This window comes from Bombina bombina, chromosome 3, assembly GCF_027579735.1.
Source record: "Bombina bombina isolate aBomBom1 chromosome 3, aBomBom1.pri, whole genome shotgun sequence".
Classification (NCBI taxonomy): Eukaryota; Metazoa; Chordata; class Amphibia; order Anura; family Bombinatoridae; genus Bombina; species Bombina bombina.
The window spans coordinates 606,794,758-606,866,846 of record NC_069501.1 but is presented as its reverse complement, the minus strand read 5'-3'; the positions used below and the strand labels follow the sequence as shown (position 1 = coordinate 606,866,846).

The 72,089-nt window shown below is 38.3% G+C and overlaps 1 protein-coding gene across 2 annotated transcripts; it reads left to right on the top strand.

The window, feature by feature from the left end:
• The first annotated feature begins 31,171 nt into the window (after positions 1–31,171).
• On the top strand, positions 31,172–58,535 carry LOC128653747 (gap junction beta-3 protein-like). 2 transcript variants are annotated; one of them, XM_053707213.1, is made up of 2 exons: positions 31,172–31,277; positions 55,230–58,535. In XM_053707213.1, the coding sequence occupies exon 2, from the start codon at positions 55,243–55,245 to the stop codon at positions 56,047–56,049; it is 807 nt and encodes a 268-aa protein (XP_053563188.1). In that variant the 5' UTR covers positions 31,172–31,277; positions 55,230–55,242; the 3' UTR covers positions 56,050–58,535. The 2 variants fall into 2 exon arrangements, with proteins under 2 accessions (XP_053563188.1, XP_053563189.1); XM_053707214.1 differs by having other exon boundaries at positions 31,234–31,342.
• Positions 58,536–72,089: the final 13,554 nt, after the last annotated feature.

The window sequence follows — 72,089 nt, the reverse complement described above, 5'->3', positions numbered from 1 at the left end:
ATACACTGAATTGTTGAACGATGCACAGTGACACCATCTGCAGCAAGATGATGTTGTAAGTCTTTGGAGGTGGTCTGTGGGCTGTTTTTGACTGTTCTCACCATCCTTTGCCTTTGCCTCTCCGATATTTTACTTCTGGCCTTAACAATAACTGTGCCTGTGGTCTTCCATTTCCCCACTCCTGGGTCGTCTGCCTGGGTGCAAATATGGAGTAAATAAATAGCAAATGAATGCACTCTCAGGACTTCTTTGTAGTGAGTCAAAAAACAAAATGTATTCACATTTCGGGGTTCACACAGACCCCCTTCTTCAGTATATATATATATATATATATATATATATATATATATATATATATATATGTGTGTATCTATCTATCTATCTATCTATCTATATATATATATATATATATATATATACATATCTACATATGATATAAGTAGCAATAGCAAGAAATAAACAGATGAATATCATAGCTTAGTGAAATAGACAATTGTGTGTAGTAACACCAAGCAAACAAACACACAGCCTCTCCCTACCTTGCATGCTTTGGAAATGAGTGAGTCAAACAATTTTTTAAAAATATGAAACATTATAGAAATAGCCAACATGATAAGGTTCTACTTTTCTGCCTGGTGAATCTGTAGTGCCCATTTGACAGCATAATTAGTCATTAGCTATGGAAATTTCTCATGAATAATGAGCAATGTTTTTTTTTTTATCAATAAGTAAGATAGGATTAGCCTCATGAATATCTTTGGTTCAGTCCCCTAGTTATATCAGTGAGAGCCAATTTCTTAACACATGGGGGCCACAAATCCATATTTTAGAAGCCCTTAGAGCCCCATGTAAATCTATGGCTAGTCCCCCCCCCCCCCCCCCCCAGCGATTCCACTGATGCACAATTAACATATTAACTTAAAATGTCCAGTAAAGTTACAGGGTACTCTCTATTTACTTTTTTTTCTCCAGAGGGCTCTTTTCTAGTGTGGTCACTAGTTTGCCCACCCACCAGAAGTCTCCAAAACATACATTCACATTTTAGTTTGTGTAACTGGATTTCTGGGGACACAATTACTATGGCACACATTTTTATTTCTGCTTTTTCCCAGGGGCCACAAAAATCCCTTGCACAGGGCCACAAGTAGCCTATGGGCCGCTAGTTGTCCATCTCAGCTTTAAATGATAAAATTACTGTTGTACACTTAATAGTGCATGGTTTTATATAAAGGTTTTTATTTAACTGTATGACATTTTTGTGGCACTTCATTACCCTAAGTGGCATGCTGATGGTTTAATATATTGTTTCATATTTATTTTTATATATATATTGTAAAGGATAACTTAATTAGAAATGATTAGTACCGGTATAATACACAATTTTCTGTGAGAGAATTCATTCTAAAAAGGTAAAAAGAACACTGCACCTCTTTTTTACCTTTGTTGCCTTAAAATAGTAAATAAACTGTTGGGCACAAATACAATTGCACAGTTACTGCTCACCTTACTGATGTTTTTCATACTGTGTCTACACCTGTCTTCAAATCCTTTTTATTTCAACCTCTTACAGGTGCCATTTTGTGACACTTTATCTTCTTACTGGGTCGCTAAAGTATTCTCACGCCCTGTGACAGAACAGGTACACACTCACAGATTAGTGATGTTGCTGTACAACAGGTACACACTCACAGATTAATGATGTTGCTGTAGAACGGGTACACACTCACAGATTGGTGATGTTGCTGTAGAACAGGTACACACTCACAGATTGGTGATGTTGCTGTAGAACGGGTACACACTCACAGATTGGTGATGTTGCTGTAGAACAGGTACACACTCACAGATTAGTGATGTTGCTGTAGAACAAGTACACACTCACAGATTAATGATGTTGCTGTAGAACGGGTACACACTCACAGATTGGTGATGTTGCTGTAGAACAGGTACACACTCACAGATTAGTGATGTTGCTGTAGAACGGGTACACACTCACAGATTGGTGATGTTGCTGTAGAACAGGTAAACACTCACAGATTGGTGATGTTGCTGTAGAACAGGTAAACACTCACAGATTAGTGATGTTGCTGTAGAACAAGTACACACTCACAGATTAATGATGTTGCTGTAGAACAAGTACACACTCACAGATTAGTGATGTTGCTGTAGAACAGGTACAAACTCACAGATTAGTGATGCTGCTGTAGAACAGGTACACACTCACAGATTAGTGATGTAGCTGTAGAACAGGTACACACACACAGATTAGTGATGTTGCTATAGAACAGGCACACTCACAAATTAGTGATGTTGCTGTAAAACAGATACACATGCACAAATTAATGATGTTGCTATAGGACAGGTACACACTCACAGATTAGTGATGTTGCTGTAGAACAGGTACACACACATATTAGTGATGTTGCTGTAGAACAGGTACACACTCACAGATTAGGGATGTTGTTGTAGAACAGGTACACACACAGATTAGTGATGTTGCTGTAGAACAGGTACACACACAGATTAGTGATGTTGCTGTAGAACAGGAGCACACATACAGATTAGTGATGTTGCTGTAGAACAGGTACACACATACAGATTAGTGATGTTGCTGTAGAACAGGTACACACATACAGATTAGTGATGTTGCTGTAGAACAGGTACACACTCACAGATTAGTGATGTTGCTGTAGAACAGGTACACACTCACAGATTAGTGATGTTGCTGTAGAACAGGTACACACTCACAGATTAGTGATGTTGCTGTAGAACAAGTACACACTCACAGATTAGTGATGTTGCTGTACAACAGGTACACACTCACAGATTAGTGATGTTGCTGTAGAACAGGTACACACATACAGATTAGTGATGTTGCTGTAGAACAGGTACACACTCACAGATTAGTGATGTTGCTCTAGAACAGGTACACACTCACAGATTAGTGATGTTGCTGTAGAACAGGAACAAACATACAGATTAGTGATGTTGCTGTAGTGCAAGTACACACACACAGATTAGTGATGTTGCCGTAGAACAGGTATACACACAGATTAGTGATGTTGCCGTAGAACAGGTACACACACACACACATTAGTGATGTTGCTATAGAACAAGTACACTCTCACAGATTAGTGATGTAGCTGTAGAACAGGTACACACACACAGATTAATGATGTTGCTGTAGAACAGATACACACTCACAGATTAGTGATGTTGCTGTAGAACAGGTACACACTCACAAATTAGTGATGTTGCTGTAGAACAAGTACACACTCACATATTAGTGATGTTGCTGTAGAACAGGTACACACTCACAGATTAGTAATGTTGCTGTAGAACAGGTACACACACAGATTAGTGATGTTGCTGTAGAACAGGTACACACTCACAGATTACTGATGTTGCTGTAGAACAGGTACACACACAGATTAGTGATGTTGCTGTAGAACAGGTACACACACACAGATTAGTGATGTTGCTTTAGAAGAGGTACACACTCACAGATTAGTGATGTTGCTATAGAACAGGTACACACTCACAGATTAGTGATGTTGCTGTAGAACAGGTACACACACAGATTAGTGATGTTGCTGTAGTACAGATACACACTCACAGATTAGTGATGTTGCTGTAGAACAGGTACACACTCACAGATTAGTGATGTTGCTGTAGAACAGGTACACACACAGATTAGTGATGTTGCTGTAGAACAGGAACACACATACAGATTAGTGATTGTTGCTGTAGAGCAGGTACACACACACAGAATAGTGATGTTGCCGTAGAACAGGTACACACATACAGATTAGTGATGTTGCTGTAGAACAGGTACAAACACAGAGTAGTGATGTTGCCATAGAACAAGTACACTCTCACAAATTAGTGATGTAGCTGTAGAACAGGTACACACACACAGATTAATGATGTTGCTGTAGAACAGGTACACACTCACAGATTAGTGATGTTGCTGTAGAACAGGTACACACTCACAAATTAGTGATGTTGCTGTAGAACAAGTACACACTCACAGATTAGTGATGTTGCTGTAGAACAGGTACACACTCACAGATTAGTAATGTTGCTGTAGAACAGGTACACACACAGATTAGTGATGTTGCTGTAGAACAGGTACACACTCACAGGTTAGTGATGTTGCTGTAGTACAGGTACACACACAGATTAGTGATGTTGCTGTAGAACAGGTACACACACACAGATTAGTGATGTTGCTGTAGAACAGGTACACACTCACAGATTAGTGATGTTGCTGTAGAACAGGTACACACTCACAGATTAGTGATTTTGCTGTAGAACAGGTACACACACAGATTAGTGATGTTGCTGTAGTACAGATACACACTCACAGATTAGTGATGTTGCTGTAGATCAGGTACACACACAGAGATTAGTGATGTTGCTGTAGAACAGGTACAGACACAGATTAGTGATGTTGCTGTAGAACAGGTACACACTCACAAATTAGTGATGTTGCTGTAGAACAGGTACACACTGTTATGTTCTCTGCGTAGTCAGGATTAGAACATTCAGTTGTGTGCTGTTACCTTGTGTCTGATGTCTCTTGCACAAATCATGAAGACTGCAGCAGGAACTTTAGATAACTTTTATTTAGCTACAACCACATGGCTTATTCTCTAGCAGGTTCCATCACTAAAACTAACATGGCTTCAGATGATGTCACAGAGACCCAGACACACCCAGGGGGTGTGGTGAGCTGAGCTTAAAGCAGTAATCTTAACATCCCCTTTTTTCTAAAAAAAAAAAATATATATATATATATATATAAAAAAAAAAAAATAAAGAACAGACCGTGGATAATATTGTAACATACAACAAGTAACTAAACCATACACTTGAACTTAGAACAGTTTATCTCTATAGTCTATGTGCACAAGACCTAGGTCGCAGCCTAGATTTTAGTCACAGTTATGTTTTCTGCGATAAGTCCGCCTTCGGATTAGGTCATTCCTTGCTGAATAATCTCTCACTGAATCCTCACATTGCCATCTAGAAGGTGGCCTTCTGTTTCTAGAGGGCCGTAGAGTATTTGGTTCAGGTGAAATTGTCTGTGGAGGAGTACCCAATGGTTGTTGATCACCTGTGATATTTTGTTGTTGGACAGAATCAATCTGAGGTTGATCTGTTTCAGTTGTGTTCATTGCATTTTCATCCTCAGAAGACTCAGGTGGGCACCACACTCCATGCCAGATATCCTCACCATCTGAATCATTTGATATTTGTGTAGCTGGTTGAGATCTATGTCTCATTTGTTCTACATGGCGGGAAACTGTACCACCAGCTTGTAGTTGAACTTTAAACATTCTGTTGCCCATGCCTTGTATTATGACAGCTGGAATCCATTTATTTGGGCCACGGTAGTTTCTAACCCATACTCTGTCATGAAGAACAAATTCTGAAATGCTAGAAGTGTTCAACTCTTGTGTGGGATGTTCTGGTCTAACTTTATCCAGTGGAGTTCTCAGGCGTCTTCCAAACATTAACATTGCAGGTGATAGCCCAGTAGTGGCATTGGGTGTGTTTCGATAGTTAAACAAAAAATTAGAAAGGGAGTTTGGATTAAATTTTGATTTGTGAGAGACAGCTAAGTGGCATTTTAAAGGTTGTACAAATCTTTCAGCCTGTCCATTAGAGGCTGGAAAATATGGAGCTGTCTTACAGTGTTTGATGTTATTTGTATCTAGAAATGTTTCAAATTCATGTGATATGAACTGTGGACCATTGTCTGAGACTAACGTTTGTGGCAGTCCAAATCTTGCAAACATACTGGAAAGAACGACAATGGTTTGTTGTGTTGTAGTACTTGACATTTGAACTACTTCTGGCCACTTGGAATGAACATCCACAGCCACCAAATACATTCGTCCATCCACTGGCCCTGCAAAATCAACATGGATTCTTGTCCAAGGTTCATTTGGCCATGGCCAAGTTTTTGAGGTGTCCCTGCTGGGATTCCGCTGTGTCTGTGCACATGCATTGCAAGCAGCTACATAAGAAGCAATATCTGTATCCAATTTAGGCCACCAAAAATATTCTCGTGCTCTTTGCTTCATTTTTACTACACCCTGGTGTGAGCTGTGTAGTAACTTTAATGCTAATGTTTGCAGTAAGTTCGGAATTATCACTCGTGACCCCCATAACAGACAGCCTGAGTCATGCACAATTTCCTTCTTTCTTGTAAAATATGGCTGAAGGTCAGAGCGAACTACTTTAGGCCACCCATGTTGAACAAAAGACTTGATTTCCTGTAAGGTAGAATCAGAGCATGTATAAGTAGCAATCACTTTGGAATTTAGATTTACAGGCTGTGGAGGGGTTTCTATGATTTTAGAAGATGTTGTCATGTGATGTACCATTGGTAATCTAGAAAACATATCCACATTCGTATGATCACTGTGGCATCGATATTTAATGGAGTAGTTGTAAGCCGCCAGCTGAAGTGCATAGCGCTGAAGTCGAGCAGCTGTTGTGTTGGAGATACCCTTCTGAGGGTGCAGAATGGACAAAAGTGAGTTATGATCCGTGATCAGAGTAAAAGGTCTGCCATATATATAAATGTGGAATTTCTTCACAGCCCAAATTATTGCTAAAGCTTCCCGATCAATCTGGGCATAATTTCTCTCCGATGGAGTTAAAGATCTGGACGCAAAAGACACAGGACGTTCAGACCCATTGGGTATAATGTGTGAAAGTACTGCGCCTAAACCATATGGTGAAGCATCACAGGCTAGTACCAAAGGCTTCTTAAGGTCATAGTGGACAAGGAGTCTTGATTCCAGAAGAAGCTGCTTAGAGCGTTCAAATGCTCGTGTACATAAGTCAGTCCAGGCCCACTGGTTTTTACTATCTAAAAGACGGTGTAGTGGATATAGTAAATGAGCCAAATTTGGTAAAAATCTGTGATAGTAATTGAGCAACCCCAAATAAGAACGTAGCTGAGATACATTAACAGGGGTGGGAGCATGAACCAGCGCTTTCACTTTTTCAGCAGTTGTGTGTAGACCAGTCTTGTCCACTACATGTGCACAATATTCTAAACTCTTGCAGAAGAACTCACACTTTTCCATGTTAACTTTCAGTCCGAATTCCTGTAGGCGTTGTAAAACAGCTTCAACATTGGCTTTATGAGCAGCATCATTTTCACCAGTGATAAGCATGTCATCTAACATACAGTGGGTATGTGGAATACCTGCCAAGATCTCATCCATTATCCGTTGCCACACTGCAGGTGCTGGGGCAATGCCAAACACCATCCGCGTATACTGAAAAAGTCCTTTGTGAGTGTTGATAGTTAACAGATGTCTGGAGTCTGATGCAAGTCAATTTTTGTAAATTTTTCACCCCCTGCCAGAGAACTAAACAATTCTTCAATCCGTGGTAAAGGATACTGATCCACAAGTAATTGAGGGTTAAGGCCCACTCTGAAATCTCCACAGATGCGAATGTCCCCATTCTTTTTTCTGACAGGAACTATTGGGGAAGCCCATTCACTGCTAGACACTGGAACAATAATCCCCTGATTTCGTAGTCTTTCTAGTTCTGCTTCAATTTTAGGTTTAAGTGCAAATGGTACAACTCTTGGTTTACAAAATTTTGGAATAGCATTTTCTTTTAGGTGAAGCTGAATCTGCTTGTCTTTCACTAAACCTAGGTTCCCATCAAATACAGTCTTATATTTGTGCTTTAGTGAATTAATCCAAGAAGAATTTGAATTCCCACTTTGGTCCAGCAGTTTGTTAAGCGGTAACTGTTGTGGTAACTTTGGCATGCCCAATGCTTGGATCCAGGATCTACCAAACAAAGGTGGTCCTCCTTTAGGTAAAATGTAGAGGCGTAGCTTTTTAGTTATACCATTAAATGTCACTGTAGGTGATACACACCCAATAGGCTTTATTATTTCATTTGAATATGTTTGCATGGTGACAGATGTTGGAACAATTGGTTGCCTTAGTCCCAGGCGGTTCCAATCAGCAGTTGTGATAACAGAGACTGCTGCTCCTGTATCAACTTCCATAATGAGATGTCTACCATCTATATTCACCTTTGCTTGCAGTTCTGGAATTTTATTTTCAATGCTGTAGATCTGTAATGTGTATAATGGTTTGTCTTCCTCTGAATCAGTGTGTGGTGTATCTACTTGCACATGAAAAGCTGCACGTGACTTGATGCCTTTCTTACTTTTATCTCTATCTAAGGAACTTCTGCACACTCTCTTTGTATGACCAATCTTCCCACACCCATAGCAGGTGCTGTTCCTAAACCTGCAGGCATTTGCTGTGTGATTTGTGTCACCACATCTGTAACAGGCTGTCTGTGACCCTTGTCTAGCTGGATACTGTTTATTTAGGTGCATACTTGTATGAAAAACATCTACATCTATTTCCTTATCACAAACTGCCTGTGCTGGGGCCTGGAGCATTTGTGCATCTTTAGTAGCAAGTTCCATGACTGTAGCTATCTCTATAGCACGCTTTAGTGTTAAATCATATTCTGCTAATAGTCTCTTTTGTACTGTACAGTCCATGAGTCCAATAACAAACATATCACGTAAAGCAGTGTTTAAATAATCACCAAATCTGCAGCTACTTGCTAGTTTCTTTAAACTGATCACATAAGTTTTAATGTCCTCATGCTGCAATTGCTTGCGTGTGTAAAACTTAAAGCGTTCTGATATCTCCAGAGGCTTAGGTAGGTAGTGGTCAGATAACAGGCAGATCAGGTCAGACAGAGGTTTAGCATTAGGTTTATCTGGTGAGAGAATGTCCCTTAATGTAGTGTAAGCTGCTGAGCCTATAGTTGTCAGAAACACAGCCACTTGCTTATCAGCTCCTATGTTATTTGCTGTACAATATAGCTCAAACTGTTCAACCCATGTCCCATCTGTCTGTGTCTGCTGCAAACACAGGTAAGGTGCCAATAAGTGCCATTATAGGGTCAGACCACAGATCCTCGTCGCCAGCTGTTATGTTCTCTGCATAGTCAGGATTAGAACATTCAGTTGTGTGCTGTTACCTTGTGTCTGATGTCTCTTGCACAAATCATGAAGACTGCAGCAGGAACTTTAGATAACTTTTATTTAGCTACAACCACATGGCTTATTCTCTAGCAGGTTCCATCACTAAAACTAACATGGCTTCAGATGATGTCACAGAGACCCAGACACACCCAGGGGGTGTGGTGAGCTGATCTTAAAGCTGCAGCACTTCTAACATATCATTATGAGACAAGGTTAGTGCAAAGATACAGTAAAAGCTGCAGTAATCTTAACACACACTCACAGATTAATGATGTTGTTGTAGAATAGGTACACACTCACAGATTAGTGATGTTGCTGTAGAACAGGTACACACACAGATTAGTGATGTTGCTGTAGAACAGGTACACACACAGATTAGTGATGTTGCTGTAGAACAGGAACACACATACAGATTAGTGATGTTGCTATAGAGCAGGTACACACGCACAGATTAGTGATGTTGCCGTAGAACAGGTACACACATACAGATTAGTGATGTTGCTGTAGAACAGGTACACACATACAGATTAGTGATGTTGTTGTAGAACAAGTACACACTCACAGATTAGTAATGTTGCTGTAGAACAGGTGCACACACAGATTAGTGATATTGCTGTAGAACAGGTACACACAGAGATTGGTGATGTTGCTGTAGAACAGGTACACACTCACAGATTAGTGATATTGTTGTAGAACAGGTACACACAGAGATTGGTGATGTTGCTGTAGAACAGGTACACACTGACAGATTAGTGATGTTGCTGTAGAACAGGTACACACATACAGATTAGTGATGTTGCTCTAGAACAGGTACACACATACAGATTAGTGATGTTGCTGTAGAACAGGTACACACTCATAGATTAGTGATGTTGCTGTAGAACAGGTACACACGTACAGATTAGTGATGTTGCTGTAGAACAGGTACACACATACAAATTAGTGATGTTGCTGTAGAACAGATACACACTCACAGATTTTCTTGCTGTCTATAGCCCATTATATACTGCCAGGGATCAATATTAAAATACTATAACAGTCAAGATCCCTTGTCAGTAAACAAATTTTGAGTCTTAGAGTGCTATTTGATATACTAACTATATTACCTGAGTTCCAGCTAGTTTTAATTGTATGTGTGTGTGTGCATGTGTATGAGTCCAGTCGGACTTTTAAATATTTTTCACCAATAAAGTTATTTAGTATAAATGAGCATGTTTGGATGATTTGATCCATATATTTTTTATTTGTCTGACCTTAATCTGTAGTGGGTCGAATTATTATATAATCCAGCAACCTGCAGTCTTTCTTTTTGTGTTGCAAATCTCTCTGCACACATATTTGTACATTTTCATGTATATTATTGCATAAGGTTCTGGAATTCTGGGACCATAAGTATTATATAAGGTGATTTAGTCCTTGAATTAAAGAATTATAACCCACTTCCTTTCCCTCTCCATCCCCAGTCAAACACTCACAGATTAGTCATGTTGCTGTAGAACAGGTACACACTCACAGATTAGTCATGTTGCTGTAGAACAGGTACACACACAGATTAGTGATGTTGCTGTAGAACAGGTACACACTCACAGATTAGTGATGTTGCTGTAGAACAGGTACACACACACAGATTAGTGATGTTGCTGTTGAACAGATACACACTTACAGATTACTGATGTTGCTGTAGACAGGTACACACTCACAGATTAGTGATGTTGCTGTAGATCAGGTACACACATACAGATTAGTGATGTTGCTGTAGAACAGGCACACACTCACTGATAATTGATGTTGCAGTAGAACAGGTACACACACACAGATTAGTGATGTTGCTGTAGAACAGGAACACACATACAGATTAGTGATGTTGCTATAGAGCAGGTACACACGCACAGATTAGTGATGTTGCCGTAGAACAGGTACACACATACAGATTAGTGATGTTGCTGTAGAACAGGTACACACATACAGATTAGTGATGTTGTTGTAGAACAAGTACACACTCACAGATTAGTAATGTTGCTGTAGAACAGGTGCACACACAGATTAGTGATATTGCTGTAGAACAGGTACACACAGAGATTGGTGATGTTGCTGTAGAACAGGTACACACTCACAGATTAGTGATATTGTTGTAGAACAGGTACACACAGAGATTGGTGATGTTGCTGTAGAACAGGTACACACTGACAGATTAGTGATGTTGCTGTAGAACAGGTACACACATACAGATTAGTGATGTTGCTCTAGAACAGGTACACACATACAGATTAGTGATGTTGCTGTAGAACAGGTACACACTCATAGATTAGTGATGTTGCTGTAGAACAGGTACACACGTACAGATTAGTGATGTTGCTGTAGAACAGGTACACACATACAAATTAGTGATGTTGCTGTAGAACAGATACACACTCACAGATTTTCTTGCTGTCTATAGCCCATTATATACTGCCAGGGATCAATATTAAAATACTATAACAGTCAAGATCCCTTGTCAGTAAACAAATTTTGAGTCTTAGAGTGCTATTTGATATACTAACTATATTACCTGAGTTCCAGCTAGTTTTAATTGTATGTGTGTGTGTGCATGTGTATGAGTCCAGTCGGACTTTTAAATATTTTTCACCAATAAAGTTATTTAGTATAAATGAGCATGTTTGGATGATTTGATCCATATATTTTTTATTTGTCTGACCTTAATCTGTAGTGGGTCGAATTATTATATAATCCAGCAACCTGCAGTCTTTCTTTTTGTGTTGCAAATCTCTCTGCACACATATTTGTACATTTTCATGTATATTATTGCATAAGGTTCTGGAATTCTGGGACCATAAGTATTATATAAGGTGATTTAGTCCTTGAATTAAAGAATTATAACCCACTTCCTTTCCCTCTCCATCCCCAGTCAAACACTCACAGATTAGTCATGTTGCTGTAGAACAGGTACACACTCACAGATTAGTCATGTTGCTGTAGAACAGGTACACACACAGATTAGTGATGTTGCTGTAGAACAGGTACACACTCACAGATTAGTGATGTTGCTGTAGAACAGGTACACACACACAGATTAGTGATGTTGCTGTTGAACAGATACACACTTACAGATTACTGATGTTGCTGTAGACAGGTACACACTCACAGATTAGTGATGTTGCTGTAGATCAGGTACACACATACAGATTAGTGATGTTGCTGTAGAACAGGCACACACTCACTGATAATTGATGTTGCAGTAGAACAGGTACACACACACAGATTAGTGATGTTGCTGTAGAACAGGAACACACATACAGATTAGTGATGTTGCTATAGAGCAGGTACACACGCACAGATTAGTGATGTTGCCGTAGAACAGGTACACACATACAGATTAGTGATGTTGCTGTAGAACAGGTACACACATACAGATTAGTGATGTTGTTGTAGAACAAGTACACACTCACAGATTAGTAATGTTGCTGTAGAACAGGTGCACACACAGATTAGTGATATTGCTGTAGAACAGGTACACACAGAGATTGGTGATGTTGCTGTAGAACAGGTACACACTCACAGATTAGTGATATTGTTGTAGAACAGGTACACACAGAGATTGGTGATGTTGCTGTAGAACAGGTACACACTGACAGATTAGTGATGTTGCTGTAGAACAGGTACACACATACAGATTAGTGATGTTGCTCTAGAACAGGTACACACATACAGATTAGTGATGTTGCTGTAGAACAGGTACACACTCATAGATTAGTGATGTTGCTGTAGAACAGGTACACACGTACAGATTAGTGATGTTGCTGTAGAACAGGTACACACATACAAATTAGTGATGTTGCTGTAGAACAGATACACACTCACAGATTTTCTTGCTGTCTATAGCCCATTATATACTGCCAGGGATCAATATTAAAATACTATAACAGTCAAGATCCCTTGTCAGTAAACAAATTTTGAGTCTTAGAGTGCTATTTGATATACTAACTATATTACCTGAGTTCCAGCTAGTTTTAATTGTATGTGTGTGTGTGCATGTGTATGAGTCCAGTCGGACTTTTAAATATTTTTCACCAATAAAGTTATTTAGTATAAATGAGCATGTTTGGATGATTTGATCCATATATTTTTTATTTGTCTGACCTTAATCTGTAGTGGGTCGAATTATTATATAATCCAGCAACCTGCAGTCTTTCTTTTTGTGTTGCAAATCTCTCTGCACACATATTTGTACATTTTCATGTATATTATTGCATAAGGTTCTGGAATTCTGGGACCATAAGTATTATATAAGGTGATTTAGTCCTTGAATTAAAGAATTATAACCCACTTCCTTTCCCTCTCCATCCCCAGTCAAACACTCACAGATTAGTCATGTTGCTGTAGAACAGGTACACACTCACAGATTAGTCATGTTGCTGTAGAACAGGTACACACACAGATTAGTGATGTTGCTGTAGAACAGGTACACACTCAGATTAGTGATGTTGCTGTAGAACAGGTACACACACACAGATTAGTGATGTTGCTGTTGAACAGATACACACTTACAGATTACTGATGTTGCTGTAGACAGGTACACACTCACAGATTAGTGATGTTGCTGTAGATCAGGTACACACATACAGATTAGTGATGTTGCTGTAGAACAGGCACACACTCACTGATAATTGATGTTGCAGTAGAACAGGTACACACATACAGATTAGTGATTTTGCAGTAGAACAGGCACACACACAGATTAGTGATGTTGCTGTAGAACAGGTACACACTCACAGATTAGTGATGTTGCTGTAGAACAGGTACACACATACAGATTAGTGATGTTGCAGTAGAACAGATACACACACACATACACACAGATTAGTGATGTTGCAGTAGAACAGGTACACACATTTACAGATTAGTGATGTTGCTATAGAACAGGTACACACATACAGATAAGTGATGTTGCAGTAGAACAGGTACACACATACAGATTAGTGATGTTGCTGTAGAACCCTCCCTCCCAGACCCTCCCAGCTCCTGGACAGCAGCCATTTTAGATTAATTTGGAAGCTGCATTGATAGTAAGAGGAGGGACATTGTAGCTGCTGGTGATTTAATAGGGAAATTGATAGCTAGGCTAGTGTATTCAGTGTCCTCTACAGTCCTGAAGGACTCATCTGATCTCTGCTGTAAGGACAGCACCCCAAAAAGCCCTTTTTAGGGCTAGAACATCATTTTTTATTTTTTTTTAAATTCCTGTGTAATCTAATTGCAGTTGCCTGCCTGCCAGCGTGTGTGCCAGGCCCACTTGCCCAGTGCCACTCCACTCATATCTGGTGTAACAGTAGTGTAAATTTAAAAAAAAAAAACTTTTTTGACTGTGAAACATCAGTCTGCTAGTGTAATCTAATTGCAGTTGCCTGCCTGCCAGCGTGTGTGCCAGGCCCACTTGCCCAGTGCCACACCACTCATATATGGTGTAACAGTAGTGTAAATTAAAAAAAAAAAACTTTTTTGACTGTGAAACATCAGTCTGCTAGTGTAATCTAATTGCAGTTGCCTGCCTACCTGCCAGCGTGTGTGCCAGGCCCACTTGCCCAGTGCCACCAATCATATCTGGTGTAACAGTAGTGTAAATTTAAAAAACAAAAACGTTTTTGACTGTGAAACATCAGTCTGCTAGTGTAATCTAATTGCAGTTGCCTGCCTGCCAGCGTGCGTGCCAGGCCCACTTGCCCTGTGCCACACCACTCATATCTGGTGTAACAGTAGTGTAAATTTTAAAAAAAAACTTTTTTGACTGTAAAACATCAGTCTGCTTGTGTAATCTAATTGCAGTTGCCTGTCTGCCAGTGTGTGTGCCAGGCCCACTTGCCCAGTGCCACACCACTCATATCTGGTGTAACAGTAGTGTAAATTTAAAAAAAATACTTTTTTGACTGTGAAACATCAGTCTGCTAGTGTAATCTAATTGCAGTTGCCTGCCTGCCAGCGTGTGTGCCAGGCACACTTGCCCAGTGCCACCACTCATATCTGGTGTAACAGTAGTGTAAATTTTAAAAAAAAATAATTTTTTGACTGTGAAACATCAGTCTGCTTGTGTAATCTAATTGCAGTTGCCTGCCTGCCTGCCAGCGTGTGTGCCAGGCCCACTTGCCCAGTGCCACCACTCATATCTGGTGTAACAGTAGTGTAAATTTACAAAAAAAACAATTTTTGACTGTGAAACATCAGTCTGCTTGTGTTATCTAATTGCAGTTGCCTGCCTGCCAGCGTGTGTGCCAGGCACACTTGCCCAGTGCCACCACTCATATCTGGTGTAACAGTAGTGTAAATTTAAAAAACAAAAAACTTTTTCGACTGTGAAACATCAGTCTGCTGTGTAATCTAATTGCAGTTGCCTGCCTGCCAGCGTGTGTGCCAGGCTCACAGCGTATACTGTGCCCACTTGCCCAGTGCCACCACTCATATCTGGTGTAACAGTAGTGTAAATTTAAAAACAAAAAACTTTTTGGACTGTGAAACATCAGTCTGCTTTTTTGTGTCAGGCTCACAGCGTATACTGTGCCCACTTGCCCAGTGCCACCGCTCATATCTTGTTTAATAGTAGTGTAAGTGTACATTTAAAAAACAAAAAAACTTTTTGGACTGTGAATCATCAGTCTGCTTTTTTGTGTCAGGCTCACAGCTTATAATGGGCCCACTTGCCCAGTGCCACCGCTCATATCTTGTTTAATAGTAGTGTAAGTGTACATTTAAAAAAATAAAAACTTTTTGGACTGTAAAACATCAGTCTGCTTTTTTGTGTCAGGCTCACAGCGTATACTGTGCCCACTTGCCCAGTGCCACCACTCATATCTTGTTTAATAGTAGTGTAAGTGTACATTTAAAAAAATAAAAACTTTTTGGACTGTGAAACATCAGTCTGCTTTTTTGTGTCAGGCTCACAGCGTATACTGTGCCCACTTGCCCAGTGCCACCACTCATATCTTGTTTAATAGTAGTGTAAGTGTACATTTAAAAAATAAAAACTTTTTGGACTGTAAAACATCAGTCTGCTTTTTTGTGTCAGGCTCACAGCGTATACTGTGCCCACTTGCCCAGTGCCACCACTCATATCTTGTTTAATAGTAGTGTAAGTGTACATTTAAAAAAATAAAAACTTTTTGGACTGTGACACATCAGTCTGATTTTTTGTGTCAGGCTCACAGCGTATACTGTGCCCACTTGCCCAGTGCCACCACTCATATCTTGTTTAATAGTAGTGTAAGTGTACATTTAAAAACAAAAAAAAACTTTTTGGACTGTGAAACATCAGTCTGCTTTTTTGTTTCAGGCTCACAGTTTATACTGGGCCCACTTGCCCAGTGCCACCACTGATATCTTGTTTAATAGTAGTGTAAGTGTAAATTCAAAAACAAAAAAAAACTTTTTAGACTGTGAAACATCAGTCTGCTTTTTTGTGTCAGACTCACAGCTTATACTGGGCCCACTTGCCCAGTGCCACCACTCATATCTTGTTTAATAGTAGGCCACCCCGCAGGTGCCGTCGTGGTCGTGGTGCTGTGATTCCCTTTGGCCCTAGAATAATGCCCAGTGTTCAGAGGCCATGTCCAATGAACTTGAAAAGTTCTGAGGAAATAGTTGACTTTTTAACACAGGACACCCAATCTTCTACAGCTTCCGCTCCGAACCTTGACACACCATCCTCCTCCAGCTTATCTTCGGGCACCTCTCAAGTTACCACTCGCCGCCTGCCGCCACCACCAACACTAGCACCACAGCCGCTTCACTTGATCTGTCAGAGGAGTTTTTTACACATCAGTTGGAAGAAATGAGTGATGCGCAACCATCATTGACAGAGGATGTAGATAAAAGTGATATGTCTCAGTCAGGCAGCTTTACAGACATGGACGTACGGTGTGATGATGATGATGTTGTACCCGCTGCTGCTTCTTTTGATGATTTGTCAGATACAAGTGAAGCGGTTGATGATGACGATGCGTCCGTGGATGTCACGTGGGTGCCCGCTAGAAGAGAAGAAGAACAGGGGGAAAGTTCAGATGGGGAGACAAAGAGGAGGAGGAGGAGACGAGTTGGAAGCAGGGGGAGGTCATCGCAAGGAGCTAGTGGAACAGTCAGACAGCATGCATCGGCAGCCGGGGTCAGCCAGACAGCACGCCAATCAACGCATGCTGTTGCCACCACCAGAATGCCGTTATTGCAGAGCTCAGCAGTGTGGATTTTTTTTGTGTGTCTGCCTCTGACAACAGAGATGCCATTTGCAACCTGTGCCAAAAGAAACTGAGTCGTGGGAAGTCCAACACCCACCTAGGTACAACTGCTTTGCGAAGGCACATGATCGCACATCACAAACGCCTATGTGATCAACACATGAGTAGAAGCAGCACACAAACTCAAATCCGCCATCCTCCTCCTGGTCCAGCATTTTCAGCCACGTCAACCACTGCTGTCCTCCTTGCCCCCTCTCAACCATCCGCCACTCCGTCTCTCTTCCGGAGCAGTTCCTGCTCATCTGCCCACAGTCAGGTGTCTGTCAAGGACATGTTTGAGCGTAAGAAGCCAATGTCACAAAGTCACCCCCTTGCCCGGCGTCTGACATCTGGCTTGTCTGAACTCTTAGCCCGCCAGCTTTTACCATACAAGCTGGTGGAGTCTGAGGCGTTCAAAAAATTTGTAGCTATTGGAACACCGCAGTGGAAGGTACCCGGCCAAAATTTCTTTGCAGAAAAGGCAATCCCCAACCTGTACTCGATTGTGCGAAAGGAAGTAATGGCATGTCTGGCACACAGTGTTGGGGCAAGGGTCCATATGACCACTGGTCTGCAAAGCATGGTCAGGGCATTTATATCACATACACTGTGCATTGGGTAAACCTGCTGACGGCTGCCAAGCATGGAATGCGTGGCTCTGCAGAGGAGGAGTTGGTGACACCGCCACGACTTGCAGGCAGGCCTGCTGCCACCTCCTCTACTCCTCCTACTCCATCTTCTTCCATAACCTCCTCGGCTGAGTCCTCTTCTGCTGCTGCGTCTTGCTCCACATAAACGGCACCCTCCCAGCTCCGCAGGTACTATTCCACATCCCAGATATGGCAGTGTCACGCCGTCTTGGGGTTGACTTGCCTGAAAGCAGAGAGTCAGACCGGACCAGCACTCCTGTCCACCCTGAATGCACAGGTGGATCAGTGGCTGACTCCGCACCAACTGGAGATCGGCAAAGTGGTTTCTGACAACGGAAGTAATTTGGTGGCGGCATTGAAATTGGGCAAGTTGACACATGCCGTGCATGGCACATGTGTGTAATTTGATCGTACAACGCTTTGTGCATAAGTACCCAGGCTTACAGGATGTCCTGAAGCAGGCCAGGAAGGTGTGTGGCCATTTGAGGCGTTCCTACACGGCAATGGCGCACTTTTCCGATATCCAGCGGCGAAACAATATGCCAGTGAGGCGCTTGATTTGCGACAGCCCGACACATTGGAATTCAACACTCCTAATGTTCGACCGCCTGCTCCAACAAGAAAAAGCCGTTAACGAGTATTTGTATGACCGGGGTGCTAGGACAGCCTCTGCGGAGCTGGGAATTTTTTTGCCACATTACTGGATGCTCATGGCAATGCCTGTAGGCTCATGCGTCCTTTTGAAGGGGTTGACAAACCTAGTCAGTTGCACCGAAGGCACCATCAGCGACATCATACCATCTGTTTTCTTCATGGATCGTGCCCTGTGAAGAGTGCTGGATCAGGCTGTAGATGAGCGTGAAGAGGAAGAGTTGTGGTCACCATCACCACCAGAAACAGCCTTATCAGCATCGCTTGCTGGACCAGCGGCAACGCAGGAAGAGGATTGTGAGGAAGAGGAGTCAGAGGAGGAATGTGGCTTTGAGGAGAAGGAGGAAGACCAACCATAACAGGCATCCCAGGGTGCTCATTGTCACCTATCTGGTACCCGTGGTGTTGTACATGGCTGGGGGGAAGAAGATACCTTCAGTGAGATCACTGAGGATGAGGAACGGGACATGAGTAGCTCGGCATACAACCTTGTGCAAATGGGGTCTTTCATGCTGTCGTGCCTGTTGAGTGACCCTTGTATAAAAAAGCTGAAGGAGAACGACCTGTACTGGGTGTCCACGCTACTAGACCCCCGGTATAAGCATAAAGTGCCTGAAATGCTACTGAATTACCACAAGTCGGAAAGGATGCAGCAGTTCCAAAACAAATTAAAAAGTATGCTTTACACAGCGTATTAGGGTGATGTCACAGCACAACGGGAATCTAACAGGGTGTCAGGATTACTCTTAGAGAATGGTTAATACCATCATCAGACCGTCCCTTTAAGGATTCCAATACATCAATCACTCCACCCTATATAAACACCACATTGGCCCTTCCCTCATTGCTTAGTATTGAAGTGAATTTCTCATTCTTATCCTGAGCCTATCCTGTGAACGCTGTTCACACCTAAGTCTCCCTGCTGCTGCAGATTCGCCTGTGAACGCTGTTCACACTCAAGTTACTTTGTTGTTCCTCTCTTACTGTGAACGCTGTTCACACTTGGTCCGCAACATTCCCCTAACCTGCTACAACTCTCATTCTCTGTCAGTGTCTTTCCGGATTTACCCCTCACCTACCTACAACTCGGATCTCCGGTTTCACTAACAGCTCCGCTCCACTTCCAAGTTCTACGCTAACGGCTCTCCTTGCAGTGACGTCACACGCCTGCTGCTCACTGTCTCCGGATCTCCCGCTTACAGCCTGTGTACTCTCTACCACTCCAGATTCAGTAAGTGTGCAGATTTGTCCAAGTTATGTTCACAAATCTATTTCTATATTTCACACTTGCCTTAATGTTACTTTGTTGCCGGATAACTCTGATTAACTACCGCTCAGCTTAACCACTTATCTTTTCATCTGGCTTTCCCTCATTGCCGAATTGACTCTTGTTTTTTCATACCATTTTATGTTTTTCAACCGGTTCTACCTCTATTTCAAGGGGTCATATTTTCTGCTATTTTTATATGTTTGTGCACATACTTTTTTCCTTTTTATGATCTTGCATTCCTTGGGAAAACTAAAGTACATTTCTCCCTGCTGCAAATGTTAGTGCTAATTAGCACAGGTGGCAGCAATAGGGTTAATGTACTTGTAAATCCCTATAACAATTACAGCCTGGTGATACAAGGTAACCACTATTGCTTCTACACTTACAAGTGTGGTTCCCTGTATCTTTTTGCTACAAACTATTATAAGTATCTATTTGACTCAGCAGTTGTGGTTCAGTAGTTCATTTGCTATTGTCTGTATTTTTCTAGATACAAGACTGAGCATTGTGACAGAATACTAAGCCTTTCCAATTATGGACCCAGCTGAGATCAATGTCCAGATGCAAGCATTAATTCAAAGGGTTGACCTTTTAACTACTGGGTTAAATACCCTTAAAGCAGAAAATGATTCACTTAAAGCCTATATCAGGGACGTAGTGGATAAAAGAATCCCTCTTACAGAACCCCAGGTTAGCCCCCCAGAAAAGTTCTATGGTGACAGGACCCTCTATAGGGAGTTTAAAAATGCCTGTCTGTTAATGTTTGCGCTCAAGCCACAAACCTACCCTAATGACAGGGTTAGAGTACTCACTACTATATCATATCTTAGAGGAGAGCCACGTACCTGGGCTAATACCTATTTTGAGAGTAATGAAGAGATATTGAATTCTCTAGAGAATTTTTTCATAGCAATGGGTCAACTTTATGAAGATCCATACAAGCAGCTTACCGCTGAAAACTCTATGAGGGCTCTTAAACAAAAAAAGAGAGTGGTAGAGGACTATATCACAGAATTCAAAAAGTGGGCAAAGGATTCCCAGTGGAACAACCTTTCGCTCAGAAATCAATTCAGATTAGGCCTCTCAGATGGTATTAAGGATGAGCTATCAAGATCAGAACTCCCTAACACTCTAGAAGAGTTAATGACACTCAGTATAGCTATAGATAGGCGTCTTAGGGAAAGACACCAGGAAAGGTCCAGTCATGACCCTATCTCAAAAAAGCTTGGTACAAGTACACATGTTCAATCATCCAGCAAAAGTTCTACTGAACCTATGGAGATTGGATTCATAAAAGGACCTTTATCGCCCCAAGAAAAACTTAGAAGACGTACTAATAACTTATGTTTATACTGTGCATCTGAGGACCATACAGTCAAGGAATGTCCTTCCCTCTTGAGACAAAATAAGGGTAAGAACCTTTCTCAATCCTTTTGTTGTAACACCCAGCACAGTTCGTCCTCTTATCTAAGATTACACCTTCTTTTGCAGTGGGATCAGTTGCGTCTACCCGCCTCCGCGATAACTGACTCTGGAGCCACAGCTTCCTACATTGATAAAGATTTCTGCACTACCAATAAAATACCACTAATAAAAAAAAGCTCTCCTGTCTTTTTAAGAGGTATAGATGGGAATCCCATAACCACTGGGCCTGTAGATTACCATACTATCCCTCTATTGGTAACATGTTCTGACCACCATAAGGAATACTTATCATTTGACGTTATTTGTTCTCCTGTTTCACCTATAGTTTTAGGCATTCAATGGTTACATACACATAACCCACAGATTAATTGGAATACATCAACACTTACATATAATTCTCCTTATTGTATTAAAACCTGTCTCCCAAACAGCATTCTTCAAACTTCTGTAGTGACTAATCATAGTGACATACCTGAGGTTTATAGAGATTTTACAGATGTCTTTAGTAAAAAGGAGGCTGAAAGTCTTCCTCCTCATAGGAAGTACGATTGTCCCATAGAGATCTATCCAGGATCAGAGATTCCCTTTGGACACATATTTCCACTATCAAATTCAGAATTAGAACACCTCAAAACTTATCTGGAAGAGAATTTGAAAAAAGGCTTTATCCGACCTTCCACCTCTCCAGCTGGAGCAGGTATTTTTTTTGTTAAAAATAAAGATGGGACTCTTAGACCCATAGTTGACTATCGTCAATTAAACAAGATCACAGTGAAGAATCGTTACCCCCTACCTCTTATCCCTGAGCTCATTGAGAGACTCGAAGGGGCTAGATTCTTCACGAAGTTAGATCTAAGGGGAGCATACAATCTGGTCCGTATAAGATCTGGCGATGAATGGCTGACGGCGTTTCGTACTCGGTACGGCCTCTTTGAATACGTCGTCATGCCATTCGGGTTGTGTAATGCCCCTGCTACCTTCCAGCATCTGATAAACGACCTGTTTAGAGACGTCCTAGACGTATTTATCGTTATTTACTTGGATGATATCCTTATATATTCCAAGACCTATGAACAGCATGTACATCATGTTAGACAAGTTTTATCTAGGCTAAGGAGTAATTACTTGTATGTCAAGGCTGAGAAATGCATTTTCAATTCACAATCTATTTCGTTCTTGGGATATGAGATCTCCCCTTCTGGTATTCGTATGGAGGATAATAAAATAACAGCAATATTAAATTGGCCTACACCAAAGTCTAAACGTCAGGTACAGTGTTTCATGGGGTTTGCTAACTTTTATCGTAAATTTATAAGAAATTTTTCTAAGTTAGCAATACCTTTAACCAGACTCACTAAAGCCAATATACCTTTTAAATGGACAGTTGAGTCACAGGAAGCTTTTGATTTCTTCAAACAGAAATTCACTAGTGCACCTATTCTACATTTTCCAGACCCTAAACTCCAGTATATTTTAGAGGTCGACGCCTCCAATTATGCGATAGGAGCAGTTTTATCACAAAGGCTCACCATAACGAAACCTCTACACCCCATAGCCTTCTATTCACGAACCCTAAACACCGCTGAACAAAACTACCCCATAGGGGAGAAGGAACTCCTCGCCATAAAACTTTCTCTCAAACATTGGCGTCATCTATTAGAAGGCACTGAATTACCAACTCTGATCTATACAGACCACCGTAATCTCCAATACCTGAAAACTACAAGAACCTTGTCCGCCAGACAAGTTAGGTGGAACCTCTTTTTCTCACGGTTTAACTTCCTCATTAACTACCGTCCATCCTCAAAAAACCAGAAGGCAGATGCTCTCTCACGAATGCTGGGAGAACCGAATACTTCTCATCCTCAACAAACTGTTATTCCTTCTCAGAACTTTCTTTGTTTCACTTTTGATAGTTTACCTCTTTTCATGAAGGAACAACAAACTGATCAGACTAAACCACTTCCCCTCTTACAACGTAATTCAGAGGGTTGCTACTGTTTCCACAACCGTCTTTATATTCCACCATCTCTTAGAAGATCCCTACTCGAAGCAGTACACGACTCCCCTCTTGCTGGACACCCTGGAATTGCTAAAACTCAAGAATTAGCCAAGAGGAACTATTGGTGGCCAAAGATGAGTAGTGATATTACACAACATGTCCTAACATGTCCTACTTGTACCACTTCCAAGAGGAAGAAACAACCTCCCTATGGTCTTTTACTCCCACTACCAACTCCCAAAAGACCCTGGACTGAAATTGCCTTAGATTTCATAGTCGATTTACCACTATCCGCAAGAAACAATACTATCCTTGTTGTCGTAGACCTATTCACTAAAATGTGCCATTTCATCCCATTCAGCAAGTTGCCTACTTCTCTCGAGACTGTTCAGCTCCTCATCAGTCATGTTATCAAACTTCATGGTTTACCTCAAACTATACTAACCGACCGTGGAACTCAATTCTCCAGCAAATTATGGAAAGAATTCTGTAGATTATTCCACATTGATAGACGACTGACCAGTGCATACCACCCACAGTCAAATGGACAAACGGAACGTTGTAATCAATGGCTAGAACAATTCCTGAGGTCCTACTGCTCTACACAACAACATCTCTGGGCAGAATATCTTCCATATGCTGAGTTCTGCTATAATAATACATTGCACTCAGCTACTAATCAGACACCATTTTACTCTAACTATGGCTTCCATCCTACTTTTCAATTACATCCAACCCAAGATTCTACCTCTCCCACCATTTCTGAGATCTCAAACATCATCTCTTCGAACTTCAAGTGTATCGAGACCTCTATACAGAACGCTAAAACTATGTACAAAAAATACTATGATAGGCATAGAACACCACCACCGCAATATAAGGTTGGAGATTTGGTCTGGCTCTCGACCAAGAATCTCAGAATGAATTGTCCCTCCAAGAAACAATCACCTCTGTATGTTGGACCTTATCCAATAGAACACATAATCAATGTCAATGCAGTTCGTCTCACTCTACCTGATACTTTGAAGATCCACCCAACCTTTCATGTGTCCCTGCTTAAGCCATACCGTGCTCTGAGGGGATCTTCCAAACCTTCCTACATTCCCCCTGTTCAAATTGATCCGAACCTAGAATACGAAGTTCGAGCTATACTGGATTCACGGCTCAGTCATGGCACTCTGCAGTACCTAGTTAGTTGGAAGGGCTACCCTCAGGATGATGATTCCTGGGAACCGGCGACTAACATTTCAGCTCCCAGGTTGATCTCTCGTTTCCATCAGAGGAACCCTGAACGTCCAGCACCTTGAGCTCCGGTGTCGCTCCTTGAAGGGGGGATCCTGTCAGGATTACTCTTAGAGAATGGTTAATACCATCATCAGACCGTCCCTTTAAGGATTCCAATACATCAATCACTCCACCCTATATAAACACCACATTGGCCCTTCCCTCATTGCTTAGTATTGAAGTGAATTTCTCATTCTTATCCTGAGCCTATCCTGTGAACGCTGTTCACACCTAAGTCTCCCTGCTGCTGCAGATTCACCTGTGAACGCTGTTCACACTCAAGTTACTTTGTTGTTCCTCTCTTACTGTGAACGCTGTTCACACTTGGTCCGCAACATTCCCCTAACCTGCTACAACTCTCATTCTCTGTCAGTGTCTTTCCGGATTTACCCCTCACCTACCTACAACTCGGATCTCCGGTTTCACTAACAGCTCCGCTCCACTTCCAAGTTCTACGCTAATGGCTCTCCTTGCGGTGACGTCACACACCTGCTGCTCACTGTCTCCGGATCTCCCGCTTACAGCCTGTGTACTCTCTACCACTCCAGATTCAGTAAGTGTGCAGATTTGTCCAAGTTATGTTCACAAATCTATTTCTATATTTCACACTTGCCTTAATGTTACTTTGTTGCCGGATAACTCTGATTAACTACCGCTCAGCTTAACCACTTATCTTTTCATCTGGCTTTCCCTCATTGCCGAATTGACTCTTGTTTTTTCATACCATTTTATGTTTTTCAACCGGTTCTACCTCTATTTCAAGGGGTCATATTTTCTGCTATTTTTATATGTTTGTGCACATACTTTTTTCCTTTTTATGATCTTGCATTCCTTGGGAAAACTAAAGTACATTTCTCCCTGCTGCAAATGTTAGTGCTAATTAGCACAGGTGGCAGCAATAGGGTTAATGTACTTGTAAATCCCTATAACAATTACAGCCTGGTGATACAAGTTACCACTATTGCTTCTACACTTACAAGTGTGGTTCCCTGTATCTTTTTGCTACAAACTATTATAAGTATCTATTTGACTCAGCAGTTGTGGTTCAGTAGTTCATTTGCTATTGTCTGTATTTTTCTAGATACAAGACTGAGCATTGTGACACAGGGGAAGAGGTGAAAGTAATCCTCTGACTCCCACGACCACGCCGGCAAGAACAGGACGCTTTACAGACGTGTTGTTGATGGAGGACATGCAGAGCTTTTTAACTCCTATGCATCGCCACAGCCCTTCGGGGTCCACCCCCAGAGAACGACTCGACCGACAGGTAGCAGACTACCTCGCCTTAACTGCAGGGATTAAACTGATAAGAATAGTACTACTTAACACACCACTCAAATCTGGTGGCACAGTAGATTGCACGCGCAGTGCCCCAAATTTGAAGTAGGAGGACCGACCAAGCATCTTTTTCCATCTCCCGGTTCCTAAAATCCATGCCATATACGCGTCCCCTGATAGGGGACACCGCAGTGGAAGGTACCCGGCCGAAATTTCAATGCACAAAAGGCAATCTCCAACCTGTACTCGATTGTGCAAAAGGAAGTAACCTTACCATGGGTCCCAGGCCACACGTCTTGTAATTCTCTGTCTGGGAAATTATCTATCAAATCTATCTATTTATCTATCAAATCTATCTATCGTATCTATCAAATGTATCTATTGCATCTATTGATCTATCTATCTAATCTATGTATCTATCTATCAAATCTATCTCGTGGCCGGACCGACCAAGCATCTTTTTCCATCTCCCGGTTCCTAAAATCCATGCCATATACACGTCCCCTGATAGGGGACGTAACAGGGATTAAACTGATAAGAATAGTACTACTTAACACACCACTCATATCTGGTGGCACAGTAGATTGCACGCGCAGTGCCCCAAATTTGAAGTAGGAGGACCGACCAAGCATCTTTTTCCATTTCCCCGTTTTTTAAAATCCATGCCATATACACGTCCCCTGATAGGGGACGTAACAGGGCTTAAACTGATAAGAATAGTACTACTTAACACACCACTCATATCTGGTGGTACAGTAGATTGCACACGCAGTGCCCCAAATTTGAAGTAGGAGGACCGACCAAGCATCTTTTTCAATCTCCCGGTTCCTAAAATCTATGCCATATACACGTCCCCTGATAGGGGACATAACAGGGATTAAACTGATAAGAATAGTACTACTTAACACACCACTCATATCTGGTGGCACAGTAGATTGCACGCGCAGTGCCCCAAATTTGAAGTAGGAGGACCGACCAAGCATCTTTTTCCATCTCCCGGTTCCTAAAATCCATGCAATATACACGTCCCCTGGCGCCGCAACTGCCTCTGGGAACCTTACCATGGGTCCCAGACCGCATGTCTTGTAATTCTCTGTCTGGGAAATTATCTATCTATCAAATCTATCTATTTATCTATCAAATCTATCTATCATCTATTGTATCTATCAAATGTATCTATTGCATCTATTGATCTATCTAATCTATGTATCTATCTATCTATCAAATCTATCTATCTCGTGGCCGGACTGTTATCGGACATCCACTTGTGTTTCAGCCAAATGTCCGTCTGCCAAATGTCCGTCGGCTAAAAGTCTGGCCACGATTGCACGCACAGTGCCCCAAATTTGAAGTAGGAGGACCGACCAAGCATCTTTTTCCATCTCCCGGTTCCTAAAATTGATGCCATATACACGTCCCCTGATAGGGGACATAACAGGGATTAAACTGATAGGAATAGTACTATTTAACACACCTTATAATAACGCAGAGAGAGGCAATGCAGAGAGAGGAGTCTGAAGAAGAGGAGTCAGAAGAGGAAGGTGGCTTTGAGGAGGTGGAAGACCAAACAAAGCAGGCGTCCCAGGGGGCTTGTTGTCACCTTTCGGGGACCCTTGGTGTTGTATGTGGCTGGGTGGAGGAAGAGACCTTCAATGACATCAGTGTGGACAAGGAACGGGACATGGCTAGCTTGGTATCCAACCTTGTGCAAATGGGGAGTTTGCGGTTGTGCAAATGGACTGTTTGCGGTTGTTTGCGGTGCGTTACACGGGGAGTTTGGCCTGTCACTGTGAAGCGGACGTAACCCTTACACTACCTGATCGATACAACATCATACCTGATGTTTTAAAGCACGTTATTCCAAACAATTTAAGAATGTTAGGTGATTTCTGCCCTTTATGGATTAAAACCAGACTCTGCATCAACTATGTAATTTTCAAGTTTTGCCATGGATCCCCCTCCGGCATGCCACAGTCCAGGTGTTAAGTACCCTTGAAACAACTTTTCCATCACTATTGTGGCCAAAAAGAGTCCCTGTGGGTTTTAAAGTTCGCCTGCCTATTGAAGTCAATGGCGGTTCGCGAACATTTGCGGACGTTCGTGTTCACCGTTCACGAACGGAAAATTTTAAGTTTGCGACATCACTAATGCACATCACTTTTGTCACAAGGTGTGAGCATAAGCACCAAGATAGTGGCACCCATGAAGATGCGGGGCCTCACAAACCTGTAACTTTAAAGGGACACAAGTCAAAATTAAACTTTCATGATTCAGATAGAGAACAGAATTTTCTTTCCAATTTGTTTTCATCAACAAAATGTGCACAGTCTTTTTATATTTACAGTTTTTGAATCACCAGCTCCTATTGTGCATATGCAAGATTCACAGAATATAAGTATATGCATTTCTAATTGGCTGATGGTTGTCACATGATACAGAGGAGTGGACATAGACATAACTTTGAAAATTGTCAGGAAAAAATTTATTACTCATTTGAAGTTCAGACTAAGTGCTATTGCATTGTCTTTTTATAATGCATTTGTTGATTATGTACATCTACTGTATTTACTGGTCCTTTAAGGGGTTAATATAAGAAAACGGCTTTGAGGAGAGCTGCATGGACAGGAGGAAAAACAATAACGGGGGGCAGGGGTAAATATAGTAATCCTGTTGCTGCACCTGTGCACAGCAGTTTAATGTCCCTTTAAATTTTTGAATATAAACAATTTAATTATAAAATAAATTAAATATTTAAAAACATTTAGCACTGTCATTTACATAGCATGATTTACAACATTTTTACAAATCAAATGCAGTCGATGGATGTAACAATAATAGGTCTGGAAGACCACGTTTCTGGTCTCTTTTGCAAGCAGATGTAAATGAATTAGTGTTAGCTAACCAATCACTGTGTAAAATGTTGCAGGGTTAGATAAATGTCATCATACTTAAGTATGATAGAAGCATCACAAGACAAATTGTCAGATGTAGTTTACAACAAAGGCAGGAAAAATAAATAATGAATACATATATTGCAATGTTCTTTTGTTTGACATTTAGAGCTCAATTTATCAAGCTCTTCACATCTCTGCGACTGCAGGTTCTCACAAGAGAACCAACAGTCACAATTTATCAAGCTGCAGTCATCAGATCACAGCTTACAAGCTACTTCTCCACCTCTTAGGTGGAGATTTTCAATCGCCCTGGTCTCGTCCGACCGGGAAAATTGACAGCTCCTGTCCTCATGTGATTGGCTGTGTGCGGGCAAGGGGCGGCATTGCATGCAAGCAAAAATAGCGTTCGTGTTCAAGGTTAAAATCCACCAGCGGAATTCTGTCCACCAAAAACAAGCTGCGGCGAACAGGGGCGCATTTGTACGCCCCTGTCAGCCGTAGCTTGATAAATGGAGCCCTTAAACAATCATCTTAGTTTTATACATTTATGATATTTATATTGCAATTATTTTATGGGATTTTACATTTCTAATATTGAAATTTAAAAAGACTTTCTCAAAATAAATAATCACAGTTAAAGGGTGCATGAAAATAGTGTTTATATATGGTTTTCATGTTGATGTTTACAAAAGTAGGCTTTTTCCTTAAAAAGACTACAAATTCGCTTAGCGCTACATGTAAAAACCAATGGATTATGGTTACTACCTGTCTATTTCCTGTCCAGTTTTTCACACTCTGGTAAAGTGGCAATATGGTCAGCCTATTTATATGGCTCATATGAACTAGCACTCTCCTGTTGTGAAAAGTTAATAAAAAAGCATGGGATAAGATGCTGTCTTTAATGGCTTAGAAACAGGCAGACATTTAGAGGTTTAAATGTTATAAAGTATATTAATATAACAATGTATGTTGTGGAAAGCTGGGGGGTGGGTAGTAAAGACATTATCTATCTTTTTAAACAATAATAATTTTAGTGTTGACTGTCCCTTTAAAGGGCATTAGCCACCAATCAGCAAGCGCTACCCAGGTGCTAAACCAAAAATGGGCTGGCTCCTAAGCTTACATTCCTGCTTTTCAAATAAAGATACCAAGAGATAGAAGAATAATTCATTATAGGAGTAAATTAGAAAGTTGCTTAAAATTGCATGTTCTTTGAATCATCAAAGAAAAAAAAATAGGTTGAATATCTCTTTAAGAACACCAAACAGTAACAAATTGCAGCATTATGGGGAAACAAAGAATAAAGAGAAAATGTGTCCATTTCTTTTTAAATAAAGAGCCTCACTTCAATTTATTTTTTAATCTTAGGGCCAGCAAATTTTAGAAATTCTTACGCTAGAATTTAAAATGAGCAGCAGTACTTTAGCAAGATACAGGTTACTGTTTTATTTGCAGTACAACTAAATCCAATATACACAGATTGCTCTGAAAGGGCACAGAACTAGTCAGACCACGTGAATAAGACAAAGTGTTAAAACATTATATGTGTTGCAAATGGAGAAAGGTAGTGGCAATAATGTATAAACTTCTGCACGTCTGAAAATCCTTTGAAGCGCCTTCATGGTATATATAATAGATATATATATATATATATATATATATATATATATATATATATATATATATATATATATATATATATATATATATATATATATATATATATATATATATATATATATATACTGTCTGTGTGTATATATATATACACACCCACATATACACTCACACTGTAAATATGATGGAAAGTTTGCAGCTCAATGTGTCCTATTACTCCTCCAGTGGAAAGAGTTTGTCACTCATCCTTTATATATAATGTAAATTATTTATCCCAGATCCTTATGTCAGAGATAAAAACGTGTAAATGTCTCCAGTTCTTTATTGCAGTTTTCGGTGTAATCTAATTTACAAATAACAAAATGTACTTTTACATAGTGATATTTCTATGTTGCGATGATACACATAAATATCTAACCTAACAAAATAATAATAATAATAATAATAATAATAATATCGGCATGTAGAATATAACTAACGTTTAATCCTTTATTGTAAAAAAATACAAAAAATGTTTCTAAAAGTTATCTGTAGCTCAGATAATTACATTTTAAAAAATTACAATGTATACAACGATGTTGCAATAAATGTTCACTTAAAAAGAAAGTTTAAAAACTAGAAATTGAAAACAATATTCTGCAAATGTGTTTTGGTCTAACATCTGCTAGTTCACTTACAACAAACACGCAATAATACAAAAGAGGCATCATTTTAACTTTCATCTGACTCACACTCCCCAGTCCTCACTTACTCTCCACCTCCTCTTGCTCGACCTGCCTCCTTCAGGTATTTCCTTAGACACGCCTCAGGATCTGAAGAAACCAGCTCTCCGTGAATGTGCCACACTGATTTCAACTCCAATAGGACCCTACTTCTTTCACCCAGGCAGTGACCCACAGGTAGGACTCATTAGTAACCCTTTGTACAACAAGCTATAGCAATAAAACCAGAGCTAAATGGACAGGTAATTAAAAAAACAACAACAACAACAACAAACATAACAATTAGTGACAAATAAGATCTGCTTGGCTTTTTGTCTGACCATTTTTGTTTGCTTTTTTAAATCGAATGTATTTTATTCTTAAGGTTTTTTTACATCTAGAAAAGTCTTTTTTTCTAACGGCTTTGAACTGTTTCTGTACATACTTGTACTATCCTTTCCATCTTAATATATCTATATCTATAGTAACTCTTAGCTTATACACTGGAACTTTGGGCACATTTTCACTAATATGCATTATTATTATTATAATACACTCTAGCCATTCTCTGGAGTGTTCATTTGTTTATGGCCTTCGGAATACCTGGTCCCTAAATTACCCTGGAAATTTGTTTCTGGTGACTATATAACTGGATATGATGATTATTATTATTTTTATAAACTTGGTACATTTTATTACATTATTACAGAATATTTGGGCCAGACATTTATTGTGAAACAAGTGTTCTAAAGAGATGTCATTTAAAATTTGAATTCTTTCAACTCTCTCTCTCTCTCTTTCAACTCTCTCTCTTTCAACTCTCTCTCTTTCAACTCTCTCTCTCTTTCAACTCTCTCTCTCTTTCATCTCTCTCTTTCGTCTCTCTCTCTCTTTCATCTCTCTCTCTCTCTCTCTCTCTCTCTCCTTTCTCTTTTTTTTTTTTTAAAGGGACATGAAACCAAAAGCAATTTGTCATTGGCTTACCCATGTTGTCAGTTATAAACCAGTAGTGCATTACTACTCCTTCAACAAATGATACCAAGAGAATGAAACAAATTATATAATAGAAGTAAATTAGAAAGTTGTTTAAAATTGTATTCTCTATATGATTCATGAAAGAAAATTTTGGGGTTTCATGTCCCTTTAATACTCCAGACTTGTATCAATTTTATGTTAAAGTGCAAGTTCAAAGTAATTTGATATAACTCCTAATATTAACCTGATATATTTATTTCAACATTTGCATTCATATTACTTGCATACTTGTACAAAACAATGTTGTCTATATATATATTTACACTATACTGAAATCACACACCCTTTAATTTTATCCCATGGCTTTATTTGGTTGGCAATTATGACTCATTATCAGCAATTATTTTAAATATAGTATCCTCCAAATTACATGTATTTAAATCATTTTGATGCACACAGTTGCTGTATGGGTCAAACTAGGTTTGAGTAGGGAAAAAGCAAAACGTTTTTAAAGGAATATAAAACAATCCATTTCGTTGTTGTAACCCCCCCCCCTGTAAAAAGTGGGTTATACTTAATTTAAATAATTGAATATGTATTATTCATCAACTTAAAAGCATTTTACCTTTTCTTTAAAGGGACAGTCTAGGCCAAAATAAACTTTCATGATTCAGATAGAGCATGTAATTTAAAAAAAATTTCCAATTTACTTTTATCACCAATTTTGCTTTGTTCTCTTGGTATTCTTAGTTGAAAGCTTAACCTAGGAGGTTCATATGCTAATTTATTAGACCTTGAAGCCCACCTCTTTTAGATTGCATTTTAACAGTTTTTCACCACTAGAGGGTGTTAGTTCACATATTTCATATAGATAACACTGTGCTCGTGCATGTGACGTAATCTGGGAGCTGGCACTGATTGGCTAGACTGCAAGTCTGTCAAAAGAACTGAAAAAAGGGGCAGTTTGCAGAGGCTTAGATACAAGATAATCACAGAGGTTAAAAGTATATTATTATAACTGTGTTGGTTATGCAAAACTGGGAAATGGGTAATAAAGGGATTATCTATCTTTTAAAACAATAAAAATTCTGGTGTAGACTGTCCCTTTAAACTTCATTTGTGAGGGTTCATTACTTCCTGTCACTGCCTCACAGGGGGTCTGTGGTCTCTAAAGGAAGGAAAAGGAATAGCTTTTCCTTTAAAGTATTGTTAGGAGACATCTGCTCTAGCTGGATACAGTTTATTGCTCATATTCAGTAAAGGGCTTTTTGCTGCAAAAAGTACGTGATAGTAGAACTTAAAAATACACTAAACACTAAAATAAGCATAGTATTGAGATTAATGCCGCCTGCCTCTCTCTAGTCGTGGGTGCCGCCATATTGAAATCTCTCTCTCACTAAATTCCAGTGCTGACCTGTTTGCACATGTGCAGCAACTCTCCTTCAGATGCCTGCAGTGTAACCTAGGTCCTGTAATTGCAGCACCTATTATTAGAGGGAGGTGCATGAAATGTATTTAGTGCCCCTTTAAGTTCTGTAATGGTAGCTCCCTTGTCTAGCTGCAGGCAGTGGCTACACTGATAATATCTTAATTATTTTTTAGAAAGAAAACAAGTAAGTTCTTTGTTGTTTTTAACACAATCCGTGACTTTTTTTATGCTTACTTTGATTTAACATTTATTTATTTTTTTACTAATAATGCATGGTTTTATATCCATTTAAGGATGTCGATATACATAAAACCATAAGCATTAGTACTAATGTATAGAAATGTGTACGAAGATATTTGCACTCAGTGAAGGCACTGGACAAGTAGACATTTATTTATAAAGATAGATAACTGAATACAAATCAGAATTCTTTATTTAAAAATAGAATAAAACCTTTATACAACCAGATACTACACAGAGAAATAATTTAAAAAAATACAGAATTGGTGCATATTTCAGAGAAAGAATTGGCTGTGGTCAGTTTTTCTTACATTCTGTCCTGCTTGAGATGAATATATTTGTCATGTCAAGTAGGGCAGTCAGTTATTTTTTCCTAGATTTTCATATTACACATTACCATAGAAACAGTTTACAAGTTTGCTCTTCTCACATGATTTTAGCAAATTCATTCATAGTGTTATATAACATGACATATGTCACTGCACACATTAGACATACATAAGTTCTATATATTGATGCAATACAACGCTGAAATAAAATATGCATTTGATGCAACATTACCTATTTAGTTAAATTCACTCAGACTATTAGTTAGGGCTAGATCAAAATGCAAGATGACTAGATGGGCCAATTAAACAGGAAACAAGTAGCTGTGTGCATGTTTGTTTCAGAAGCCTTCAATTTGAGTGGTGGTATGCCATGTGCAGGTATTGCCTATGACCAGCCAAATAAGGAGCTGCTTACCCATGATGCTATAGTACTTGTAACTATGTCATAAAGGTACCAGTGATATAGAAATATATCCCCATAAGTGACCACTCCTACTGCAATAAAAGTTAATACTGGATCATTGACCACCTACCCTCTGATCATTATTAATCTATACAGTGACCTTGACCTTTGGCAACTAAAAAAATTAGTTTAGCTCAAGCAATATCCAACATGAATTTTACTTTGTCTATTATGCATTTATTATATGAGGGATTTAGCACATCTACATTATGCAACATGCAGTTGTTAGAGCACCCTAGACTATTGCTCGAGCAATAAAACTATAACTTTGTGCATGAAATATGAGCAAAAATAGAAGTGCTACTGATCTAGCTTGAGCAATATTATCTTGGCATAAATCGAAGAACTGGGTGAGTGCACAGATAGATGACATTTTGAGCAATTCTATCTAGGATGATTTTATGCTTGTTATTTACTAGGGTAAGTGATAATGAACATGGTGGGTGCATGCATACATTATTAGAATTTGTGCAGTTTCAAATTTTAAATATAGTTTTATGGCTAGAGATTATATTACTTGTTTTATGTATAGTCCAACATGGGGGGGGGGATCATAATCATAATTTTTAATTATTTGAAAACAAAGTATAGGATCCTACATTTTAGTATTTTGGGAAGGGTTAAAGTGTTACAGGTTGCTTTTTAAAAAAGCAAAAAAAAGTATGTTGCAATAGGGCATGACACAAAAATATCTACTTGGCCTGCTCAAAAAAACGATGTATGATGTATGATGATTCATATAGAGCATGCCATTTTAAGCCTCTTTTCTATTTACTTCTATTATCAAATTTACTTTGTTCTTTTGGTATTCTTTGTTATATATCCTCAGCAGCAATGCACTACTGGGAGATAGCTGATGATTGGTGGCTACACACGTCTCTTGTAATTGACCCACCAGATTCAGCTAGCTCTCAGTAGTGCATTGCTTTTCTAAAACTGACTAACTATGGCCTCAATCACAATCTATTGGGATTGGGGTTTTCTGGTATTTTCGGGCCAAAAAGGGTACTTTTCAGTTTGGTCAAAATAGCTGATACACACACTCGCAAATGGGTTTTCGGATCCTCAATAAGGTCTGTTTTCCCCAAGGAACCAAAAAGATCTCGGCGATCACAATAGTTTTTCGAGTCACTTTTCAAGACTGATTATGCTAATTTAATTTGACACCTCTAGACACTTAAATACATCCTTAATGCCCATTTGAGGAGTTATCAACCCTATTTAATGACTATTTCCAAATAGTGTATTATCTTGCATGTATGTTATACACTCTGAGATGACCACGCAAGTGAAAGACTCAGGAGAGCTAACTTCAGGATTTTGGATATCACGACCATGTTAACTCCCTGTCCCCATAGACTTCTATGAGGTATGTTAGAGAAAGCCTTTACATTTTATTGTTTGCGCACTTCCCCAAAGGTGCATTGGGAATACTTAAAATTCCTATTTCTTCACTGAGAAGAAATATTCTTTTTATTTTAAAATATATTTCTATATAAATCTGTATATTTTTTTGTAAAATATACATCTATACTTATATCTCTATATGAATATATACAGATATAGACAGTTCCCATAGAAGGCACTCAGAAGACTTGAGATTAAATACAAAAAGCTTTATTGATCAAAAATTCATAAAAATTCAACATTTTGCCTCTCACATGAGCCTTTGTCAAGACAAAAAATATGTCCACCACAAACCATGTTATATCATAAAATAAACTGACCTTATATAACCATAAACCCCACCCCCTTCACATGTGCAATGTCTAATTTGCACTGGGAACCTAATAATATAACATAGCAACTATGGTTGTGCTCCACTTATAATAAAGTTGTAATAAAACTTTACCTTATAAGAACCACCTTGTGTACTGTTGACACGGACAAACTCAATTGGTGTTTAATATCAGTAGAACGCTGACAATGATTATGACTCACAGTCACATGATTATTGTAAACAATTATTGCCATGGTAAGTATTGGCCTTTACGCCATATGATCTCCCACATATTTCATTACTTTATTGCACTGATCGTAGCTGGACCAAAATCTGATCATAGACCTATGATAAAAAAAGTACTACATTTAAAATAGATACCTAGCTATCAGGGACGTGCACTCATAGGAGGCAGTGCCTACCCTGCCATATGTGGCCAAAGCTTAATTAAATTTTAAATTAAAACAAAAAATATTTTCCCCCCATGTAATGCTATGGAGAGGCAGGTACAGGAACCCTTCTCTCCATTGCAGTACATGGGTCAAAGGGAAAGCTGTGCTGCAGCGCCACCTGTGTTCTGTCAATATATTAGCAGCAAAAATTGGGACCAATAGGAGGCACCCCTCTTGATGCCTCCTAGCAAGTGAAGGATATATAGAATAATCAGAAGGAGGATGCAGTGAGCAGGGTTATGTGACACAACTGGAAGCTGAGGTAACCTAAGAACAGTTTACACCAAGCAGAAGAGTAAAGCAGTATTCTACATCTCTTGTGATTCACAAATTGTGTTCAGATACAGCTCATTAACGGGGGGGGGGGGGGGGCAGTAAGTGAGCATAACCCAATACTGACAGGAAGTCAAAGGGTCAATTCAAATTTAAAACCCAGAGTTTGAAGATAAGTGTGCAGTGTCCACATTATTTAAATTAAAGTTTTTGACATTGAATATTGCTAAGCCTCCCTTTTTCATGGTTATTTGATTTAATTAGGTACAAACTCCATATATGTTATGTCTGTTCAGTCAGAGGATGCAATATCTATTTTTATTTTTCTCTGTGTCTCCATTTATTTAAAGACTGCTGTTAACTTGTAATTCACAAATCAATTGAAGGTTGTTGCATTGTGTTTTTAATATGTGCTGCTTTTATACAAGTTTATATTAATAAAAAAGGAGATAATGAGTAATTTAAAACATATATGTATTTATTGCAGTTAAATGTTTTTAGAAATAATGCCAATGTAAAGTAACTGGTTAAACACATAGTCAAAGGGAGACATTTAAAATTAAACTTTCATGATTGAGGTAGAGCATGCTATTTTAATAGACTTTTCTAGTTATTTATATTTTGAGAATTAGCATCAACTGTTACTGGCCCCATGTCAGCAAATCAAATTAGTTTTTGAAAGGAACATGAAAGTCATAATTACATTTCCATCTTTCAGATAGAAATTGCACACAAAAAATAAATAAATAAACTTTCTGTTTTACTTTTATTATTATGTACTTCATTCTTTTGGTATCCTTTGGTGTCCTTTGTTGAAGAGCATACCTAAATGGGATGTGCACGTGCGTTTCTTGAACACCATATTGCAGCAGCTGGGTTGGCAGTATTGATAACTTGTCCTTTGTGTAAAAGATGTATAGTAAATTATTTATATTTTTACAATACAGTAGTAAGTAGAGAAGAGATTGTGTATCATTCTAATTGCTTAGTAACTGGCACTGTGCCACAGAATTGTGTGAGTGTGTATGTGAGCAGAGTGTGTGTGGGTGTCAGTGAGCAGAGTATGTGTGCTTTATTCTCCAGGTAATCAATACATTTCCGTTGAGCTGGTGCTTTAGTGCAGTGTTTCTCAACAATGGTCCTAAAGTACCCCCAACAGGCCAGGTTTTCATTATAGCTGAATCAGTGCACAGGTGAAGTAATCAGCCGATCAGTAACTCAGTGGTTACTAACTTGCTCTCACCCATCACCTGATTATGTCACCTGGGCACTGGTTCAGCCCAGTGGCGGATCCAGGGGGGGGGGGTAACGGGGCAATTGCCCCCCCGAGAATATACTGAGAGAGGGCTTCCCTACAGTGGCGTCGCTACAGGGGGGCACTTGGCTCCAATGCTAGCCTCCAATTTCAGTCACAGCCTGTCACATTCCAACACAACACAAGGCAGTGGAACATGACCGGAGACAGAACAGGAGACTGGACTGGAAAGGAAGAGGGAGGAGCCAGCCAGGCGCTGTGGTGTGGTGCAGGAAGACTAGCTAGAGAGCGCGGGAAGGAGCCGAGCAGGACCGGGTCAGCAGGCAGCAAAAAAATGAAGATTTGGGGGTAAGTGAAGTCACTCTCACTCACAACAGGGACAGGGTTACTTAGGACATGGCATGATGGCAGACGGCTCACTCTCTGTAACAGACAGACCCAGATTCCACCAATAAAAAACACTTTAGCTTGGTCTCTAGAGAATCTGTAAAATACTGGCTGCTGCAAATTCCCGTGTCAACTGTCATAATGTTTTTTCCGGTATGGCTGACTTGTCAAAATCTGCAATATACATTTCACGCTTCTGCCACCTTGTCAGCCATACCGGAAAAAAACATTGACAGTTGACAGGGGACTGTATGTGCAGCAGCATTTAGTAGCCTGGTAGGTTTCTCTAGAACCCCACTGGAAATACATTTAAAATACCGTACATTGTAAAATTGTAAAATTTTAAAATACACTGTGCTGTGCTAGACAAGAGAGCTGTCTGTGTCAGATGTATAGGAAAGAGTTTTATGTGTGAGAGGGGTAGATGTGGCAATACTGAGATACTAACTACTGAATATACCTGAGGTTTAGGTATACATATACACACAGTTACACACACATGAATACACACACACACATACACACAGACACACACATACATACACACATACTTACATACACATACATAAATAGTTACACACACACATTATACATACATACACACAGTTACATACATGCATAAATACACACATTTATACTTACATATACATACATACACACATACATACATACAAACATACAGTACATACACACACAAATACATACACACACACACATAAATATACACACACATAGTTAAACACACATACATACACACACACATACATTCACAAATACACACACAGGGACTTCTAATTGTGTTTTTGAATAAGGTTAGAGCTGTACGATAGGTTAAATAAAATAGTCTGTTCTATAAACACTCATTATTTTCTGTCCGCCGCCACAAAACAATCTGGAAGTGCCCCTCCCGAGACCAGGCTCTGGATCCGCCACTAGTTCAGCCATAATTTAAACCTGCCCTGTTGGGAGTACTTGCGGCCCTCTGTACATGTGTTTCTCCGGCGTATCATATCTAGTGCCTCACCAGCCTTTGACCTCACTTCACGTCACTGCTAGCTATATGTTAATGGATTGCTCAATCAGAATAAACGGTACATATTGTGAATCACCTGAGGAATATTAACATATATTCTATAATGAACTGACCCCATGTGACCACGTTTAGGATGCATTTGGACACCACTTAGATTTCTATTTAACTGATTTCAATCAACAATAATCCTACAGGGCTTCAAACATTATGCAACTTTATGATGCTTGATGCCTACATATTTTTTTCGGCACATTTCTATATCCTCAAGCACTTTGTATTACTGCATTACATGGAACACTAGAAGTCCAATGAACCATAAATAGTATTGTCCAAAAGGCATTAAATTCAAATGGTTAGTCAATATTAACCCATTTTTTGTTTTTTAAAAATTATAAGCAGAGAGATTTTAGAATGTGTTAATCCACAGTCACCTCAGGTAACTCCTAGTAGAGTGCCCAGCCCCCTGAAACATACTCAAAGGTGACTACTTAAAAAAGGGTAATTCAATACCTGTTTGTGAGAGACAACCAGATACACCACATATGGTGTTGTGTCAGCAGGCCATTACTGGAAAAAAGTGAAAAAAACAGGCTACTTTTATAGAATACAGACAGATCCTGTGTTCAACCCCCTAGATTTAAGTGTTTTAAATCGGTATATCCATTGCAACTCCTTCAACAGTTCCTTATTCCTATCCCACCTCTCCTGAGTGTGGGGGGGGCTCTGTCACCATTGCTAGAGAGTGTCTGTTTTCAAAGAATTGTCCCACTACTGTCTGATCTGGAATGCCTATTCTCAGTGCTGATCTGATGGCACTTTTATGATTTGCCAGTCTTTCACTGAAGGTTGTGGTCGCCTTACTCACATAATTACAACCCATATGATATACACAACATGATCAGCTGTACAGGTTAGATTTTAGGGAATACAATATACTTTTGAGGAATAAGAGTGATGACATGAGGTACCTGTTAGTAGCGTTTTGCATGTGACACAATTTCCACATTTATAACATCCCTGTTTTGGTTTTGGTAGCCAGGTTTGTGGACTGTGTGAACCAACTTATTCTTTAGAATTTTTCTCCCTCTTGTATACAATTTATGGAGGTGGTTGATGATAAAAGAGTAGTGATGGATCACTTGACTAGCCACCAGTTTTTTGCAACCGTTTTTGGAATCTTGGCATCAATGGGTGAGTACATGATTAAAAAAAATTAAAGTACCATTGTACTCTTCTTTTCTTGTCCTGTTTGTTAAAGGGACAGTCAACACCAAAATTGTTGTTATCTAAAAAAAGATAGCTAATCCTTTTATTACCCATTCCCCAGCTTTGCAAAACCAACATTGTTATATTAATAAATCAAAAGGGAACGAACAATAGCATAATAACTTGTTCTATGGCTAGTTACCACCCTAGAAGCAGCCTCTTTTTGCTCAACATGTGCCTTTCACAGAGAAGAACTTTCCTGAATCATATCAGTCTGATCCTGACTTCACAGTACAGTCCAGCCCCGAAATACCAGGCAATCCCTCCCTGAAAGAGAAAAAGCAAAACCCCAGATGTAAGTTTCGGCCTATTGTGGGCCTCGTCAGTGAGGTGCAGCTATATCCCTCTAGGTACACTCGGGGCTGTACTGTACTGTGAAGTCAGGATCAGACTGATATGCTTTAGGAAATTTCTTCTCTGTGAAAGGCACATGTTGAGCAAAAAGAGGCTGCTTCTTGGGTGGTAACTAGCCACAGAACAAGCTATTATGCTATTGTTCGTTCCCAGGTTGAGCGTTTCTCTCTTTTTATTTATGCAAATTATGACACTTAGGGAAGTCTCCCTAAGTATGATGCGGGAATCCAGATGTGGACTCGTTGCTCAGTGTGCCTAGAGGGATATGGCTGCACCTCACTGACGAGGCCCACAATAGGCCCAGAACGTACATCTGGGGTTTTGCTGTTTCTCTCGTTCAGAGAGGGATTGCCTGGTATTTCGTGGCTGGACTGTACTGTGAAGTCAGGATCAGACTGATATGCTTCAGGAAAGTTCTCTGTGAAAGGCACATGTTGAGCAAAAAGAGGCTGCTTCTTGGGTGGTAACTAGCCACAGAACAAGCTATTATGCTATTGTTCGTTCCCAGGTTGAGCGCTTCTCTCTTTTTATTTATGCAAATAATGACACTTAGGGAAGTCTCCCTAAGTGTGAAGTGGGAATACAGACGTGGACCAGTTGCTCAGTGTGCCTAGAGGGATATGGCTGCACCTCACTGATGAGGCCCACAATAGGCCGAAACGTATGTCTGGGGTTTTGCTGTTTCTCTCGTTCAGAGAGGGATTACCTGGTATTTCGGGGCTGGACTGTAACATGAAGTCAGGATCAGACTGATATGTTTCAGAAAAGTTCTTCTCTGTGAAAGGCACATGTTGAGCAAAAAGAGGTGGGTGGTAACTAGCCACAGAACAAGCTATTATGCTATTCTTCGTTCCCAGGTTGAGCGCTTCTCTCTTTTTATTTATTGTTATAATAATATACTTTATAACCTTTTTTTAACTTCTAAATGTCTGCCTTTTTCTAAGCCATTAAAGACAGCCTCTTATCCCATGCTTTTTTATTAGATTTTCACAACAGGGGAGTGCTGGTTCATGTGAGCCATATAGATAGGCTGATCATATTGTCACTTTAAAAAGGACAGACGAAATGTGGAAGCCAAGTGCTGCGCCCACTCTGTGATAGCATTGGAACTTCCTGTGTTGTTTTTTAAAGGATTTAAATAAAATGTTGCTTTTTTATAAATTGGAAGGAGCGGATTGTATTTCTTCTACAGTGTATCAGTTTCGAGTTGATCCACTCCGGCTTACAGCAGACTGCCACACTGCCCTGCTACGATGCTATACTCCTCCCCCGAGAAGTGACGTCATCTGAGTGACTGTGAGTCTGGATCGGCGTGTCACTTTTTGTAGATTGCCGAGACGCTGAGAATGGTGAGAGGGTGAAGCAACTGCCTGCAGACCATAGAAACACTGAGCCCCTCTGCACTGTAGCGTTCAATCGAGCAAGGACTGATATTGCTGAATGGCGCCCAGAACAGGGTAAGAGAGTACCAAGGGTACCTTACTGGGAGACTATTGAGTTCCAGGGAGAACAGTCTGGGGAGTGAGAGCATATTTAAGTGGTAGTGGAACTCATTGGAGGAAATAGATGTGATCTATTGAAAGTATTATCCTACCACTCTTAATCCTCTATTATAATTGCTTTTTTCTAAGCTATTAAAGACAGGCTCTTATCACATGCTTTTTTATTAGCTTTTCACAACAGGGAGTACTAGTTTATGTGAGCCATATAGATAACATTGTGCTAAAGCCTGTTGCTTGTGGCAGACACTGCACAAATTGGATAAAATGCAAGTCAATAGATAATAAATAAAAAGTCATGTGATCAGGGGGCTGTCAGAAAAGGCTTAGACAAGAGGTAATCAAAGAGGAAAAAAAAGTGTATTAATATAACCATGTTGACTGTGTAAAACTGGGGAATGGGTAATAAACTGATTATCTATCTTTTTAACCAATAAAAAAACTTTGGGGCATATCTATCCATACGGAGCTTGAAGCCCTGTGTTTCTGGTGAGCCTTCAGGCTCGCCAGAAACACCAGTTATGAAGCAGCGGTCTAAAGACCGCTGCTCCATATCCTGTCCGCCTGCTCTGAGGAGGCGGAGAGACATCGAGTATGATCGGGTTGATTGACACCCCCCTGCTGCCGGCCGAATGTCCGCGAATCTGCAGGGGGCGGCATTGCACCAGCAGCTCACAAGAGCTGCTGGTGCAATGCTGAATACGGAGAGCGTATTGCTCTCCGCATTCAGCGAGGTCTGTCGGACCTGATCCGCACTGTCCGATCAGGTCCAACAGACCTTTGTTAAATAGGCCCCTTTGTGTTGACTGTCCCTTTAAATCTCTGTGTTGGATCAGATACTTCCAATAGGACCTCTTCCAATATATACACATACACACACTTTGGAGCCCTTCCCAGTCAAACACCTTGCCATATACAATATCCTTTTAAAAATATATTTATCAATATAAATTAAATATTTGTATTAAAATATGTATATATGTGTGTAATACTCTATTTTAATATGTTTTAGATGTTTTTGTAATTTTTTTTTTTTTTTAACCCATACACTTTACTTTAGGTCTCAAGTGGCGCTAATGTTTCTAGCGCTTTTTGGTCTTTTCCTCAAGCATAACCCATAACTTTCAACTGTTAATAACAGCACTATTTAGCTCGGTTGCAATATCTATTGAAAGTAATGGGTGTGCTAGAGCAATGTCGGCCGCCCTAAACCTTCTCTAGTAAATCTGATTTGCCATGGACTTGTAATATCAAGTTGCGCGCCAATATTTAGCGTGGTGCAGCAATAAAGCATATCACTACCCACACTATAATTAGCGCGCCACTTGTAATCTGAGCCTTAATCGGAAAGCAAAAAGCGTTTTTGGAGCAAATTCACAAAAGATTACGATTGGTCTCTGTGCAATAATAAAATTCTCTAACATATTAGAGCACTTTCTTTTTGTTCTTTTTAGGTCTCTTTAAATTTGTTTGAATGCTACAAGTGTAAAAGACTAAAGCTGCCTCACCCTCTGTGAAAACAAAGGGATTGTTATAATTTGTAAAATGTGTGTGGCGGTCTTTCAAAATGAAAAGAAAAAAACACAACAGTTATACTCCTGATCTAAACAAATACAACAACAAACTGTAAATGATTCTATCAACAGAGAATGGCAGATACATTTACAGTTGTTATCCTGTGTGTGTGTGTGTGGGGGGGGTTATGTGGTTGCTTTTTTGTATGCTTTGTGATTTTGTTACCAACCTTCAGCTCTTTGTTATAAGAAACAAAATATGCTTTGAGACATAAGCATTATTATAAAGGCTGGGTTCTATTTTTTTTAACCAACCAGTTTTTTCACAAGAACTTATGTATAAATGGTATGTAAAGGCACAATGAAGGTGTTGAGTCATGCAGGAAAAGTTTAAATTAAAGGGATATGAAACCCACATTTTTTTCTTTCATAATTCAGATACAGCATGCAATTTTAAACAACTTTCCTAATTTCTATCATCTAGTTTTTTTTTTTATCGCTTGGTATCCTTTGTTGAAAAGCATATCTAGATAGGCTCAGGAGCTGCTAATTGGTGGCTGCACATGTATTGGCTCATTCTTCTGCATTGCTGTTTCTTTAACAAAAGATACTAAGAGAAGGAAGCAAAATAGATAATAGAAGTAAATTGGAAAGTTGTTTAAATTTGTACTGTCTATCTAAATCACGAAGAAGAAAAAAAAAATGGGTTTCATGTAACCATTAATGAATTATTATTTATCCAAGTAGAAGAATATAAATAAGTCTGATTCCTGTTAAACAAAAATCTAAATGAAATATTTATTAAATCACACCAATTTATTTTATGGTATTTAAAAGGTTCTTGAAACACCAATTTTATTCTTTCATGATTTCAGACAGAAAATACATTTTAAACAACTTTTCTATTTACTTCTATTATCAAATTTGCTTTTCGTCTTGGGTATCGATTGCTGAAGGAAAATAAATGCATAAACTACTAAACTAGCTGAACACATTGGGTGAGCAAATAACAAGAGGCAGATATGTGCAGCCACCAATCAGCAGCTATCTCTCAGTAGCATATCACTGCTACAGAGCCTACCTAGGTGTGCTTTTCAACAAAGAATACCAAGAGTATGAAGCAAATTAGAAAAAAAAGAAGTAAAATGGAAAATGATGTAAAATTATTTAAAATTGCATGTTCTATCATGAAAGATTTTTTTTCAGCTTCTATACCTCAACACATTACAATTATGTTAAAGAAAGAAGTAAGGGGCAGTAAAGGGGATCAAATCACTTCTGTTTACGTATGGCAGCCAAAAGGTAAAATTATTCATTTGTATGTTACCTGCAGCCAAGGGGTAAAATGATTGTGCAGTTGTGCAAAATATAAATAGCGGGACCAAGAGCAGTGGCTAAGGTAGAGCTTTGTTTTTGTGAGGGGGGGGGGGCATTGTGTGACACTACATACTATTACATACCACTATATATATTTTTTTAAACACATTACTTTAGATTGAAGAAAAAAATACATATATATACACACACACACTATCTCTGGCTATTATAATGCATTGCTTTTGATTCTTTCTCTTATTAAAGGGACATAAAACCTCACATTTTTGTTTCATAATTCAGACAAAAGTAAAATAGAAAGTTGTTTAAAATTGTATCTTATACAGTATTATCAAATTTAAATTTCTTGATATCCTTTGTTGAAAAGGAGTGTGCACGTGTCTCCAGCACTATATGACAGCTGTCTAATGTAAAGTTATACATTAGCACTAGAGCACTAGATGGAAGCACTTTTTCCTGCCCTGTAGTGCTCCAGAAATGTGCACGCTACCTATCTAAAACAAAGCTAATTTGATTTTAAAACTGTATGCTTTGTCTGGATTATAAAAGACAACAACATGGGTTTCATGTCCCTTTAATTTTGAGTTTGCTGTCCCTTTATCATTTTTTTTTTTTGCAAGATAAAATATCTTAACTTGTAAATATAGTATTTCCTGAACTAGGAAGCACCAGAAAGTACTGCAATTTGTGTTAAAGGGAAAGTGTAGTCAAAATTAAACTTTCATGATTCAGATAGGGCATGTCATTTTAAACAACTTTCCAATTTACTTTTATCATCAAATTTGCTTTGTTCTCTTCCACATTCTTTGTGGAAAGCTAAACCTAGGAAGGCTCATATGCTAATTTCTAAGCCGTTGAACTGCCTCTTATCTCAGTGCATTTTGACCGTTTTTGACAGTTAGACACTGCTAGTTCATGTGCGTCATATAGATAACACACTAGTTCATGTGTGCTCATTGGCTAAAATACAAGTTTGTAAATAGCACTGAGATAAGGGGGCAGTCTGCAGGGGCTTAGATGCTGGGGAATTGGTAATAAAGGGATTATTTATCTTTTTAAACAATAAATATTTTCAAGTAGACTGTCCCTTTAATCTATGTCTAGCAAACTGGCTCTGCAAGTTACTGAAATTCTATACCTAATTTTCTGGCTGCTGTTCTATCACACAAATGTTTCTATATCAGTAAGAGACAAATACTTAGTTACTCCTTTCCTTGCCAAAAAGGATGTCTTCCACGTCAAGTACAGGCATGAGCAAACATACTGCAATGTGGCACTTAAACATTCCACAATGAACTGATGTTTCAGACCAGATAAAGGCAGAAACATGATTTATTGTAAAGGAGGAGATAAAACATTTTTTTACAAAAAACTATTAGGTTCCTTAAAAAAATAGGCAACGTTAAAGGGTTATACCTGATGCAAGGAGAGGACCACCTCAAAGATTATGCAGGTAACAAGCAAACTTTATTGTAAGTCTATACAAACATACAGGGTACATTCAAGCTCAGGAGGGAGTTAGAAACAAGCAAAACGTCAGACGCGTTTCCTGCACGTAGGAACTTCATCAGGGGCCCCTGATGAAGGCATATTACGCGATAGCAAATATTTTCACCGCAAGGATTGATAAGAGACTCATATTATAAGAACACATGTTGTATATGTTTACAGTGGCAAACAGTTCGGGAGAAAAAAGCAGAGCCGAATTGTTTGTATCAACACAGATATACGTCAACAGTGTGTGAGTCCCGCATTTCTATGTATAAGTTGCAATTTTTGTTGTGTGTCCTTAAAAAAAAAAAAATGTACAGGGACACCAGTAAACATATAATAGAATGTGTTTTTTGTACTAAGTCTGAATAAAAAAAGGGAATCATTTTTTAAACCAGCTAAAAGGATACAAAACACCAATAAAAAATGTTATGATTCAGACAGAGCAAACAATTTTAAAAAAAAGTTTCAAATTTACTTCTATCATTATAATTTGTTAGTTCCCATGGTATTTTTTTATGGAAGAAATACCTAGATAGGTTTCTGGTACACTACATGACAGGAAATAGTGCTGCCATATAGTGCTCTTAAAAATCTATATCATTCTTGCAAAACTGCGGCCATATAGTGCTGCAGACATGTGCACACTCTTGAGCTTAAATCCCTGCTTTTCAACAAAAGATAATAAGGGAACAAAGACAATGTCCATACAGAAGTAAATTAGAAAGTTGTTTAAAATGGAATGCTCTATCCGAATCGCGAAGAAAAAAAAAAAGTTTCATGTCTCTTTAATTATCCCATTAGTGATGGTTTAAAACAGAGAATACTTTGAGGTTAGTTTGTAGGCATAGAGACAAATTATTTTCCAAAAATGACTGTCATAAAATCAAATTAAATACATAAAGTAAATAAAGATTCATCTTGTTATAGCAACCTGTAAAAATGCTCTGAGCACATGAAGCATATAATTACTCCAGCCTCTGTATTTTGTAGACCAAGAACATTTATTTTCTGATTCAATTTTCATTCTGAATATTCAGAGAAATAAATTTTCCTGTATATTTGTGGGCTGCACTATTTGGTATTTGTTTAGCTTAAAATTATAATAATTAAATATTTACATTTGTTTTCATTAAAGAAAATGTAAATGTTTTAAAGCTACAGATGAAAAAATCTTCTGTAGCAACAATACCCTAACATGCTCTAGAGAGCGAGCTAACCCGTTTCTCTCCTTCCCAGAGCCACGGCCGCGGTAACTGGAGGCTTGGGGGCAGATTTATCATTGTCTGTCTGACATGATACGCATTAGCATATCATGTCCGACAGACATCGCTGACTGCTGACAGCATACGGTGTCGGCATTTAACATTGCACAAGCAGTTCTGGTGAACTGCTTGTGCAATGCCGCCCCCTGCAGATTCGCGGACAACCGGCCGCTAGCAGGGGGTTACAATCAACCCGATCATATAGGATCGGGCGGATTGCAGACTGCAGCCTCAGAGGCAACGGACCAGTTATGAAGCAGCGGTCTTAAGACGTGGAAACAGGGGCATCAGGGCCTATTCGGCCCTTGATAAATAGGCCCCTTAGTGTGCTTAGCTCCTAGGTCCTGCCCTAAAGTTAGTGCAGATCCTGGGAGCTGTGCACACTAAGCCTTATGATAGCGCGGCCGGGGCTCTGGCAATAAGAGGAGTATGTTAGCGCGCTCTCCAGAGCACATTAGGGTATTATACCCCTAAAAAGTAATTTAAAGGAAATGAATGAATACTGATAGATTTCATCAGTATTTTTTTTTTCTTTAAATGTTGCTGTTTTTTCTTTAAGAATGTGCATTTGTAACTAAAGAAAATCACATCCCTAGTATTTTTTGTCCCATAAAGGCAATACAGAAACATTAAAGATACATACACACATCCTTATGGCTTTGTAGCAGGTTCAATGTCTACTATTACTGTTAGCATCCCCAATACACACATGCTTTTTGGCACACAAAAAAGAATTGCCAATACTCATTGATTGTGTCCAATCAAAAGCACAATGGGGGACCCTAGGCAAGCCCTGCTACTATGTGACTGTCACTCAGCTTTCCTCCTCTCTTCTCTGTCCAGGTTTCTTTCCTGACCTCCTCCTCCACCAGTTTATTGACTGCTGCTTAAGAACAAGAAGTAAAAAAAAATTATTTGCAAATTACACAAACATAACCAAATGAGAAAAAAACATTAATATGTATTGTATCATATATAGGGTTGGCAGCTGTCCTCCACAAAAATGCTGGACAATATGTAGGTTCCCCTTAAAGCTCTGCTATAGCCCCCCCCCCCCCCACACACACACACACTTTTGATCATACTATGTATATTTTACTCCTTGGCTGCCAGTAACATACAAATACATTATTTTACCTATTTGGTTGCCAGTAATCCAAAACAGTAAGGATGTTATCACATTGACTGACCCTCACTTCTTTTTGCTCCATATTTGTAAATCATTGAGACATAAAGGGGCCTTTTACATTCATCTAACACCCAGGAACTTTAAAAACTGGATATTGAAATGTCCAGTATTTTTGTGAAGCTTTTACTGGAGAGCCTGTAAAATACTGAACTGTTCAGTTGTATATTGTAAACCCGTCAATCCTAATCATGACATACAGAGACACACACACAGCATTCCTATATAGCCAAGAGTAGCACCCCCACCAAAGACCCATTCCTTCACTTCCTATCCTAGGCTTCATTGTAAGGCAGGGGAATGGACACTCAAGGAAACATAATTAAATATTAAACCATTTATTGTAAAATGAAGAAAGCAAAAAATCAAAACAAAAAAAAAATATTTCTCCACAAGAGAGCATGATAGTTAATAAATGATGATGACCAATATAGATTAAACCATATTGGATATGGATTAAACCATATGCATAGTGGGGCTATATAAATATCACCCTGGTGCTATAAAAAATAGATTAATGATATTTGCATGTATTCTCTTTTTCATATCATGAGCAGGCACATTTACACTTACTTGCTTACTCACTCAAGTCAATGATTTCAAAAATATTGCATATTTACTACATAATTTATTTTGGGATATTAGGTAAATTCCTTGAAGAGCAAAATGCCCTCAAAATAGTACATTCCCAATAGTATAAAAATGCTTTAAAGGTACAGTCTAGTCAGAATTAAACGTTCATGATTCAGATAGTCCATGTACATTTTAAACAACTTTCCAATTTACTTTTATCATCAAATTTGCTTTGTACTCTTGGTATTCTTAGTTGAAAGCTAAACCTAGGTAGGCTCATATGCTAATTTGTAAGCCCTTGAAGGCCGCCATTTATCTCAGTGCATTTAATAGATTTTCACAGCTAGAGGGCATTAGTTCATGTGTGCCATATAGATAACATTGTGCTCACGCCCGTGGAGTTACTAATGAGAGGGTACCGATTGGCTAATAAGGGGGTGAAAAGAACTGAAATAAGGGGGTAAGGTAATCACCGAGGTAAAAAGTATATTAAAGGGACAGTCTAAATCAGAATTTTTATTGTTTAAAAAAATAGATAATCTCTTTATTACCCATTCCCCAGTTTTGCATAACCAACAAAGTTATATTAATATACTTTTTACCTCTGTGATTACCTTGTATCTAAGCCTCTGCAAACTGCTGCCTTATTTCATTTCTTTTAACAGACTTGCATTTTAGCCAATCAGTGCTGACTCTTAGGTAACTCCACGGGCATGAGCATAATGTTATCTATATGGCACACATAAACTAACATCCTCTAGTTGTGGAAAAAATGCCAAAATGCATTCAAATAAGAGGCGGCCTTCAAGGGCTAAGAAATTAGCATTTGATTCTACCTAGGTTTAGCTTTCAACAAAAAACACCAAAAGACAAAGCAAAATTGATGATAAAAGTAAATTAGAAAGTTGTTTAAAATGACATGCCCTATCTGAATCATGAAAGTTTATTTTCGACTAGACTGTCTTTATAACATAACCGTGTTGGTTATGCAAAACTGGGGAATGGGAAATAAAGGGATTATCTATCTTTATGAACAAATACAAATTCTGGAGTAGACTGGTCCTTTAACTGTCTGTAGCACTTTAAAAAAATAGTTTAACAGTTATATTAACTATGATGGTAGTCTCAGTGATACATGCTAATGTGCTGACATCACAGAAACATGTAGGACGTCACTTTTACCTTCACACGTGGACAGTAACATACCAAAAGTAAGTCACATGCTGAAAACAAATTAATCACAAATTTGGCATCCAGGTAGCAAACCTGTTAATTAAGGAAGACAATTTACATTTATATGTCATTTTCTTACAAACCAGATGTGTTCTGTATTAATTCATTGATTTAAAGCACCGGTATTCAAACCTGTCCTCGGGCATCCATAACATGCCGGACTTTATAGATATCTGAACTGGAGCTCAGGTGAAATAATAAACTGATTAGTAACCATGGTTATTTTAGCTGCTCTCACCCAAGGCAATCCTGAAAATCTGGCCTGTGAGGGAGGCCTGAGAACAGGTTTGAAAACCATTGATTTAAAGTTGTACTTTGTTAATAATACTCTAAACATTTAAACACAATGGGTCAGATGATGGAAAGTTTGCCAGCATGAACAGAAATTACAATTAATTAATTGCCTTTATCAAATTATTTGATGGACTTCACAGTACTGACAAGGTCTCTTAGATAATCTTGCCAGGGCAGAGAGCTTTAGATCATCAGGACCTTGATTACATGTATATGCCCTCATATGTTGTTTACTTAAAAAGTGACAGTAAATCCTAGTGTTTGTGAAATTCTATGATTTACCAGTGCAATAAATAAAGGGGACTAAATGCTGAGAGCTCCTTTATTTGTCTGCAGTGTTCGCCATGCTTAGCGCCTCAGGCCTCCCACGGCAGAACGTTATTTTGCAGTAAGATGATGTTAGCCAATAGCATGCTAGCTATCCAGCATAATGCCAGCTGGCCCACATGGCTATTGGCTAAGAGGTGGAAATGTCACCTTTCACTGAAGAAATCAAGCACATCATCATGCTTCAACCACCTCCTAAGGAGGCAAAGTTTAAAAGTTGAGGTATGTGTGAAGTGGAAGGGGTATTTATAGACTTTTTAGGTTTGGGGAACTTTGCCTCCTCCTTATAGGAATGTATATCCCATACGTAACAGCTCATGGACTCTCGCCACCTATACAAAAGCAAATAGCATTCTGCCGTGGGTAGCCTGAGGAGCTCAGCATGGCAAACACTGCAGGCAAATAAAGGAGCTTTCAGCATGAAGTATTTTATACTTCATCACTGAAAGTCCCCTTTATTTGTTGCACTGGTAAATCCTAGCATTTCTCAAACACTAGGATTTACTATCACTTTAAAAAGTAGTAGCTTTGTTATAAATTACTGTAAATTTAAATGGCTTATTAATTCACTCTGAATTTGTGTAAAAAGAAGAAATTGAGTATTGCTGAACTTGGGTTATTTGCAAAGCATGTTAAATGAGCACATTTTATATATACAGCTAAAAGGGATTTGCTAATTTCTAAGCCCTTAAGGTCCACCTCTTAAAGGGACACTGTACCCAAATTTTTTCTTTCGTGATTCAGATTGAGCATGAAATTTTAAGCAACTTTCTAATTTACTCCTATTATCACATTTACTTCATTCTCTTGGTATCATTATTTGAAATGCAAGAATGTAAGTTTAGATGCCGGCCCATTTTTGTGAACAATCTGGGTTGTCCTTGCTGATTGGTGAATAAATTCATCCACCAATCAAAAAGTGCTGTCCAGAGTACTGAACCCAAAAAAAGATTAGATGCCTTCTTTTTCAAATAAAGATAACAAAGAAAAAATGATAATAGGAGAAAATAAGAAAGTTGCTTAAAATTGCATGCTCTTTCTGAATTACAAAAGAAAAAATTTGGGTTCAGTGTCCCTTTAACTCAGTGTATTTTAACAATTTTTCTACACCTAGACAGCGCTAGTTCATGTGTTCCATATAGATAACATTGTGCTTACTGCCAAGGAGTTATTTATGAGTCAACACTGATTGGCAAGTTTGTCAAAAGAACTGAAATAAGGGGGAAGTCTGCAGAGGCTTAGATACAAGGTAATCACAGAGGTAAAAAGTATATAACCGTGTTGATTATGCAAAACTTGGTAATGAGTAATATTAAAACAAAAATCCATGAGTAGACTGTCCCTTTAAATATATATACAATATCTTGCTCAAGGAACATTCAGTCTTTGTAAATAGAAGTAACTGCATAAATATATTGGAAAGTTTAAGGGTTGCTTTTAGTATGGTTGAAATGTTCAGAGGTATTAAAGGAATTTTGCAGGGCAACATTTATCTTGCGTTTAAAACAGAACTATTTATGGAACTGAGCCTCCAAGTGTTGGACTTGGGCATAGCAAACTAGAAATATCAACTCTTATGCACCGTATTTGTTGAGCAGGTCTATCTTCTAATCAATCCATAAATGCTATGCTTTTCTGTTTCTTAGTAACACCTTTTCCCTTATTTAAGTTTCTTCTGATTCTTATTCACTCTGAGTACCATAAAACTGAATCATTATTTGTATTTTGTTTAGATATTTGACATATCGTAATATAGAACATGTGCTAATTATGCTCAACTAGTAGGTTAGTTAAGTGCTTCGTATCCCAATATAGAGAGTCATCATAAAAGCAATGACCTTAACAATCTGGCCTATTTATAGCTATAGCACTAAATTATATGGCACAGATTCATAGTCACATGTCATGTAATTCTTTAAGAATCTTACTGTAACCACACAACTTATGAGTTGGCAATAGGAGACATTTGACCAATGCAACTGAAAGCAAAGCCTATGGTATACCTTGTGTTGACAAAAAGCATTTTTGAATTTTAATAACTATTCACGAATGAGTCAATAGATAATGCTACAGCAATCAAAATAGTGGAGTAAAAAAAGAGACCTTTGAAGCTAGTATGGTTATGTAGTTAGACATTATTGGAGACCTAATGTAGATATAGGAAATTTAGGGTTTAAATATGATAGAATAATCCAGCCAAACTACTCTTCAGGTACTCTTAAACAGCAAATAATTTTTTTATTTTTTTATTTTGTTTTACATATTAAAGACTGGGTCTAGAAAAAATATAGAAGGGGTGAATGGTGTTTTCTCAAGATGTATAGGCATTATATAAAACACTTCAGCTTAATGGGATACTAAACCCAGTTTTTTTCTTTCATGATTCAGATAGAGCATGCAGTTTTAAGCAACTTTCTAATTTACTCCTATTATCAATTTTTCTAAGTTCCCTTGGTATCTTTATTTGAAAAGAAGGAATGTAAGCTAAAGATCCGGACAATTTTTGGTACAGCACCCTGGATAGCACTTGCTGATTGGTGATTACATTTAGCTACCAATCAGCAAGTGCTACCCAGGTTCCGAACATAAAATGGGCTGGCTACTAAGCTTTCATTCCTGCTTTTCAAATAAAAATACCAAGAGAACGGAGAAAAATTAATAATAGGAGTAAATTAGAAAGTTGCTTAAAAATGCATGCTCTATCTGAATTATGAAAGCATTTTTTTTGGTTTAGTGTCCCTTTAACTACAACGCTATTAGGATGTTCCATGCCATCCGAAAAGCAATGGGCTTAAACGTCCTAACTTTGCTGCATACTGCTCTATTTTGAAAATAAAAAGTGGTTAATCCGACTGGGGGACGTGGTTAGCAATGCAGACAGTTCCCAGGAGTCAATCAGAGCCATTTTTTAAGTACATGATCACAGCAACGATCATGTGCTTCATTTTCCTTTTTTAAGTTTAAGATCGTCCTAAAGGGGTAAGCAAGCTTTCTTGATGAAGAATATAATGTAATTTTCACAATAGGTAGGAAAAATTAGAATGGACAACCAAAAAATTCATGCCATATAATATGTCATTTAAAAAGCATTTAAAAAAATATTAACATTTATACTGTTTATGTTTATCATTGGTAACTGTTTGCCATTAGGGTTCTATTAATTGTAAACATTATAAAATGTAATGTACAGATTTCATTTTTTTTTTACTTGAACAGGATTATCTTGGGCTCTAATTTTTCTATTTATTTTTTTTTAGGTAAATTTCCACCATGGATTGGAAAACATTCCAAGGATTACTCAGTGGTGTGAATAAGTACTCTACAGCATTTGGGCGCCTATGGCTCTCTGTTGTCTTTGTGTTTCGTGTTCTTGTCTACGTGGTGGCAGCAGAAAAAGTATGGGGAGATGAGCAGAAAGATTTTGACTGTAACACTCGGCAGCCTGGTTGCACCAATGTCTGCTATGATTTCTATTTTCCTATTTCTCACATCCGACTCTGGGCACTACAGCTTATATTTGTAACCTGCCCATCCCTCTTGGTCATTATGCATGTGGCTTATAGGGAGGACAGAGAGAAAAAGAACAAACTAAAAAATGGAGAAAACTGCTCCAAGCTGTACTCAAACACAGGCAAAAAGCATGGTGGCTTGTGGTGGACCTACCTATTAAGTCTCTTTTTTAAGACCGGCATTGAGATCACCTTCCTTTATATTCTGCACAGAATATGGGATAGTTTTGATATCCCACGTCTTGTAAAATGTAACGATGTGGCCCCTTGTCCTAACATTGTGGATTGCTACATTGCCCGACCCACTGAGAAAAGGGTCTTCACCTACTTTATGGTAGCAGCTTCTGGTCTCTGCATCATCCTCAGTGTCTGTGAGATTTTCTACCTCATATTCAAGAGGGTAGTAAACTCCATTAGCAAGTATAAGAAGTCAAGTAACCACTCTGTAACCTACAGTAAAGCTTCTACCTGCCAGTGCCATATTCGACTAGAAAGCATGGATAAAAATCCAATGAACAAAACTATAGATGACATAAGAGTATCTGCACCCAACTTGACATCCATATAAACAAAACTATTGGCTTTTTAATTCATGGACATAATGTGTATTAAGGGACAAGGCCAAACTGTTAATCTATTAGCTCGCTTTTCTATACTGCTATGTCATCAAAGGGGGGTGCTGAGTAAACAAGTATGCTGATAAAGACACAGCTGATCATACCTCTCAATGCTGCCGGACATCATGCTCCCAATGTTTACAAAATAGAACTCTGAGTTATGACAGTCTCAGAAGATCAAAAGAAAGCTTGATGGACATTGCAAAGGAAAATCACACTAATACAGCACACTGGGTGAAAATTATAACAAGTGGACTCAGTTTATCTTTTCCTTGAGTAAAGACTTTTTTTAGTCCACAGATTTTCATTTGATAGTTTGTTCAAGGTTACTGAAACCTATCAACCAGTTAAAAAGAGACTTAAATAGCAACTGCCTTCTGATTACCTGTATTTTACTCTTTGGAGCTATGGAGCTCTACTGTATTTTTTGGTTTTGTTTGTTTTGGGTTTTTTTTGTTTTGTTTTTTGAAAGGTTGGAATGAAATCTGGTCAGGAGACAATGGCAAGTTTCTCAGTTGATTTATCATATTATTGGTGATCTGTGACAGACCCACCTATATACACAGATTGCACAAACTACTGATCATGGATCTTCTAACCAAGTACTAGTCAGATGATACTGCCAGCTATTACAACTGGACATGACATAACCATAGCATATAAATAAATTCAATATTTTGCAACATGTAATGTATAGTTAGGGTACGAAACAGTACTTGTAAAACCTATGTAGTCATGATTCTCCAATTGTTTGCTAGCTATATAGACTAGGTTGGTTTAACATAAGTATTCCTAAATAAAATTCCAAGACATGCTTGTATGTGCCCTGCTGATAATAAAAGATCAGCTCCTCACTGGCAAAGATAATTTCCTCAGATCCATTGGCGGACAGAGGCGCATCTCCACATCTAGGTGCATATAAAGAAATTGTTAATATCAGTTTATGGTAGTCCCTATTTGCACACAAACAAATCAGTCGTATGGCAATCCCATGTGATCATGTAAGAGTATACATAATATTAAAGGGCCACTAAACTTCTATTCTATCTTTCTTTCATGATTTAGATAGAACATACAAATTTAAACAACATTACAATTTACTTCTATTATTTATTGTATTCATTTTTTAGATATCCTTATTTGAAGAAAAAGCAATGCACATGGGTGAGCCAATCACATGAGGCTTCTATGTTCAGCAACCAATCAGCAGCTACTGAGCATATCTAGATATGCTTTTCAGCAAAGAATATCAAGAGAATAACACAAATTAGATCATAGAAGTAAATTAGAAAGATGTTTAAAAATGCATTCTCTTTCTAAATCATGAAAGAAAAAATGTGGGTGTCATGTCCCTTTAAGCAAATTTATATTTTTATACAGGAATAAGTGCATTATAAAATGTACTAACATATTCACTGCCATATATATCACCTACTTACTGCCAAGATAACTGAAGGACAAAATGAAACCATTAAAGGGATGTCATTTTTTTATATTTTTGTATGGTATAAATATCAGCAATTAAGCTCTGTGTACAAAATAAATGTTATATTTTCATAGCAAAAATTGCTGTTTTGAGATTTACTAGCAGTCAAGAGATACACCCCTTGAAAAACCTCTTCATTGGCCTTATATGGTCTCCATTGCTTTGCCATATATTAAAGGTATATAACAAGTCAGTAGTATGCTGGAACTGAGATCAGCATCATGTGCGCCCACTTGCATGCTAGAGGTGCTGATCTCAGTGCCAACAAAGGCACTGATTGACAAATATGTTCTGTGAGCTGTGCACACAAAGCTGAAGTAGCATTAAAAAAAAAGTGCTAAAGAATAAAAAAAAAATGGAATGCACTTTGCATTGCAAAATACCTTGCAATAGTATACTGGGGTTGTAAAACCACAGCACACTATTGATTTCTATATGACTTTAAAGTTACATGTAAATAAGGCCCGCACTGAGAAAACCAATCACTGTAACATGGTGCGGGGAAGTGAACTACATCATACCTATGCATTTAGTATGCACTGGCGCCCTTTTAATGGGCGTGAACAAAATACAATTTTTAGAGGTAGAAATAAAGAAAAGGGCAATATAAATATTTTTTTTTGCATTGCTTTTTTCATATAAGCTCAATTAAAGCATTTAATTTTGAGTTTAATGTCTCTTCAAAGAAAATAAACCAATGTTAGATAATAGATAATATAGGCATTATCTTTTGTCGTCATATTAAAAAAAATGTTGCAAATGAAAAGTAATATTGAATTAATATTCCTTGTAATTAATATCAACTGGTACTTTCTATTCCAGGGAAATGATTAAAAATGGAGGTACTTATAGAGATTTTTGTATATCAAAGAAGCACATCTCAGCCGCACCTGTATTTATTATTTATGTATAATTGTATATTTTATTAAAATGTCAGTTTTTCTATATATACATATGAAGTCTCAATGAGCATAACTTAATTTGTGTTCTTTAATTCTGCTTCCAAAAAGTTATGTGTTTTTTTGCTAACTTATCAGAGACTCTGATTCTAGCCACACTAACATGTCTTGTGTTCCACCTCTCATTTTGCGCCCTCTCTCCTCGGGCCGAATTATATAAAATTTACTGTTGTGGTGGAAAACCTTTGCAGGGGGCTGCCCTCATTCAAAAAATGTTTTAAGTAAAAAAGGGGGGGCTATCCCTGTGAGTTGCAAGATGCCTCTGATAGCAATTAATGAAATTATATACTGCAGCCAAAACAAAGCACATTACACTATTTTTTAGTGTATTTTATACTGCAATCTCCTCTATTTTCATATGCATGTGTAATACGTTTTGTATATTTTGACAAAATGTTGCCACCTTTAAGTTTGCAATATAAATCAGGGAGATCTACACTTGAAAAAGAACGTGGCAGAGAACTTTAAGCTACGCCCATGGAACTGCTCAGCCCACTCATTTTACAATAAAGAAAACAATACACTGAATTTTTTACTTAAAAGAAATTTTTTATGCAGGTACAGTGTAGTTTTACTAGGATTGCTACAGTGTGTGCATTAACAGTTTTTCCAGTGTAATTTTAATACAGTTTTACTGTCTTTTTTTATTTCAATAATTCATTTATTCATTTCATACAATTTTTACAATATTTTTTGTGAACAATTTTTTAATGTATGCCTCTCTTTCATATAATTAAATGTAGGGATCACCCATTTGCAAGATTCAATATTCTCAAGATAAAAACATACGGCTAGATTACGAGTTGTGCGTTAGGGTAAAAAAGCAGTGTTAAGAGGTCCTAACACTGTTTTTTTACTACCGCTGCTATTACAAGTCTTGAAGGTTTAGGGTGACCGCACACTTCTTTGGCCTTACCGCAAAACGACTTACGTAAATTTCGTAAAGTCTTTTTTCTATGGGACTTCCATAGCGCTGATATTACGAGTCTGTCCTGGGAGGCCAAAAAGTGAGCAGTACACCCTACCCCGTCAAGGGTCCTAACGCATTTAAAAGTCAGTAGTTAAGAGTTTTATGGTACAACGCCGTAACATAAAACTCATAACTAAAGTGCTAAAAAGTACACTAACACCCATAAAATACCAATTAACCCCTCCCGCATCGCAAACACTATAATAAAAATTGTAACCCCTAATCTGCCGCTCCGGACACCGCCGCCACCTACATTATATGTATTAACTCCTAATCTGCTGCCCCCAACATTGCTGACACCTACATACTATTTATTAACCTCTAATCTGCCGACCCCAATATCGCTACCACTATATTAAAGTTACTAACCCCTAAACCTAAGTCTAACCCTAACCCTAACACCCCCTAACTTAAATATAATTACAATAAATCTAAATAAAATTACTGTCATTAACTAAATTATTCCTATTTAAAACTAAATACTTACCTGTAAAATAAACCCTAAGATAGCTACAATATAACTAATAGTTACATTGTAGCTAGCTTAGGGTTTATTTTTAGGTAGAATAGTTATTAAATAGTTATTAACTATTTAATAACTACCTAGCTAAAATAAATACAAAAGTACCTGTAAAATAACAAATTAAAGATGTTTAAACTAATTACACCTAATCTAATAGCCCTATTAAAATAAAAAAAGGGCCTTTTGCGGGGCATTGCCCCAAAGTTATCAGCTCTTTTACCTGAAAAAAAATGCAAACAACCCCCCCAACAGTAAAACCCACCACCCACACAACCAACCCTCCAAATAAAATACTATCTAAAAAAACCTAAGCTCCCCATTGCCCTGAAAATGGCATTTGGATGGGCATTGCCCTTAAAATGGCAGTTAGCTCTTTTGCAGGCCCAAAGTCCCTAACCTAAAAATAAAACCCACCCAATACACCCTTAAAAAAACCTAACACTAACCCCCTGAAGATTGACTTACCGGGAAACGTCTTCATCCAAGTTATATTGTATCTAGTTTAGGGTTTATTTTATAGGTAAGTATTTAGTTTTAAATAGGAATAAATTAGTTAATGATAGGAATATTTATTTAGATTTATTTAAATTATATTTCAATTAGTGGGGGTTAGGGTTAGGGTTAAATTTAGGTTTAGGGGTTAATAAATTTAATATAGTGGCGGCAGATTAGGGGTTAATAAATAGTAGGTAGGTTGCGGCGACATTGGGGGCGACAGATTAGGGGTTAATAAATAGTATGTAGGTGTCGGCGATGTTGGGAGCAGCAGATTAGGGGTTAATACATATAATGTAGGTGGCGGCGGTGTCCGGAGTGGCAGATTAGGGGTTAATAAGTGTAAGATTAGAGGTGTTTAGACTCGGGTTCATGTTAGGGTGTTAGGTGTAGACATAAATTTTGTTTCCCCATAGGAATCAATGGGGCTGTGTTAAGGAGTTTTACGCAGCTTTTTTGCAGGTGTTAGACATTTTCTCAGCCGGCTCTCCCCGTTGATTCCTATGGGGAAATCATGCACGAGCACGTACGACCAGTTCACCGCTGACTTAAGCAGCGCTAGTATTGGAGTGCGGTAATGAGAAAAATTTTGCTCAACGCTCACTTCTTCTCTTTTAACGACGGGTTTCTGAAAACCCGTAATACCAGCACTGCAGGTAAGTGAGCGGTGAGACAAAACTGCTCATTAGCACCGCATAGCCTCTAATGCAAAACTCGTAATCTGGGCCATAGTGCAGGCGAAATTTCTTATAGAATCTCACAAACCCAGAGACTTATAGATAAATCGGGCCCCTTGTGTCTTTCTTTTCACAGTTCTTTGCCCCTATCTCTCTTTATTCCTCATAATTTGAACTGACTGATATTTTTTATGTTAAATTCTCTCAACTAGATTACGAGTTTTTGTCGGTAAGCTGTGCGGTGTTAACGAGCCTTTTTTTCTCACCGCTCACAAGACAATGCTGGTATTACTGGTTTTTACAAACCCAGCGTTAGCCGCAAAAAATTGAGCGGAGAGCAAAATTTAGCTCCACATCTCACCTCAATACCAGCGTTGCTTACGTTATCGGTAAGCAGGTAAAACGTGCACGATTTCCCCATAGGGATCAATGGAGCTGAGCCGGCTGAAAAAAAGTTAACACCTGCAAAAAAGCAGCGTAAAGCTCTTAACGCAGCCCCATTGATTCCTATGGGGAAATACTTTTTATGTCTACACCTAACACCCTAACATGAACCCAGAGTCTAAACACCCCTAATCTTACACTTATTAACCCCTAATCTGCCGTCCCTAACATCGCCACAACCTACTTTATATTATTAACCCCTAATCTGCCTCTCCAGACACCGCCACCACCTACATTATATGTATGAACCCCTAATCTGCTGACCCAAACATCACCGACACCTACATTATATTTATTAGCCCCCAATGTCGCCACAACCTACCTAAATTTATTAACCCCTAATCTGCCGCCCCAAGGTCGCCGCCACTATAATAAAGTTATTAACCCCTAAACCTAAGTCTAAACCTAACCCCCCCTAAATTAAATATAATTTAAATAAATCTAAATGAAATTACTACAATTAACTAAATAATTCCTATTTAAAACTAAATACCTATAAAATAAACCCTAAGATAGCTACAATTTAACTAATAGTTACATTGTAGCTATCTTAGGGTTTATTTTTATTTTACAGGCAAGTTTGTATTTATTTTAACTAGGTAGAATAGTTATTAAATAGTTATTAACTATTTAATAACTACCTAGCTAAAATAAATACAAATTTACCTGTAAAATAAAACCTAACCTAAGTTACAATTACACCTAACACTACCACTATAATTAAATTAATTCCCTACACTAACTACAATTAAATACAATTATCTAAATTACGAAAAAAAACACTAAATTACAGAAAATAATAAAATAATTACAATTTTTTTAAACTAATTACACCTAATCTAATCCCCCTAATAAAATAAAAAAGCCCCCCAAAATAATAAAAATCCCTACTCTATACTAAATTGCAAATAGCCCTTAAAAGGGCTTTTTGCGGGGCATTCCCCCTAAGTAATCAGCTCTTTTACCTGTAAAAAAAAAGACAATACCCCCCCAACATTAAAACCCACCACCCACACACCCAACCCTACTCTAAACCCCACCCAATCCTCCTTAATAAAACCTAACACTAACCCCTTGAAGATCACCCTACCTTGAGACGTCTTCACCCAACCGGACAGAAGTCCTCATCGAAGCCGGGCAGAAGTGGTCCTCCATACGGCCAGAAGTCTTCATCCTATCCGGGAAGAAGAGGTCCTCCAGGTGGCCAGAAGTCTTCATCCAGACGGCATCTTCTATCTTCATCCATCCGGAGCGGAGCGGGTCCATCTTCAAGACATCCGACGCGGAGCATCCTCCTCTTTCCGACGACTAACACTAAATGATGGTACCTTTAAGTGACGTCATCCAAGATGGCGTCCCTTCAATTCCGATTGGCTGATAGAATTTTATCAGCCAATCGGAATTAAGGTTGAAAAAATCCTATTGGCTGATCCAATCAGCCAATAGGATTGAGCTCGCATTCTATTGGCTGATTGGAACAGCCAATAGAATGTGAGCTCAATCCTATTGGCTGATTGGATCAGCTAATATAATTTTTTCTACCTTAATTCCGATTGGCTGATAGAATTCTATCAGTCAATCGGAATTGAAGGGACGCCATCTTGGATGACGTCACTTAAAGGTACCGTCATTTAGTGTTAGTCATCGGAAAGAAGAGGATGCTCCGCGTCTGATGTCTTGAAGATGAACCCGCTCCTCTCCGGATGGATGAAGATAGAAGATGCCACCTGGATGAAGACTTCTGGCCGTCTAGATGACCTCTTCTTCCCAGATAGGATGAAGACTTCTGGCCATCTGGAGGACCACTTCTGCCCGGCTTTGTTGAGGACTTCTGCCCAGTTGGGTGAAGACGTCTCAAGGTAGGGTGATCTTCAAGGGGTTAGTGTTAGGTTTTATTAAGGGGGGATTGGGTGGGTTTTAGAGTAGGGTTGGGTGTGTGGGTGGTGGGTTTTAATGTTGGGGGGGTATTGTCTTTTTTTTTACAGGTAAAAGAGCTGATTACTTTGGGGCAATGCCCCGCAAAAAGCCCTTTTAAGGGCTATTTGTAATTTAGTATAGGGTAGGGATTTTTATTATTTTTGGGGGCTTTTTTATTTTATTAGGGGGATTAGATTAGGTGTAATTAGTTTAAAAAAATTGTAATTATTTTCTGTAATTTAGTGGGTGTTTTTTTTAATTTAATTATAGTTGTAGTGTTAGGTGTAATTGTAATTTAGGTTAGGTTTTATTTTACAGGTAAATTTGTATTTATTTTAGCTAGGTAGTTATTAAATAGTTAATAACTATTTAATAACTATTGTACCTAGTTCAAATAAATACAAAGTTGCCTGTAAAATAAAAATAAACCCTGAGATAGCTACAATGTAATTATTAGTTATATTGTAGCTATCTTAGGGTTTATTTTATAGGTAAGTATTTAGTTTTAAATAGGAATAATTTAGTTAATTGTAGTAATCTTATTTAGATTATTTTAAATTATATTTAAGTTAGGGGGATGTTAGGGTTAGGGTTAGACTTAGGTTTAGGGGTTAATACATTTAATATAGTTGTGGCGACGCTGGGGGCGGCAGATTAGGGGTTAATAAATGTAGGTAGGTGTCGGCGATGTTAGGGATGGCAGATTAGGGGTTAATAAAATTTAACTAATGTTTGCGAGGCGGGAGTGCGGTGGTTTAGGGGTTAATATATTTATTGAAGTGGCGGCGATGTCCGGTCGGCAGATTAGGGGTTAAAAAATGTATTTAAGTGTTTGCGATGTGGGGGGGGGCCTCGGTTTAGGAGTTAATAGGTAGTTTATGGGTGTTAGTGTACTTTTTAGCACTTTAGTTATGAGTTTTATGTTACGGCTTTAGCCCATAAAACTCTTAACTACTGACTTTTAAATGCGGTACAAGTCTTGACAGGAGAGGGTGTACCGCTCACTTTTTCCAAGACTCGTAATACCGGCGTTAGGCAAGTCCCATTGAAAAGATAGGATACGCAATTGACGTTAGGGGATTTGCGGTATGCTCGAGTCGCGGAAAAAAAGTGAGCGGTACACCTGTACCTGCCAGACTCGTAATACCAGCATTAGGAAAAAAGCAGCGTTGGGACCTCTCAATGCTGCTTTTTCACCCTAATGCAAGACTCGTAATCTTGGCGTCTGTTTCCTTTTGCCTTTCCTTCCGCATTTTTATTTAGCATCATATATATGCTTGAACCTGTGCTTTTTTTTTTCTTAAAGGTACATGAAAATGATAGATAAAGCATAGCTAGCCAGATACAGGAGGCCAATAAGTCATAGCTCCAAAAATTCTAGCGTAAGCTCCAAACTGCATTCTTCAGTTTAGATATTTTATTTAGTTATTTCATTGTCAGATTGTTAGATCACATGATATTATAAAAGACCATTAGATCCCCTCGAAGAGGAAAGTGTGTTTTTTTTTCTTTCTAATGAGTGGCTTCACACAACCATATGTGATGGATGGGTCTGATGTATTTCTACCCACTTGTGCAGAAAGAACCTTGGGCACAGAATTGTTTATACCAGGCCAGGAAGTCAAATGACAAAAGAATCTTGTGTTTTATTAGAAAATTACCTTCTGCAAATGCTTATTCCAATATCCACATAAATATCATATATAACATAAGTGACCTATAAAGCGCAAGTCCACTAATATGTTCATAGAGAGGTAGTAATCAACAGGATGAACATGCATTATAGTGATGGCTATAAACATTTAAAAATCATCTACAGGTAAATGAGTTCTTATCCATGGTGTTAATATAATTCTGATTATCCTAGATTTGAGTAGTAATAATCTAGATTTTATTAAAGAAACATAGATTAGTATTTTGCTTAATTCTTCAATTTACTGCTCTGACAGTATTTAAAGTAAGGACAATACAACCGTTAAAAAAAAAAACAATTTACGCTGATCTGATAAATTAATTTCTTTCATGGTGGTAAGAGTCCATGATGCATTACTCCTGGGATTTACTCTTCCTTACCTTTACGGAGGGGGCAAAGATTCCCAAACCCCAAGAGCTCTATAAAACCCCTCCCACCTCCCATGTACCTCAGTCTAACATATAGTCAAGCAAAATGAGGTAAGAAAAAAAGAAAAAGAGGAGAAGGGAAAAAGATTTGCTAAAGAAAATACTAAACCCAAAAAAAAAGTGTGGGGTCTCATGGACTCTCACCACCATGAAAGAAATTATTTTATCAGGTAAGCATAAATTATGTTTTCTTTCATACAGGTGGTGAGAGTCCACAATCTATTACTCCTGGGAACTAATACCCAAGCTGTGAAGTTCAAGGGTAATAACAAAGGCAAGAATTTAAAACATTCACAATCCCACAAAAAACAAACAAGGGCAAATATATATATTTTAATGCACATAAAAAAAATCAATCAGGCAAGAAAAAAATCAAGAGAACTGCCTGAAGGTGAATTTTGTAAAAAGTATGCAAAGACCACCAAGTAGCTGCCTTGCGAATTTGGTCTACTGAAGCCTCATTCTTAAAAGCCCAAGAAGTGGTGACTGATCTAGTAGAATGAGCAGTAATCTGATGTGGTGGAGGCTGGCCTGCCACCAAGTGACACTTGGGAAGTAGAAATGAAAAAGAAAAGAAGGCGCTTCAATGGCAAAATATCTTAGTGTTTCAGCCCCCCCTCTTATGCAGGATACTCAAAGCAGTTGCACTTATCTCAAAGTGCAAATATAGCAGTCTGGGTAATCAAAAGCTCCCCAGCTAGTTTAGGTCCATTCACCAATGGTTCTGGAATAATAACTTGCTGGATGCATTTCGAAAGAATAACTTGCTTCCTCAAGCAGCAAAGTACAAATATAACATTTGAAGGAGTATATATATATATATACTAATTAAATTATCTCATTAACACAGATAAGCATCACATAACTGTAAAATAATCATCAGCGTGACACATATTAATTTCAGAAAACTGCAGTACCTTCCACTATTGTTATGAGATGCCTCCATCAGTGATATATATACATCACCGATACTACAGCTCACTTCTTCCTACCAATGACATCATTTTTGCACCACTTTTAGGATTCAAAATAACCAATACAATATACAAGTCCTTAATGTTGGTATCAGAGCATGTCAATCAAAACGTTTGTTCATATGGCAAACCTCCCCTATAAGAGTGGTGGATAAATTCCTTGGTCACATGACCCCATCACTAACAAACTTGTCATGTCCCTGAGTTTACTTCGAGCACATTCACAAAATATATTAGCCAATTGGAAGGAGGACTCATGCAATAGTGTAAGGATACCACTCTATATAACAAAATCTAAACATAATCAATAGCGACATCTAGTGGGACAAAATGAGTATTACATCCAATCTGGAGATCAATATAGAAAAAGTGCTAATACTAAATAAACATATTGACGTTAAATACCCAAAGTGCAATAAAGATAATTAACTAAAAATAATAGTAACATTAGAAAAATAATGCATCAATATTTAAAACACATGCGAACAATAACACATAAACCCTCACAATAGAGAAGATTTGTATTATAGAGCCTTCTAAATATGTGATGAGTTATCAATCCATCTAAATATGTGATAAGTAGGTTGGGGGGGGGGACTAAGTTGTTATTAGTGAAAAGCAGCAAAGTCTAAATTCTCATTTAGACCTTCTGGAGCAAGAGACCTTAATCTCCAAATCCAGAAGGCAGGGCCTCCACTAGAAATTGTGGGGCCCCTGACTTAACCATTGATCAGGGCCCCCCCCCCCCCTTGACATGTGCAATTTTTGACCAAGTGACTAAAATGTATATGCACTTTATTCTTAAGTGTCTATTTAAACTTGGAAATGTTGTAAAGGTGGTAACATACAAACACACAGACACACTCATACACTGAAACACACACACACACTTACACATAAGGATTCACATATAGACACTCTAGCAGACACGCAAAGAAACACACAAACACACTCAGACACAGATACCCAAACAGACACTCAGCACTTGATTACATTGACCTGACAAGTAATGAGGTAGACTACAGTTTTGTAAAAAAAAAAAACGGAGATTTAGAAAACAAAATATGTAGTTCTGATTATCTTTTTGTAAAGGAAGATGCCAACTAAATGATGACAACAGCATGCAGTAGCTGAAAGGAAGGGCCCTGAACTGCCTAAACAATAATTTAAAGGTTAAATGGTGGATTGGTGACTTCTGTAAAGGTCTCTATGGTCTAAAAGTCTGTAGAAAGATGTGAATAATCAGTAGTAAGGTCAAAATGTCCTAAAAAGGAACAGACAATTGCAGAAATTAAGAGATCACTTTTTAAAGAATCATTTTTGTAAATGTGTAAACAAAAATAATTCAGTGAATTCAAAATTGTACATTAATGATCTGGGTAGATGGCTAGATGAAGAAAAGTACTTTTAAAAGGTTGACATATGTTTGTTTGTGTTTCCCTCATTTTCCCCAACCAAGAGCACCACTTCAAATATAGTGTACAAATGTTCCCATCTGTCAGCTGTACTTATGGATTTTGAAAATGCTGTACTCTATATGGTCTTGGTGAAACCATAAGCTGTGGTACTCATGCCATTAGATCTGGTTAAATGCAGGATTTAGGCTTGTTGGTATGTATTTCAAAATTAAGTCAGATATAGTGTAAACGGAACAGTATTAAAGGGCCACTGTAAGTAAATATTTTCTATGCCTGTTACTAACTAACTACCCCAAATATGCTTTTTATCAATAGCATTTCATTAACATATCTCTACCGTATATCAGAAATCTTGTCTGCAAATTTAATTGTTTTCCACACCCACTCTGCGGGTATCCTTTGCTCTGTACCAATCCGTTTACAATACCTAGGTTTCAAAATGGCGCTTTAAACACAATTTCATTGGTTTAAGTATTTTGAACATGCAGTGCTGAAAATAGTGGGCAGGATAACGTGACATCATCGGCAAATAAAAGATATAACTTTTAGAACGTTATGAAACTTCGTTTTGGAGAAAATATAGGTCAGTAGGTTTTAATTAATGTTTATTAACTTTAATATGTTAGTTGTTTGGCTTAAAAATTATAACGGAAAGTAATCCTTTAAGTTAACCTGTCTCATTTCAAAAACTGAGCAATCTTAGTCTGAGAGTATAACATTTTATGCAGATGTAAAAATCTTAGATAAAATGCCTCCTTGCATCTCAAAAGTCCTTGCATAAAGGGGCAGTAAACTGGAATGTAATATATATATATATATATATATATATATATATATATATATATATATATATATATATATATATATGAAAGAAAAGAGAATCTGATAGAAAAGGTAGGGCGCAAATAAAACAAATTTTTATAATATTTAGTGGATATGCTATTGTTCAGCAAAACAATATGTAGTAGTGGAGATATATAATTCCAGTAGAGAATGAGAAATAAAGGATACACTATATACAATATAGTCACTTATAAGATAGGTCCAATATGTGTAATATCCTTATAGTAGATATGTAGTGACTAAACACAAATCAAATAGAATGAAAGTAAAATGTAGGTAAACAATAATAAGCTTATTAGGCTAGTAATGCATAGTAAATATATATTATTATAAAACACACATTGCAAACTAAACACTACGTGCATAACACATGTGTTATGCACGTAGTGTTTAGATTGCAATGTGTGTTTTATAATAATATATATTTACTATGCATCCTTTATTTCTCATTCTCTACTGGAATTATATATCTCCACTACTACATATTGTTTTGCTGAACAATAGCATATCCACTAAATATTATAAAAATTTGTTTTATTTGCGCCCTACCTTTTCTATCAGATTCTCTTTTCTTTCATATTTTCTTTTACCCTAGTTAGAGGGTTTAGGGACCATCTCTCTAGGGTAGATAGATTGGGGCAGCATTTAATTACTACTTTCCTCATTTTCAATATATTCTTTAGGATCAGGGTTTTCTTTTTGCGCCACATGCACATCTTTCTTTCTCTTATATATATATATATATATATATATATATATAAATAAATAAATAAAAAATGCATATCTGCCAAAAGTCACCTACCATTTGTTTATTGAGGAGGAAACATTTCTGCATGGTTTTAAACATAGAATTTCTACAGCATTGTCAAATAATGCCTCATGGGGCCCCCCTGGCCCATTGGGCCCCTGACAGGAGTTACCCCTGTCACCCCCTGATGGCGGCCCTGCCAGAAGGTCTCCCTTTGTCTAAGTCTTGTAAAGTGGTTATATTGATTGGAATTGGGAATTAATTCAATGGCCTCTAGTTATCAAGCCGTCAACCTCAAATATGCTGGAATTCCGCAGCGTATTTGTGGCGAGGCTGATTCGCCTAAGTTATCAAGCCCTACAGACCGGCAAAAGTAGAATTTAGTGACGTAAGTTTCGATCCGCCGGACTCATTCCTACACAGATCGATTCTTACATCACTCCAGATGTTCCGCACACAAGTTCGGCACAATCTGACTACTTTTGGTAGTTATTAAAATACTAGCAGGTACGCTCGGCACTTTTCCGGCCCAGCGTACCTGGTTTTCAATCCGCCGCCCTGGAGGCGGCAGATCCCATAGGAATCAATGGGAGTCTGACCATAGCGAAAGTTCATGTTCGCTGCTGCCCGACATCCCATTGATTCCTATGGGAGCTGTCTACACCTAACACCCTAACATGTACCCCGAGTCTAAACACCCCTAATCTGTCCCCCCCTACACCGCCGCAACTAAATAAATGTATTACCCCCTAAACCGCCGCTCCCGGAGCCCACCGCCACTCTAATAAATATGTTAACCCCTAAACCGCCGCTCCCGGACCCCGCCGCCACTATAATAAATATGTTAACCCCTAAACCGCCGCTCCCGGAGCCCACTGCCACTATAATAAATATGTTAACCCCTAAACCACCGCTCCCGGACCCCGCCGCCACTCTAATAAATATGTTAACTCCTAAACTGCCGCTCCCGGACCCCGCCGCCACTATAATAAATATGTTAACCCCCTAAACCGCCACTCCCGGAGCCCACCGCCACTCTAATAAACTTATTAACCCCTAAACCGCTGCTCCCGGACCCCGCCACCACTCTAATAAATATGTTAACCCCTAAACCGCCGCTCCCGGACCCTGCCGCCACTATAATAAATATGTTAACCCCTAAACCGCCGCTCCCGGAGCCCACCGCCACTCTAATAAACTTATTAACCCCTAAACCGCCACTCCCGGACCCCGCCGCCACCTATATTAAACGTATTAACCCCTAATCTGCCCCCCCTACACCATCGCCACCTATAATAAATTTATTAACCCCTATCCTGCCCCCCTACACCGCCGCAACTATAATAAAATTAACCCCAATACCTAAGTCAAACCCTAACCCTAACACCCCCCCTAACTTAAATATTAATTAAATACATCTAAATATTATAACTCTTATTAACTAAATTAATCCTATTTAAAACTAAATACTTACCTTTAAAATAAACCCTAATATAGCTATAATATAAATAATAATTATATTGTAGCTATTTTAGGATTTATTTTTATTTTATAGGCAAATATCAATTTATTTTAACTAGGTACAATAGCTATTAAATAGTTATTAACTATTTAATAGCTACCTAGTTAAAATAAAGAGAAATTTACCTGTAAAATAAAAACTAACCTAAGTTACAATTACACCTATCACTACACTATCATTAAATAAATTATTCCTATTTAAAACTGATAGCTACAATGTAATTAATAATTACATTGTAGCTATCTTAGGATTTATATTTATTTTACAGGCAACTTTGTATTTATTTTAGCTAGTTAGAATAGTTATTAAATAGTTATTAATTATTTAATAACTACCTAGCTAAAAGAAATACAAAATTACCTGTAAAATAAATCCTAACCTAAGTTACAATTAAACCTAACACTACACTATCATTAAATTAATAAAATAAATTACCTACAAATAATTACAATTAAATACAATTAAATAAACTAACTAAAGTACAAAAAAAAAAATAAGTTACAAAAAATAAAAAAAATAAGTTACAAACATTTAAAAAATATTACAACAATTTTAAGCTACTTACACCTAATCTAAGCCCCCTAATAAAATAACAAAGCCCCCCAAAATAAAAAAATGCCCTACCCTATTCTACATTAAAAAGTTAACAGCTCTATTACCTTACCAGCCCTTAAATGGGCCTTTTGCGGGGCATTCCCCAAAGAATTCAGCTCTTTTGCCTTTAAAAAAAAATTACAACCCCCCCAACATTAAAACCCACCACCCACATACCCCTAATCTAACCCAAACTCCCCTTAAATAAACCTAACACTACCCCCCTGAAGATCATCCGACCTTTAGCCGTCTTCAGCCAGCCGACCACCGATGGAACAGAAGAGGAGATCCGCAGCGGCC

Excerpts from the sequence above, each read along its gene's own strand:
- LOC128653747 (XM_053707213.1), top strand. The coding sequence starts at position 55,243 with ATGGATTGGAAAACATTCCAAGGATTACTCAGTGGTGTGAATAAGTAC.